The sequence below is a fragment of the Pelophylax lessonae genome (genome assembly GCF_965119305.1).
Source record: "Pelophylax lessonae genome assembly, chromosome: 1".
NCBI classification, from domain to species: domain Eukaryota; kingdom Metazoa; phylum Chordata; class Amphibia; order Anura; family Ranidae; genus Pelophylax; species Pelophylax lessonae.
In genome coordinates this window covers 408,062,564-408,134,652 of record NC_138768.1, presented here as the reverse complement: position 1 = coordinate 408,134,652, position 72,089 = coordinate 408,062,564, and the positions used below count along the sequence as shown (strand labels likewise).

Genomic DNA, 72,089 nt, shown 5'->3' with positions numbered 1-72,089 from the left:
AATCAAAGGGTTAAATGTGTCCCTAGGGAGTGCTTGCTAGCTGTGTGGGGGTGCTTGTACTGTGGGAAGGCAGAGATCTTGTGTTCCTGCTTTATAGAAACACAAGATCACTGCATTCCCTTGTCACAGAACAGCGATCTGCCTTGTTTACATCGCCGTTCTGCCTGCGCCGTGAACGATTGGTGGATCCCGACTCCCCTGGACTTGCTGATTGGCTCCCATCCAATTACAGTGGGAGCGGGTCACCGGGTGCGTGCCCCAGACCCGGAAGTGCAGAATTACGTACCTGTATGTGATTCTGCAAAGAGAAGTCACCTCCCCGCAGTAAATGTACGTGGGCCGGTCAGCAAGTGGTTAAACTCAAAAGCAAACATTTATTATGTTGCAACTTACCAATTCTTAGAAGATGTGGCTGCATTCGTTTTCTTTTCTTTTTTTTCTTTTTTTTTTTAAGGATTTCTTTTTTTATTTTAACCTGCTAATCCTGCCAGCAAGTCTCTTGTTTTTCAACAGAACAAGCTGTCCGGCAGATGTAGCAGTTAGAGGGCTGAGACAAACAATTTAACACTGAGAGGGGTGTTTACAATGATCAGCTTTTGTTTATTTATGTAACATCTTTTTTACCCCTAAGGCCCCTTTCACACTTGTGTGATTTGTCCTGCAACTTGGAACTACAAAGTCGCATGACAAGTCGTACCCCATAATTTCCAATGAGTACCGCTCATATCTGTGTGACTTCAAAGTAGTCGCTCCACTACTTTGGTCTGACTTTGATCAGTGGCGGCTGGTCCATAGGGGGCGCCAGGGCGCCGCCCCCCCTAAAAAAAGAAAAAAAAATTACAAAATAAGCAATAAAGTTAAAAAAAAAAAAAAATTGCGTTCGCCGCCGCCGGCCTATGTGGAGGCTGGGGGGGAGGGGGTGGGGTTACGACCCAGAAGAGGCTCTGATTGGCTGCCTTCTGGGGGCGTAACCTGGGCGCAAGGCACAGCGCATGGACACCCCCACTTCGTGGGTTCCTGGCTGTGATTGGTCCAGCCTCTAGCCTGGACCAATCATCATCCAGGACATCCGACGCTGACTCCGCTGACGTCGTGTGCATCATTCTCACTGCCTGGAGTAAACCGGACGGACGGGAGTGACGGCGGCACCGGAGAGGAGACCACCAGAGCCGGAAATCGGGCGTCCGGGAGGTACGTGTGTTGTCTGGGGGTACCGGGGATGGGTGATGGGGTATATGAAGGGTATATGGGTTGTATGATGCGCCCGGCCAGCCAGGGATGGATGGGCATTGCTGTCACTGGGATTGGACTGATGTAATGTGTGTATACGGAGCTCGTACTGTACGGACTGCAGCTGTGTGTATTAATAAAGTTTATTGTGAGGAAACAATTAGAGGAGCGCTCCTATAATATGCGGAGTTAGAGACTTTGCATGTAAAGTAAGCGTCATTGTTGTTGAGGCTCACTGCGCTGGCAAGTGGCAATGGATGGAGCCATGGAGGATGGTGCTGGATGGTAGAGTGCTGCGGGAGGTGCATGCATGGCTGCATTATAGGCATTATACTGGTCGCTACATCGAGAGGCATTATACTGGTCGCTACATTGAGGGGCATGTACACTGGTCGCTACATTGAGGGGCATGTACACTGGTCGCTACATTGAGGGGCATGTACGCTGGTCACTACATTGAAAGGGGGCATGTACGCTGGTCACTGCATTGAGAGGTGGCATGTACGCTGGTCACTACATTGAAAGGGGGCCTGTACGCTGGTCACTTCATTGAAAGGGGGCATGTACGCTGGTCACTACATTGAAAGGGGAATGTACGCTGGTCACTACATTGAAAGGGGGCATGTACGCTGTTCACTACATTGAAAGGGGAATGTACGCTGGTCACTGCATTGAAAGGGGGCATGTACGCTGGTCACTACATTGAAAGGGGAATGTACGCTGGTCACTGCATTGAGAGGGGGCATGTACGCTGGTCACTGCATTGAAAGGGGGCCTGTACGCTTGTCACTACATTGAAAGGGGGCATGTACGCTGGTCACTACATTGAAAGGGGGCATGTACGCTGGTCACTACATTGAAAGGGGAATGTACGCTGGTCACTGCATTGAGAGGGGGCATGTACGCTGGTCACTGCATTGAAAGGGGGCCTGTACGCTGGTCATTACATTGAAAGGGGGCATGTACGCTGGTCACTACATTGAAAGGGGGCATGTACGCTTGTCACTACATTGAAAGGGGGCATGTACGCTTGTCAATACATTGAAAGGGGGCCTGTACGCTGGTCACTACATTGAAAGGGGGCCTGTACGCTGGTCACTCCATTGAAAGGGGGCCTGTACGCTGGTCACTGCATTGAAAGGGGGCATGTACGCTGGTCACTACATTGAAAAGGTACATGTATACTGGTCACTACATTGAAAGGGTACATGTATACTGGTCACTACATTAAAAGGGGGCCTGTACGCTTGTCACTACATTGAAAGGGGGCCTGTACGCTTGTCACTGCATTGAAAGGGGGCCTGTACTGTGGGATTAGTGCTAGGGGGTCTGTACTGTGGGGTTTGTGCTAGGGGGTCTGTACTGTGGGGTTTGTGCTAGGGGGTCTGTACTGTGGGGTTTGTGCTAGGGGGTCTGTACTGTGGGGTTTGTGCTAGGGGGCCTGTACTGTGGGATTAGTGCTAGGGGGTCTGTACTGTGGGGTTTGTGCTAGGGGGTCTGTACTGTGGGGTTTGTGCTAGGGGGCCTGTACTGTGGGATTAGTGCTAGGGGGTCTGTACTGTGAGGTTTGTGCTAGGGGGTCTGTACTGTGAGGTTTGTGCCACTCTCAGTCAGTGTATCCCATAATAGGGTGTCTCTCACAGTATATCCCATAATAGGGCCCCTGCTCCCTATTACGGGATATACTAGTACCAAGAGACCCCTTAATATGTGATATATTGAGAGAATTTGTTCATGCAAGCAAAATACAGGGGACAAAATGGGTGGAGTCTATAAGGGGTGTGGCTTCTGAGAAATGGGAGGGGTCAAAATAAAAGGGCGGGGTCTTGCGCCCCCCCATCTTAAAACTTCACCAGCCGCCACTGACTTTGATGCGACTTGTGGTATATACACAAGATAGATTACACAGGCATTGCTTCAAGTCGCGTTGAAGTTGCATCAAAGTGGCGCGACTTTCAGAGAGCACAAATGTGAAAGGGACCTATAGGAAAAATAAAAAAAGCTGTTATTGTAACTGCTTCTAGAGTATTAGCTGGAGTTTGGTTTCAATTTGTTAGTGTATTTAAATCTGCTAGTGCACCCAACACTCCAGTTCCCCCAGACTGATAATGCTGCTATTCAAATGTGCTTCTTCATCCAGTATGGCAGTGATGGTGAAGCCCAGATGTTTTGGAACTATATTTCCCATAATGCTCCTGTACTCTGCACTGTAGGTGAGCATCATGGGAAATGTAGTTCCAAAACATTTGGGGTGCCAAGGTTTGCCATCACTGTGGTATGGAGACAGCCTGAGACAAGAAGTGTGTTAGGATCACCAGCTGAAAACGGGGGGGAAAAGCCTAAGAAAAGAAAACGGATTCAGCCACCACATCTTATGATTGGAAGCTGCAATTTATTACGTTTTTGCTTTTGGGTTTAATACCACTTTAATGCCAAGTCAAATACAGCTCCAAAGTTCAGGTTAGAAAAAACAGGATAAGTATTTAGAAAGTTAATCCAGATGTCATCCAAATAGTAAAGTCAAAGTCCAATACACATATCAATGATTCACTGGTCAGTGGAAGACTGCATGAAGAACAAAGGAATTACAACGCAGTGAAATCCACCCTTGATTATAAAAATGCAATGGGCAAACTGACAGCAGATCAGGAATTGTGTGTGGCTCTCTTCCAGGTGCATATTAAATTGAAGTCTTTGGCTCTCTAACCTGACTGGACCATCCAATAATCACTAATCTGCAGTGCTATGCTATCAGATTGGTAGACAAATCAAATTAAAATAATTATTTTAAATTTTCATAACAATAGCTCCTGGATGTATCTCCATTGGTAACAGGAATTAACTTTTTTAGTGTTTGTAGCACCCTCCTAGGTAGTTGCTAGAGAGAAAGTATAGTTTTGAGGACTGACTGCTTACCAGAGGGGCTGCAGGTAAATCTATATTGTTCTCTGCCTACCAGAGAGCAGGATCTGTTAGTGAGGTCTGCTCATTGTGCTCAGTATGCTATTCATTCAGTCTAGAGAGTGTTTCATGCTGGTCCAATAGGGAGGCATGTTGGACAGTGGGAGAAAACCTGATGAATGGGTGCATATGCTTTTTATACAGTCCTGATGATTGGCAGAGTTCAGGTCTCCTTGGTGCATTCTGGGATACTGTATAAAAGCCAGGAGCATATGTGCTGCAGGGTCTTTCGTTGGAGAGCGGAGTCCCGAAGGGAGGGGGAGGCTGCCTCCTCCTCTGTAGAGGTGCCATGCGGTCGCAGGAGGTCGTCCTGAGGGCCAGAGGAGCGGTTAAGAGGAGCTGGAACTAGAGGTCCAGGGAAGCTGACTGAGAGGGGAGACCCTGGGACTGCAGTATCATGAGTACAGGGACTCCTGTCAAGGGGCCTGACCTGAGGGGGGCCACCCCTGATCGTAGGATAGGCAGTGGGCAGGTGTCAGCAGAGGAAGAGAGAGGATATTAGAGAGAGTGTCCTGAAGATAACTAATTGTTTGCCAACTCGTCTTAAAGATAAGAGACTTAATCCATATTCATCCAAAGTGGCAGGATAAATCAACAGCTTGATTGTTCCATACCTATTTCAAAGTAGAGAAGATAGGAGTCCTCAAACACTGTAAATAGTTAAAATTGTAGTATCCCATGATTTCCTTCTCCTATCCCCATTCTACAATAAACAACAAAAACAACCAAATACCCCTGGGCTGATTATTGGAGTGTTAGCCAAGGAGAATGAAGGAATTGTCTTTGCTTATGGCCGTGTGCGGGTAACTAGGGGGAACCCACAGAGAGAATATCAAGCGGTCCTTACGGGGGGCAGTGCTACATGTTTTTTAAATATATAATTTTTCAGATTCGTTTTATCCTCGCTGGGACCTCCTATACATTGTTATAATGTAAAGCTATGTAAACTATTCAGCTTCATAGGGAGTGGTGTGGTTAGCATCAATAATATCAGCATCCTACACGTGCAGAGCTTTTACAGGGAGGTCGGCTTATGGGAACAACGTGCTTGGCCTATTTCTTATGACTCAACTAGATTAAGTATCATTAGAGAGCATGTGGCAATTATTAGTGGAATCACACATCTGAATGCCAATCATATTTCTAACAAGAACAGTATCTATTGAGAGTTTTAGGCTGGCCATACACTATACAATTTTCTTATTCAATTTCCTTTAGATTTACCTTAAACTATGTAGTGCAAGGGCCTGCCTGATTGCATACAAATTGAAAGTGTTTAGGTTTGACCCTACATTACATGGTTTTGGTAAATCTAAAGGAAAGTTGAACACGAAAATTGTATAGTGTATGGCCAGCCTTACTCTAATTCCATGGAGGTTTTGGGGACTTTTTGTCTTTTAAAAGTGAAATAAAAATATCTAAACATGCTAGTAATTAACCAGTAATCAAAACAGAAGATACTAGCACATTAAAATACCGAGATACCAGCACATTACTGCTCATGTTTATCCTTTGGATGGTTCACTGCTTAGTATTATTGTGTTTCAGCACAGGGTTACTGGGTTTAACTTCCACCACATTACTGCCTGCATACAGTCTGTACAGTATATGTTTTAATGGGCTCTGTTTTGCAGAATCATTACCTCCAGTATGTTTTTGAACCCTTTTTCACAACACTCATGTCAATGTTTCATATGTTTAACAGTATATAGGGATTTATTTTATTACATTTATAGCCCCATCATCCCAGCGTACAGAGGACCAGCAAATGAACAAAATAAGGGGATTTTAAAGGTTGCATGTATCCAGTGGCGGCTGGTGCTCAAAATATTTTGGGGGGGGGGGGGGGCGCAAACAGAAAAATGCAATAGACATTGCTTTGCAGCAAAAAACGCGGTAACAATTAGCAATATTTTGACATAGACATAGAGCATGCATTGAGATCAGATTATATTCTGTACTGATTATATACAGATCCATAGAGTCTCCAACTATATTCTGCACTGTTCAGTAAACTTCCACTGACTCTACAGCTGCTGCAGGTGCCGTCTGTCACATGACTTTCTAGAATTCATTGCAGGCAGTGGCGTACCTAGAGTATTTGGCACCCGGGGTGGATCCTATATCTGGCACCCCCACCCCCAACTTTAAAATGTAAAAACACCCACAAAAATTTGTAATGTTTTCAAGAGTATTTATTGCACATATTTCACAGCCCCCCCATCACAGTGCCCCTTGCAGTCTGTCCCCCCCCCCCCCCCTCCCTGCAGACATGATACAAGAGATGGTCAGACTGCAGACATGATACCAGAGATGGTCCGATACGGCAGACATGATACAAGAGATGGTCAGAGACTGCAGACATGATACAAGAGATGGTCCGTGACTGCAGACATGATACAAGAGATGGTCAGAGACTGCAGACATGATACAAGAGATGGTCAGAGACTGCGGACATGATACAAGAGATGGTCAGAGACTGTGGACATGATACAAGAGATGGTCAGAGACTGCAGACATGATACAAGAGATTGTCAGAGACTGCGGACATGATACAAGAGATGGTCAGAGACTGCTGACATGATACAGAGATGGTCAGAGACTGCAGACCTGATACAAGAGATGGTCAGAGACTGCAGACATGATACAGGAGGTGGGCAGAGACTGCAGACATGATACAGGAGGTGGGCAGAGACTGCAGACATGATACAGGAGGTGGGCAGAGACTGCAGACATAATAGAAGATAGAAGAGCACTAGGGGGGCCGGAGAGCACAGAGGAAGCAGAGCACTGGAGAGAATTAAAGGGGGGGGGGGTTGGAAAGCATTGCAGGGGATTGGAAAGTGTGAGGGGTGGAGAGCACTGGGAGGTGGAGGTGGGGGGTGCTGAAGAGCACTGGGGGGGGACTGGAGATCACTGAGGGGGGAGCCAGGGTGCACAGGGGGGTGGAGAGCACTGGGAGGGGGGGACTAAAGATCACTGAGAGGGGGAGGATGCACAGGGGGGTGGAGAGCACTGGGGGGGACTGGAGATCACTGAGGGGGGAGCCATGGTGCACAAGGGGTGGAGAGCACTGGGAGGGGGGGACTGGAGAGCACTGGGGGGAACTGGCGATCACTGAGGGGGGGAGCCAGGGTGCACAGGGGGGTGGAGAGAGAGCACTGGGAGGGGGGGACTGGAGATCACTGAGGGGGGGGCAGGGTGCACAGGGGGTGGAAAGCACTGGGGGGGGGTGCTGGAGATCACTGAGGGGGGAGCCATGGTGCACAAGGGGGTGAAGAGCACTGGGGGGACTGTAGATCACTGACGGGGGGAGCCAGGGTGCACAGGGGGGTGGAGAGCACTGGGGGGAACTGGAGATCACTGAGGGGGGGAGCCATGATGCACAGGGGGGGTGGAGAGCACTGGGGGGAACTGGAGATCAGTGAGGCGGGGAAGCCAGGGTGCACAGGGGGGTGGCGAGAACGGGGGGAAACTGGAGATCACTGAGGGGGGGAGCCAGGGTGCACAGGGGGGTGGAGAGCACGGCGGGGGGACTGGAGATCACTGAGGGGGGAGCCAGGATGCACAGGGGGGTGGAGAGCACTGGGGGGGAACTGGAGATCACTGATGGGGGGAGCCAGGGTGCACAGGAGGGTGGAGAGCACTGGGGGGAAGTGGAGATCTCTGAGGGGGGGAGCCAGGGTGCACAGGGGGGTGGAGAGCACTGGGGGGGAACTGGAGATCACTGAGGGGGGGCAGGGTGCACAGGGGGGTAGAGAGCACTGGGGGAACTGGAGATCACTGAGGGGGGGGCAGGGTGCACAGGGGGGTAGAGAGCACTCGGGGAACTGGATATCACTGAGGGGGCAGGATGCACAGGGGGGTAGAGAGCACTGGAGGAACTGGAGATCACTGAGGGGGGGGCAGGGTGCACAGGGGGGTGGAGAGCGCTGGGGGGGAACTTGAGATCACTCAGGGGGGGCAGGGTGCACAGGAGGGGAGAGAGCACTGGGGGAACTGGAGATCACTGAGGGGGGAGCCATGGTGCACAAGGGGTGGAGAGCACTGGGAGGGGGGGACTGGAGAGCACTGGGGGGAACTGGCGATCACTGAGGGGGGGAGCCAGGGTGCACAGGGGGGTGGAGAGAGAGCACTGGGAGGGGGGGACTGGAGATCACTGAGGGGGGGCAGGGTGCACAGGGGGTGGAAAGCACTGGGGGGGGTGCTGGAGATCACTGAGGGGGGAGCCATGGTGCACAAGGGGGTGAAGAGCACTGGGGGGACTGTAGATCACTGACGGGGGGAGCCAGGGTGCACAGGGGGGTGGAGAGCACTGGGGGGAACTGGAGATCACTGAGGGGGGGAGCCATGATGCACAGGGGGGGTGGAGAGCACTGGGGGGAACTGGAGATCAGTGAGGCGGGGAAGCCAGGGTGCACAGGGGGGTGGCGAGAACGGGGGGAAACTGGAGATCACTGAGGGGGGGAGCCAGGGTGCACAGGGGGGTGGAGAGCACGGCGGGGGGACTGGAGATCACTGAGGGGGGAGCCAGCATGCACAGGGGGGTGGAGAGCACTGGGGGGGGAACTGGAGATCACTGATGGGGGGAGCCAGGGTGCACAGGAGGGTGGAGAGCACTGGGGGGAAGTGGAGATCTCTGAGGGGGGGGAGCCAGGGTGCACAGGGGGGTGGAGAGCACTGGGGGGAACTGGAGATCACTGAGGGGGGGCAGGGTGCACAGGGGGGTAGAGAGCACTGGGGGAACTGGAGATCACTGAGGGGGGGCAGGGTGCACAGGGGGGTAGAGAGCACTCGGGGAACTGGATATCACTGAGGGGGCAGGATGCACAGGGGGGTAGAGAGCACTGGAGGAACTGGAGATCACTGAGGGGGGGGCAGGGTGCACAGGGGGGTCGAGAGCACTGGGGGGGAACTTGAGATCACTCAGGGGGGGCAGGGTGCACAGGAGGGGAGAGAGCACTGGGGGAACTGGAGATCACTGAGGGGGGCAGGGTACACAGGGGGGTAGAGAGCACTGGGGGAACTGGAGATCACTGAGGGGGGGTAGAGAGCACTGGGGGAACTGGAGATCACTGAGGGGGGGGCAGGGTGCACAGGGGGTGGAGAGCACTGGGGGAACCAGGGAGCATTGGGGGGAGCTGCAAAGCACTGTGGGGAGCTGAAGAGAACTGGGAGGAGGGGGGCTAAATAGCATTGGGGGGGCTGGAGAGGGGGGTTGAAGAGCACTGGGGTGGGGGGGTGCTGGATAGCACTGGGGGGCAGCAAAGGAAGTTGTATATTAGGGGCGGTGGGACAGCTGCATAAAGAGGAATTGATCTTTCCATATATCTCCTGCATCTGTTGAATGCCTGCAGGAGGGAGAGGAGCAGAATCAGTCATTCAGCGGGCGCAGGAGATATATGGAAAAATCAATTCCTCTTTATGCAGCTGTCCCGGCCGCTTCTCCTATCGAGCACACAGCATGACAGTACTTACCTTCTTCCCGCCCCCTGTGAGCAGCACAGACTTAAGGAGCTGCTATTGCAGCTGCCCTCACAGGGAGATGCATGCCAGCCCGATGGCGCCTGCGGGCACCCCTAAGCGGCCTGACACCCCCCCCGTGCGTGGCCCCCCCCCCCCCACTTGGTATGCCACTTATTGCAGGAGCTGCTCTTCAGCCTTTTCTGTGACATGCCATGCGATGAGCCCTATGTCCTGCTCTACCCTCTAATATAGTGTGGATTCAATCTAAAGAGTTGATCAGAGCCCCCCTCCCAACCCCCAGTGACAAGGGACAGAGCACACACATGGGCGCCGAGGGGCTCCTTACCTGCTTTGCTGGCTGTAGAGGGGCCTGGGGGGATGGTGGGTGCCGCTTGCTGCAGGGAGCGCTGAGATCTGCAATCACAGAGTGACGCCCAGCCCAAGCACCGCCCCTACAACGTCGGACGTCCAATCATAGGATGGTAATTGCAAGTGGGAGTGTTCGGGCGCATCGCTCTGCGCCCCAAGGACACTCTAAAAGGCAGCCAATCAAATTACAAGAAAAGAGGCACGTGATGCCAAAACCCCCACCCCTCCCATAGCCAGCAATGTGTCCGGTGCCCCGCTGCAACAATAAAGGTACACTTTTTTTTTTATGCTGACTTTACGAAGACTAGCCTTGGGGGGGGGCGGCGCCCCTGCGCCCCCTATTGACCAGCCGCCACTGCATGTATCTACAACAGTGTTTCTCAACTCAGCTCAATCATTGAGCAGCAAATGATATCACCTGTGATGTATTTCAGTTTTCTTGCAAACCTGGCCTGTTAGTGTGCCCTGAGGACCAGAATTGAGAAACACTGATCTACAATCACCAGTGGAATATCCAAATCATTTTTCTAAAATTAATATTTATTAATATGACACCACAAAACAATAGCTATTTAAAAGTATTGTATAGCATATTAACAATATATTCAATGCATAACCTTCTAAAAAAAATTCCACTATTTAAATAAAGTGGTTATTAAGCCATTATGGGTCCTTAGTAGAATCCCCTCTATTATAACCTGTTATTTTGCTCAGTGCCTTTGTTTTAAAAAAAATGATGCGGATGCGAATACCTTATTTTAAAGCGCCGCTGTGCAGTCAGCTGATGTCCCGGCGCTCTCCTGCCGCGCTCCTAGGACTGCAGAGAGAGGGACTGAGGTCAGGGGCTGACTGGCAATTTTTAGCCCAGGGGGCAAGTACAAACCAGAGGCCCATGGTGCAGCAACTCGGCCCCCCTCCCACTCTCCCTCTTCCTGGCCTCCTCCTGACCCCCATTCCAGGCTGAATCTCTGCTCCGGGTACTCTCAACTCACTGGCCGAATCCAGGTTCCCGACCTGCCCATCGGGGGTTGGGGGGAGTTAGGACAGCTTGGTCAGGGCTGGCCGGGGGAGGAGAGTCTCCAGTGGGGAATGGAACCAGCCTCTGCTCAGACACAGTTTACACCATCCATACTGGGTGGGAGGCCTTCACTCTCTCCCTTTCTTCATCCCGCACTCAGTAGGTCAGCGGTGGGGACTTTTTACTTCTCTGCGAGCTCTTGGAATGACTGTCTTTTTCCCTTTACCACTCTGGATTAGTGGGTATTGAAGTCCCAGCACCTCTTGGATGAATTCCTTCATGCAAAATAATCTTGATAGTGGTTTTAACCCTTAACCATTCCATTAAAAAAATTCCCCTCACATCCTAACTGATGTTATTATCTGTGCATATCAATGCATAATATTCTCATGGCAATTATTTTAGTAAGAATACAGGAAGAGGAACTTTGAACTGAAAGCAGGTCATTGGTGTGATATGTGGATGAATCTGCAGACACAGGTGACACTTCATAATGTACAGTCATAAATAACTGCAATAAATATTTGAAATGACATACAAGTTTTGGGCTTGTGTTGATGCCCCAGTTTGACATCAGTTTGAGATGCTTCTGAGAGTATTCAGCATTCATGTGTTGGTGCATTTGACCTCATTCTGACCTGAATTTGGTCTGCTTTAAGTGGGTTTTCCATTTCTATAGACTTGTATGGAAATGAAAAACCCGTCTAACACAAGAAAAAGTCTGTCTACACAGGCTTTAATCAGGTTGAACACATCAGTTTTACAGTCAATCCTTTATGTGTAGCTTTAGATTTTTCTTGCTCCATATTCAGAAAAAATAATTTTTTTGTATTTTTATGGTTCTGTGCTAACTTTCTGCGTAATTCAGAGACCTTTTGTTTCCTACTGATTGTTAACTTGACTCAACCAGAGGGGATTTAAATAAATAATATTTCCCTCATACACTGAACTAGCAATTTTATACTATTTAATTGTACAAAAGTGTATTAAAGTGGTTGTAAAGTCAGAAGGTTTTTATCCTAATGCATTCTAGTGTTAGTGTGCAGCAGCCTCCCTCAGCCCCCCTAATACTTACCTGAGCCCCATTTTGATCTAGCGATGTTGCACGACATCGGCTGTCCAGTACTCCCCTCCTCATTGGCTGAGGCAGCAGCACAGCGCCACTAGCTCCTGCTGCTGTCAAAGTCAGTAAACCAATGAGAAGAGAAAGGGGGCTAGGTCATGTCTGAATGGGGCTTGGCTGGGGTGCCCCCATAGCAAGCTGCTTGCTGTGGGGGCACTCAACAGGAGGGAGGGGCCAGGAGCACCAAAAGGGGACATGAAAAGAGGAGGACATGCGTTGCTCTGTGTAAAACCAACTTCACAGAGCAGGTAAGTATAACATGTTTGTTATTTTTAACGAAAAAATATGAGACTTTAGTATCACTTTAAGTCTTTGATACCAAGATTGGCTAAAATAATTGTTAAAATTGTCTTAGAATAGAACTCAAAAAAAAAATGCATATTACATAATAAGTTAATGATTGCGGTGTTTTCCAGTTTAATATGGCTCTGTGTGAACCAAAAAACAATTATACCTTATCCATCAAATTTCAGACCCAGACATCTTGTCAGAGTTGAAGGAGAAGCAGGCTGAGCAGGTCGGTAAAAAGTTCTGTTTTTCTAGCCACACAATCTAGTTTTTTTCTGTGGGAATCCAATGTTCTTGTTTAAAGAAAAGAAAATCGACTGTACAAAGAGATAAGTTTGATTAAACTTTTAATCCAATACAACAACAACACTTGACAAAGCATGTATTAAAGGCTCGTGGTTTTTAGGAACTGTCAACTGTAATTATTTATGAAAGTACTGAATGCTGGATAATCTCACTAAAGGAAGATGCGGCTCACTACTCAAGAGGACTGTAAACAGATATCTAGGTTTAGCTTTCAAATAAAATCTATCTGAGTGGTATTGCATGTATTCCTCTTATGTATGCAGTGGTGTGTAACTGATGCCTTTAGTCTGGTTAATGGACTGAAAAAAACTACTTCATTGATGACCATATGTTACATTTATACTGTGCGTGCACATTGGTGGAAAAGAAAACTATAAATAAAGAAATACTACTAAAGTCTTGATGGTTAAGTGCCGGTTCACACTAGGTCGCTCCGACTTAGGGGGCGACCTGTGAAGTCGCGCGCAGCGTGACTTCGGCGCGACTTGCACGGAGTTCATAAAATGAATGAATGAATGCAAGTCGCCTCCAGGTTGCCCTGAAGTAGTACAGGACCCTTTTTCTAAGTCGGAGCGACTTGTGTCGCTCCTATTAGAACGGCTCCTGTACCGCACAATGGGAGCGTGACGGACCGCGACTTGTCAGGCTGACAAGTCGCGGTCCAAGTCGGACTAGTGTGAATGCGGTCTAAATGTATTCTCCATCTTTTACAAAATGCCATCCAAAATGGAAAAGCAATCCTTTCCTTAGGCAGTCTCTACAGAAACTACTGCCAAACGTGAACAACTCAATTTATAAACAATTAATTGGTGCAAATTCAATGAATAAATACCCAGTTATGTCTCCACTGGGTTCTGCCATCTTGTCTCTTATACAGTATAGAGAAGGCGAAGCCAGGCTGTCAACCACAGCTCTCATGTAAGACACCTCTTCCCTATACATGTTTCACTGATATCTTTATATGTGGACTTGTGGTTTGAGTTGAAAAGAAGATGAGGACTTAGCTACTGGCATTTGACAAAATGAGGTGTCAGTAACATTGTTGTAACAATATCTCAATATCACCCCCTCTCCCATCCCCCAATTCATCCCCCCTCTAACTCAGCCCCTCTACACATCTCCTCCCCCTAACTCACTTTTTGTCTAACCCCAAAACCTTTCCGGCCTGGCATTTAGATGGCTTTACCTGGTGAAGACAATTATACTACCAACATTTACCTCCGATAATGCTAAATGCCTTGCTTGTACTTTGAGCCACTGACCTGGAGAAAGTGCATGGGTTAGGGTTCTTAACTTTGCCACCACTTTACGTGTTCCATCTTTGTTCTGGATTCCTGATTTTAAAAAGTTCTGAAACCAAAAACAGATCGCTTTCAGTTTATTCAGTTGAGTTCCTAGGGCAAAGTGTTACTTCCAGGTCCTTCACCCCTAGCATGGCTATCTGTCATTTGGCAGCTGGTTTCTGATCTATATCTCAGAAACAGCTACAGTATATATGTTGTATTACTGATCCATTGTGTTTAAACTTGTTCTTTCATGTGACAATCAGCAGGATGTCCTTTGACTGGCATTTAATGTCAGTTAAAACTATCTTAGTAAGATGCAAAAAAACAAAACTTTAAAAAAAAAATTATTTCTAAATAAAATTTGTTAATAAACCTGTTACCAGTCATACCATTCATATGTAAACCATTTTTTTTATAGATTATTGGATTTTGTTCCTTTGTTTTGTGGCATTAAAAAAAAAAAAAAAATCTACAACATTTAAAAAAAAAACATTTTTTTAATTTCATTTGCAAATAAATGCTCTGTATCAGAGATAAACAGGACAGATGATAGAAAAACTGTACTTTTTAATGCAATAATAATAAAAAGTCTTGTTTGTGCTGAAAAAACAAAACAAAAAAAACATAGAATGCGTATAAAAACTGTCCACCCCGATGAAAGTATTTAGTCTTATTGCCGTAGCATCCCAAGAGCATGATACCCCCCCCCCCCCCCCACTAACATTCTTCATTAACCACTTTAGGACCGGTGGATTTTCCTGCTTTACGTCCAGGCCACTTTTTGGGATTCGACACTGTGCGAGTTTAACTGACAATTGCGTGGTCATGCAACGCTGTACCCAAACGAAATTTACGTCCTTTTTTTTCCCACAAACAGAGATTTCTTTTGGTGGTATTTGGTCACCTCTGCGCTTTTCATTTTTTGCAATATTAATAAAAAAAATGCAACGATTTTGAAAAAATAACAATATTTTTCTACTTTGACAGTTAAAAAATATCCAATATATTCAATTTTTGTCATATATTTAGGCCAAAATGGATTTAGCTACATGTCTTTGACAAAAAAATTCTCAATGAGCGTATTTTTAACCGCTTTAAGACCGGAAGATTTTACCCCATTCCTGACCAGGCCATATTTTGCCATTCGGCACTGCGTTACTTTAATGGACAATTGCGCGGTCGTGCGATGCTGTACCTAAATTAAAATTATGTCTTTTTTCCCCCCACAAATAGAGCTTTCTTTTGGTGGTATTTGATCACCTGTGCGATTTTTACTTTTTGCGCTATAAACAAAAAAATAACGACAATTTTGAAAAAATAACAATATTTTTCACATTTTTTATATGAAATTCCCCAAAAGAAAAATGTAAAAATCAAAATTTTTTAACATTTTGGACCAATTTGTTTTTTGCTACATATTTTTGGTAAAAAAAATTGCAATAAGCGTATTTTGATTGGGTTGCGCACAAGTTATCGCAGCTACTAACTACGGGAAATTTATATAATTTTTATTGTTTTTTTTTTAACTAGTAATGGTGGCAATCTGGCGGCGATCTGCATTTTTTTTGCGGGACTGCGACATTGCGGCGGACAGATCTGACCCCTAACTGACATTTTTGACACTTTTGGGGGTACCAGTGACATTACTACAGTAATCAGTGCTATAAATATGCACTGTTACTGTAAAAATGACACTGGCAGGGAAGGGGTTAACTTTAATTGGTGATCAAGGGGTTAATGTATGCCTGGTGCTTACTGACGTGTGTGGGGGGAGGGGACTGTGTGACACAGGCACAGATCGCAGGTTCAGCTATGCTGAATCCTGTAATCTGTGACTGCCTGTCACTTAGGACAGTGGTTCTCAACTCCGGTCCTCGGGACCCACCAACAGGCCAGGTTTGCAAGATAACTAAATTACATCACAGGTGATCTCATTTGCTGCTCAGTGATTGCAGTATTCTAGTCTGCATCCTCCAAGGTAATACTTAAAATCTGGCCTGTTAGTGGGTCCCGAGGACCGGAATTGAGAACCACTGACTTAGGAGATCCGCCCGCTTTGTTTACACAAGTGGGCGGATCTCCTCACTCGATCCCCGACGATCGGGGAAGAGCGGCGGTGATCACCGCCGCTCCTCCCCTGGCCTGACTTCCGCTGTGTCTGAATACAGCGGGAGCGAGCCTCCGGCAGCGCACGCGCCCCGCACACAAGGGGAGGAGTCCAGCAATGTAGACCTATGTCGCTGGACGATAACGAGCCACTTTGCTGCAGTACGCTCCATGTGAGCGGTCGGCAAGTGGTTAATTGGGGATGATTTACTAAAACTAGAGAGCGCAAAACCTGGTGCAGCTGTGTATGATAGCCATTCAGCTTCTAACTTCAGCTTGTTCAAATAAGTTTTGACAAAAAAAATGGAAGCTGACTGGTTTCTATGCAGACCTGCACCACATTTTGCACTCTAAAGTTTTAGTCAATTAACCCCGGTGTCTGTTAATAATATGTGCAAAGTTTGGTTTACACCAAATCTAGTTGTTTGGTCTGATGGCCAAAAGGACAAATTTCAGTCCCATCAAACTTTGAACCTTTTTTCCAGCATCACTCAGAATAATGAAATGCCTTCTGTAAAATTGTACACAAAATGTCATGTAGGTTTCTGTTAACATTCTTTCGCCACTCTCCTCTAAAGCTGCCAATGGGAAAGTGCTGGGACAACTGTATACACAGACTCTCCAGCAAAGTAGTCATAGGTCTTTTGGTGGGCTTTCCTTCTAGACTCCAATGTCCTATTGAAAAATGTAACTGTAGGAAAATAAATATTTAGTGATTTGGAAATGTTCTTGAAGTTGTCCCCTGACTTGTGCTTTCCAGTTACTTTTTCAGAAAGTTACTTGGGGTGTCTTTTGATTTCATGGTATAGGTTATGTCATGATATGGCCTCACCAAAACATGGACCTTCCAGATGCACATGCATTTATGTTACGATCACCTGAAACCACTTGACTTAGAGAATGGACTGTCATTAGAAATCTTGGGGCCCCTACCCACCCCCCTAAGACATACAGCAATACAAAAAAGAAAAAAATAATGATAAAAATGCTGGATGGCCAGCCAGGTGGCATACCCAGAGTGCACATGCCCCCCCCCCCCCCCCGCCCCAACTATACCAGTGTCCAGGCCCCATCAGTTCCGCAGTAGGATAGAGATAGAGCTATGAATAGAGAGAGAACTATTTACAAATTTTTAGGTTAAGGCAAAGAAATTGTCTGTTCTGCAACAAATTAAGGTTCCATGAGAGACTGATATAGAAGAAGAGGGCAGAACTTAAATTTAATTGTCAGGAGCCATGGCATGGATGGTTAGTTTGCCTGTTCCTAAAAGTGAATAAATAGTCCCTTGCTGCTGAATTTATAGGGCCTGCTGAACATTTATTTAATCTCTGGAAGCCACGGCCATTGGAACTATTATGCATGCACCCATAGGTATTGGGCTCATTCTAAATTTGGAGGGATAATAATATTATTAGTATTATTAGCATTGTATTTTTATATTTATGGCTGTTAAAACACGATTTTCTAAAAAACTGTAACTGGTAGCACCCAATATTGCACTTTACACATTACTCTTTGCATTGATTAATACGACAGTAGGGCTGCCAGATTAGTAATGTACTGTCTCTTTTGTTTCAAAAACTTGTAGGGGGCCCAGGCATTGCAAGGGGCCCAGGCCCCTACCAATGGGGCCGAGTTGTTTCTGCTGTAGTAACTAGCAGTTGCTAAAGCAGGGCAGCTGCAGAGTAAGCTGATGCTGCTGAAGGGATGTCTCTTTCCTGGATTGCGCTGTCTTTGCTGAAAAATATGAGGCCATCTCTTTACTGGATTAGGATGTCTCTTTGCTGAATATATGAGGCTGTCTCTTTACTGGATTGGGATGTGTTTTGCTGAATATATGAGTCTGTCTCTTTACTGGATTGGGATGGCTCTTTGCTGAATATATGAGACTGTCTCTTTACTGGATTGAGGTGTCTCTTTGCTGAATATATGAGGCTGTCTCTTTACTGGATTGAGATGTCTCTTTGCTGAATATATGGGGATGTCTCTTTACTGAATTGAGATATCTCTTTGCTGAATATATGGGGATGTCTCTTTGCTGGCTTGGATTTATTTTCATTTATTAAGTTGTAAGAGTGTTAAAATAGAAGTGGGTGCTCTGAAGGACTCGGTTGGATGGCCAGTGGGTGGATTCTGTGGGACGGCCAGAGGGTGGGCCCTGCGAAATGTTGGTGGTCAGGCCCTGAGGGGCCCAGGCCTAAAGCTGTGTAAGGGGCCCCAAAATTTCTGATGGCGGCCCTGGCTATGTATAAATGACCACCCCTCCAATGCACATCTTGTATAAAATTAAAGCAGAAAAATAATATTTTTATGATGTCTCAGTTGTGTGACATATAAGGAGGGGAATATTCACCCAAACAAAAACTAAAATGTTTATGCCTTTATCTGACATTAGGCCATTAATGGTTCCTTTTTTTTTCATAACTGTTATGGCTTTTTTAAAACCACTGATAACTAGAAGTTGACCTATGACATTCTGGTTGCTCACTGATTTCTTGTCCCTTACCCCCTATTCCCTAACCTACATCCCCCTTTTCCCTTTTTGTTTTCTTTATTTACACATTTTAGAAATGAATATGAAGGAAGTAAATGTGTTTTTTTCTTTGATTCCTGTAACTTATTACTGATTTTATACTTTATTTTTATTTGTTTATTTATTATTTGTGACATTTGAACTATATTGTTAATTAGGCCCCGTTCACATTGCCGCGATCCGACTTCCCGGGGCGACCTCCGAGGTCGCGGTGCGAGCAGCGCGCCGCGACCTCGGAGCGGCCGGCACGGACTTCATAACATCACAGGTCACGCCTCACAGGTCGCCCCAGTGTGAACGGGGAATCATTTACATATGTATTCCATTTACTGATACTGTTTACATTGCAGTCATATATGTTTTTTATTGTCAAACCTGAATTCTTTACTTAAATAATATACAAAAAAAAAAATTGTAAAGTGCAGAAACCCATATTAACTAATCCAGTGAAGATGGATTCTGACTTGTTAGTGTGTATACCTTCCTTTATACTTGTTTTTCTTCTACTTTTTTTTTTTATTGAAGAAGCATGTTTAATATATGTGTTAAATGTTTTCTTTGTACATATTAATAGCACAACCCCTGACAGATGGTATCTATGGCAGATCGATTCCCAGAATTGTCCTGTTGTGTGCGTGACATGCATGATGTAGACTGTTTACCTATGTGATGGATGGTGTGACAGTTTCATTTCAAAGCTGCAGTACAGTCTGAGGACCTATTAGTAGCGTGCTTCTCAGGAGGAAATCATCATGTAATAAACTAGTAGGCAATGATTAAACCATAGTAAACTTTCATCTCAGCCTACGGTAACAAGCCGCCACCCACCTGGCTGCGGTTTACTGGTTTGGTTTTATTTTTTTAGAAATTAAAACCTAGAATGAGCAGCATTTATTACACTGTTGACTTTAATGCCTGTAAATACAACAATGTGGGTTACCAGGGAGGCAATTCTAGATTAAATACCATATAGCCTGTGTTGTACTGTCAGTGAGAACAGCAGTATGAAATATATATCTAAGCTAAGTAAACTGGATATCCTGAGCTGTATAAGCACGCAGCTGAGAAGTTCTCCTAGGAATTGCTCCATGGTAACTGGACCGAGATAACATTTACTTAGGGGTGGATACATGAGCACTGTTACATTGGGCACCTACTCATTCCTTTGCTGCGGAAGAGATGCTAGCAGCAGAATAGGTAAGCTGGCCAAATGATTATAGTTCTTACATCAAACTATTACACCATGTGCCAATTCTTTTTATATTATAGAATTCCATTTACTAACTAGGCAGACATGCAATACACTCATTTAATTTAGATTGCTACATGCTGTCAAAATAAAAATGTTGATTAATATTCTTAATACTAAAGGATTCTATTGCTAACTAATACAATGCAGCATGTGATAATCCTATTGTTACATGCTAATAAAATAAAAAATTTGTGACTACTGCATGCTACTAAAGTCATGTTTGAATAAAAGAATAGCATATGCTATCAAAGCAAAAGTAGATTTAACATGTTTTCTGGTAATAAATGCTACTCCTTACTGATAGTATTCATAAATGCGCTTATTTATCCAAAATAACGGTCTAATCTAAAAATTTGAATTTACTTAATGAGTAATTTAGCATATGTTAATGTACTGCTGTATTGACTGTATGTATAAAACAATCATAACTGTATTATGGTACAGTTGTGCACAATATGTGAGTACTGCTTGGACAACCAGAAGGCAGTGGTTCTTCCAAAAACTGGTCCTGAAAAAAAAAAAAAAACGAAGCGCAAATAAAAAAAAAAAAACAAATTGCATACTAAACTGAGTGACTGTAAAGAATGCAGCATGGAAGTGCACCTCCATCCTTATTCTTGGAGTCTTCCTGTAATCTAGCTCTGCAAATGAGATACTCCCACATAAGATACATTTATTGATTGGAAACCTAGGAGGATGCAAAAAAAGATTCTTGGACTTCACTAAAGGCACCACTCCACTGTATACTAGAAATATTTGTAGAACTATGGCAGTCTAATATCTGTTATTTCAAATGCATCATGTTGCAAGTGTCATGCCAGTAACATGACTAGTTTGCTTTAAGCTACATGAGATAAAGTGCCATGTGCATTGTACAATCAAGTACAGTATTACCATATAAAATCAGTAGATGCTTTGCACAGTGTTTCTGATTTTACAAGTCTTTATAGTTTTTAATTTCACATCCAGATCTGATACAATGTGTGTTTATTTACTATATGTGTCTTTAATATCATTTGCAAGTCATTTGCATGTCGTTTCCTTTTCAAGTGAAGTTCCAATTGTGTTTTGTCTCTTTACAACCATCAAGATCTTTGCACACCTCTAATATCATATTTTGACAAAGATAACTTTGTGTAGTTGAAGTTTATGTGAGAATGATATGTGCTCCATGCAAGAAAAAAAAAAAAATGTGATAACCCCACTTCTGTATATTTTGTATATACTGTGTGTGTGTGTGTGTATACAGTATATATATATATATATATATATATATATATATATATATATATATATATATATATATATATATATATATATATTTATACATATACAGTATCTCACAAAAGTGAGTACACCCCTCTCATTTTTGTAAAAATTTTATTATATATTTTCATGTGACAACACTGAAGAAATGACACTTTGCTACAATGTAAAGTAGTGAGTGTACAGCTTGTATAATGGGGTCAATTTTCTGTCCCCTCAAAATAACTCAACACACAGCCATTAATATCTAAACTTCTGGCAACAAAAGTGAGTACACCCCTAAGTGAAAATGTCCAAATTGGGCCCAATTAGCCATTTTCCCTCCCCTGTGTCATATGACTCGTTAGTGTTACAAGGTCTCAGGTGTGAATGGGGAGTAGGTGTGTTAAATTTGGTGTTATCGGTCTCATTCTCTCACACTGGTCACTGGAAGTTCCTCATTGCAAAGAACTCTCCGAGGATCTGAAAAAAGAATTGTTGCTCTACATAAAGATGATCTGGGCTATACGAAGATTGCCAAGACCCTGAAACTGAGCTGAAGCACGGTGGCCAAGACCATACAGGACAGGTCCCACTCAGAACAGGCCTCGTCGACCAAAGAAGTTGATTGCACGTGCTCAGCGTCATATCCAGAGGTTGTTTTTAGGAAATATACATATTAGTGCTGCCAGCATTGCTGCAGAGGTTGAAGGGGTGGGAGGGTCAGCCTGTCAGCGCAGCATCTCATACACCACACACTGCATCAGATTGGTCTGCATGTCGTCCTAGAAGGAAGTCTCTTCTAAAGATGATGCACAAAAAAAATTAAAACAGTTTGCTGAAGACAAGCAGACTAAGGACAGCCATGTCCTGTGGTCTGATGAGACCAAGAGAAACTTATTTGGTTCAGATGGCATCAAGCATGTGTGGTGGCAACCAGGTGAGTAATACAAGGACAAGTGTGTCTTGTCTACAGTCAAGCATGGTGGTGGGAGTGTCATGGTCTGGGGCTGCATGAGTGCTGCCGGTACTGGGGAGCTACAGTTCATTGAGGGAACCATGAATGCCAACATGTACTGTGACATACTGAAGCAGAGCATGATCCCCTCCCTTCAGAAATTGGGCCGCAGGGCAGTATTCCAACATGATAATGACTCCAAACACACCTCCAAGACGACCACTGCCTTGCTACAGAAGCTGAGGGTAAAGGTGATGGACTGGCCAAGCATGTCTCCAGATCTAAACTCTCTTGAGCATCTGTGGGGCATCCTCAAATGGAAGGTGGAGGAGTGCAAAGTCTCTAACATCTACCAGCTCCGTGATGTCGTCATGGAGGAGTGGAAGAGGACACCAATGGAAACCTGTGAACCTCTGGTGAACTCCATTCCCAAGAGGATTAAGGCAGTGCTGAAAAAAATGGTGGCCACACAAAATATTGACACTTTGGGCCCAATTTGGACATTTCCACTTAGGGGGTGTACTCACTTTTGTTGCCAGCGGTTTGGACATTAATGGCTGTGTGTTGAGTTATTTTGAGGGGACAGCAAATTTACATTGTTATACAAGCTTACAAACATGTGAGGGGTGTACTCACTTCTGTGAGATACTGTGTATGTATGTATACATATATATATATATATATATATATATATATACACAGTGGGTACGGAAAGTATTCAGACCCCCTTAAATTTTTCACTCTTTGTTATATTGCAGCCATTTGCTAAAATCATTCAAGTTCATTCTTCTTCCTCATGAATGTACACATAGCACCCCATACTGAAAGAAAAACACAGAATTGTTGACATTGTTGCAGATTTATTAAAAAAGAAAAACTGAAATATCACATGGTCCTAAGTATTCAGACCCTTTGCTGTGTGTAACGCTCCTGCGTTTTACGTATGATGTGGATTTTCAGCTGCAGAAATATTCCACTTCAGTAGTCATGTAGAGAAACGCTAAGACACCAATCCCAACTCTCAATGACTCATCATGTGTGGATGATCTCAATTCAGCAAGTAAATACACACACTCAATAAGATGTTTCCTAGAGTGACTTATGTGTATAGTAACACAGTGATGATAGGCTGAAGAGACAGGTTGTGTAGAGATGGTAGATGACAGACACTTGAAAGGAAATGTTCTTGAAAGTAAGATAGTAGCAGATGGGATGCAGATAGGTTTAGCAATCATGTATGGTAGCAGATGACAGAGTAGCAGGTGGACATACAAGAGAGATCAACCCAGTGCAAGAACAGGTGGTAGTAGGCTCAAGAGCTAGCAATCTTAGATAATGCAGATGTAGTAATAGTCCTTAGTATGCAGAGCTAGATAGTGTAAGCTTTAGTATAAAGGTTATAGAGGTTTCCCCTGTGGGGTACTTATCACTAATAGCAATGTAGCAGAGGAGAGGTTCGGCAAGAGCGGATGATCCGGTAGCGGGATACAGGGATCAGCGCAGCGTGGTTCCGACAGCGAGGTATGATTGCAAGCATGAGAGCTTCAAGACAGGTTAGCATCAAGGCACAAAGCAGTTTGAACGAACACATGTGAGTGAGAGCCGGCGATCTAAATAGCCATCCAGTCCGGCGCTCAGTGATGACAGCATCAGTCTTAAAGGTGTATGCGCACCTTACCAAAAGAGAATGGTGGGGCGCATACACTTATGAAAGAGTAATTAGGGTACCCAAAGGTACCAGAACATTACAGTACCCCCCCCTTAAGGCCGGCTCCTGAAGGCCTCTGGAGCTGGTTTGTCTGGGTACTTCGCATGAAAATTGCGGATTAATCTAGAGGCATGTATGTCAGAGGTGTTTAGCCAGGTGTCGTCTTGGGGCCCATAGTTCTTCCATCGAACCAAGTACTGAAGTCTTCCTCTGTGGATACGAGAATCCAGAATCTCTTTTATCTCATATTCTTCTCCACCTTCAACTTGTACAGGAGGAGGAGGTGGGATAGTAGGCCTTATTCCTTGGTCAGGAACATGGGGCTTCAGTAGTGACACATGGAAAATGGGATGTATTTTGAGGTCTATTGGCAATGTAAGCTGTACTGCAGCTTTTCCAATAAGTTTCTTGATTGGGAAAGGTCCCAAGAACAGAGGTCCAAGCTTTTTGCTAGGGATTTTCAGTCTTAAATTTTTTGTTGAGAGCCAAACAAGGTCCCCGATAGCGTACTGAGGAGAAGGTCTTCTGCGAAGATCATAGTACTTCTTTTGTTGACTATGAGCGTGTGCAATGGTAGTATTAAGCAAACCCAGAGAGTCCTTTATTTGGGTAAGATAGTCTGAGGCTACTGGGTTATTTGAAGGAAGGATGCGGGGTGGAAGAATAGAGGGATGAAACCCATAGTTCAAGTAGAACGGACTCTGCTTGGTCGTACTGTGGGTTGCGTTGTTGTAGGAAAATTCTGCCAGAGGGAGAAGATCCACCCAATCATCCTGTTGGTAAGAAGTGTAACAACGTAAATATTGCTCGATGCATTGGTTGACTCTTTCAGTCTGTCCGTTGGTCTGCGGATGGTAAGGAGAAGTGAGCTTCCGCTCGATCCGTAGTATGTGACATAGTTCTTGCCAGAACTTGGAAATAAATTGTGATCCACGGTCAGACAGAAGAGTTTTTGGGATACCATGTAACTTAAAGACATGTTTCATCAGGAGTTCTGCCGTTTGTTTGGACGAAGGTAGTCTGCGAATAGCAATGAAATGTGCCATTTTTGTCAGATGGTCCACTGACACTAAGATGGTATTAAATCCTTTGGAAGGAGGCAATTCCACTATAAAGTCCAAGGACACAACTTCCCATGGAGTTTGGGGTATTGGTAGACTGCATAGTAGACCGGATGGTCTCGTAGTGTCAATTTTGGACCTGGCACAGACATTGCATGAAGAGACGAATTTTTGTATAGATGTTTTCATGTCAGGCCACCAGAATTGCCTGGTAATCAGATTAAGAGTCTTTGTCATACCCATATGTCCTGCCATAGGCACATCATGCGATAATTCCAAGATCTTGGTGCGTATGGTAGGTGGTATGTAAAGTTTGTCGTTGTAGTAGAGGAAGCCTTCTGCATCAGTATTTAGTTGTGGTGGGGGTGAATCCAAACTTATACCATGCAAAACCTCTTCCTTCAAGGAACGGACAACTCCAATAATGCGTTTGTGAGGTATTATAGGAACGGAAGGGATTTCGAAGTAGTTTTCTTCAGTTAGTCGTGATAGTGCATCCGCCTTTTTGTTCTTATCTGCAGGTGTGTAGGTCACTAGGAAGTTAAACCTTAGAAAGAATAGTGACCATCGTACCTGTCGGTGAGAGAGAGTTTTGTTAGTCTGAAGATATTGGAGATTTTTATGGTCCGTGTATATAAGTATTGGTAATTGGGTGCCTTCGAGTAGATGTCGCCAATTCTCCAGAGCCAATTTTATAGCAAGCAGTTCCTTTTCACCCACGGGGTAATTTATCTCTGGACTGCTTAGGGATTTAGAAAAAAAGGCGACTGGATGAAGTGGTGAAGTGTGAGTTGGTCGTTGGGAGAGTATTGCTCCTACTGCCATGTTTGACGCATCTACTTCCAGAAAGTATTGGAGGGATGGGTCTGGATGGCGTAATATGGGAGCAGAAGTAAACCTTGTCTTTAACAGGTGAAAAGCTTTATTTGCTTAATCTGACCATTTGAATGGTTTTTTAATGCTAGTGAGCTGTGTGAGGGGTCTCACAATGGCAGAGAAGTTTCTGATGAACTTCCTGTAGAAATTCAAAAATCCAAGGAATCGCTGTAGCGCCTTGCGTGTGGTTGGTGTAGGCCAATCCTGAATGCAGGATATCTTACTCATGTCCATCTCGATTCCTGTTTTGGATATGATGTAGCCTAGAAACAGTACCTCTTCTTTATGAAACAAGCATTTTTTCAGTTTCACATAAAGGTTGTGTGCAAGCAATCTCGATAATACTAGTCTTACATGTCTTATGTGTTCAGACAGGGATCGTGAATATATAAGTATATCGTCCAGATATACCACAACACAGACATCTAGTAAGTCTCTGAAAATATCGTTTATAAATCGTTGAAAAACTGCAGGGGCGTTGCATAACCTGAATGGCATTACAAGATATTCGAACAATCCGTATCTGGTTCTGAATGCAGTCTTCCACTCGTGTCCAGCACGGATTCGAATGAGATTGTATGCTCCTTTCAGATCCAATTTTGAAAAATAGGTAGCTCCACGCACCTGCTCAATGAGCTCAGGGATAAGCGGTAGAGGATAGCGATCTTTTATTGTAATAGCATTCAATTGCCTATAGTCGATGATAAGCCTGAGACTTGAGTCCTTATTGCGGACAAAAAAGAGTCCTGCTGCTGTGGAAGAAGTGGAAGGTCTAATAAAACCTTTCTTCAAATTCTCATCCAAATAGTCTTTGAGATGGGAAAGTTCATCCTGTGAAAGAAGATAAACATGACCGAACGGCAATTTGCTATTTGGGAGTAGATCAATGCTACAATCATAGTCTCGATGGGGAGGTAGTGCTTGAGCATTTTTCTCAAGAAAAACCTCAGAGAGATCCTGATAACATAGTGGTGCAATCTCATCTGTCACCACAGACAGGATCTTCCCGAAAGACGGGAGGTTACACGTACCCTCGCAATAGCAAGAGAGGAAGGCCAGGGTCCGTTCCTTCCAATCTATGGTTGGTTGATGTGTGTGCAACCAGGGAAGTCCCAACACAATGGGAAAGTGGGGTGAAGGTATTAGATCGAAGGTAGTGGTCTCCATATGAGACCCGTTAGTAGTGACTAGGAGTGCCTGTGTCTGATCAGTGATCGGACCAGAGGATAAAGGAACACCGTTAATAAGACTTACTGAGACAGGTTTAAGTTTAGAAATAATAGGAACTTTATTTAAAGCAGCAAAACGTATGTCAATATAATTTCCACAAGATCCTGTGTCAATCATGGCCTTAGTAGTAATCCTGTTCTGGTCCCACTGTAATGTTAAGCAAACAGAAAGGTAAGGGTTAGTGATTGAAGTTGTCAATCCCCCTAGGAGGACATGTGAACACTCACCCTTCTTTTTGTAGACTAGGGGACAGACGTTTATCTTGTGATCCGGGGATGCACAGTACAAGCAGAGATTACCAGATCGTCTTTTGGCTCTTTCCATAGTTGATAGAGGTGGGCGTATGGTTCCTACCTCCATAGGAACTGGGTCAACGGCCGAAATACGAGAAGAACTGGATAATGGCATTCCCATTTTCTCAGCCTTTCTTTCTCGTAGTCTTCTATCTATGGTGATACTGAGTTGTGTCAATGCATCCAGGGTTTTTGGCAGATCCGCTCGGGCGAGCTCGTCTTTAACGGGGTTTTAGCAAGAAAAGTAACTCACATGCGTTTTTAAATTCGCAAAATTTTTTGCAATCGCCTGTAAATACCAAAGGAGGATTTATTTTGGGTTCAGGGGACTGAGCAGTGGTAAGTTGTGTCAGTCTAATTACCTGCTGCGACAGAGCCTGATTGTCTTCTTTTAATTCAGCAAGTGCGTGTATTAACGCAGTTACTTGCTGTTTTAATTGTGTCATCTGAGTGGTTATTTCTGCTGAATCCATTTGTGGTTCGTTCAATCTGTAAAGCTCCTGCGTTTTACGTATGATGTGGATTTTCAGCTGCAGAAATATTCCACTTCAATAGTCATATAGAGAAACGCTGAGACACCAATCCCAACTCTCAATGACTCATCATGTGTGGATGATCTCAATTCAGCAAGTAAATACACACACTCAATAAAATGTTTCCTAGAGTGACTTATGTATATAGTAACACAGTGATGATAGGCTGAAGAGACAGGTTGGGTAGAGATGGTAGATGACAGACACTTGAAAGGAAATGTTCTTGAAAGTAAGATAGTAGCAGATGGGATGCAGATAGGTTTAGCAATCATGTATGGTAGCAGATGACAGAGTAGCAGGTGGACATACAAGAGAGATCAACCCAGTGCAAGAACAGGTGGTAGTAGGCTCAAGAGCTAGCAATCTTAGATAATGCAGATGTAGTAATAGTCCTTAGTATGCAGAGCTAGATAGTGTAAGCTTTAGTATAAAGGTTATAGAGGTTTCCCCTGTGGGGTACTTATCACTAATAGCAATGTAGCAGAGGAGAGGTTCGGCAAGAGCGGATGATCCGGTAGCGGGATACAGGGATCAGCGCAGCGTGGTTCCGACAGCGAGGTATGCTTGCAAGCATGAGAGCTTCAAGACAGGTTAGCATCAAGGCACAAAGCAGTTTGAACGAACACATGTGAGTGAGAGCCGGCGATCTAAATAGCCATCCAGTCCGGCGCTCAGTGATGACAGCATCAGTCTTAAAGGTGTATGCGCACCTTACCAAAAGAGAATGGTGGGGCGCATACACTTATGAAAGAGTAATTAGGGTACCCAAAGGTACCAGAACATTACACTGTGACACTCATATATTTAACTCAGGTGCTTTCCATTTCTTCTGATCATCCTTGAGATGGTTCTACACCTTCATTTGAGTCCAGCTGTGTTTGATTATACTGATTGGACTTGATTAGGAAAGCCACACACCTGTCTATATAAGACCTTCCAGATCACAATGCATGTCAGAGCAAATGAGAATCATGAGGTCAAAGGAACTGCCTGAAGAGCTCAGATACAGAATTGTGGCAAGGCACAGATCTGGCCAAGGTTACAAAAAGATTTCTGCTGCACTTAAGGTTCCTAAGAGCACAGTGGCCTCCATAATCCTCAAATGGAAGACGTTTGGGACGACCAGAACTCTTCCTAGAGCTGGCCGTCCGGCCATACTGAGCTATCGGGGGAGAAGAGCCTTGGTGAGAGAGGTAAAGAAGAACCCAAAGATCACTGTGGCTGAGCTCCAGAGATGCAGTCAAGAGATGGGAGAAGGTTGTAGAAAGTCAACCATCACTGCAGCCCTCCACCAATCGGGGCTTTATGGCAGAGTGGCCCGACGGAAGCCTCTCCTCAGTGTAAGACACATGAAAGCCCGCATGGAGTTTGCTAAAAAAAACACCTGAAGGACTCCAAGATGGTGAGAAATAAGATTCTCTGGTCTGATGAGACCAAAATAGAACTTTTTGGCCTTAATTCTAAGCGGTATGTGTGGAGAAAACCAGGCACTGCTCATCACCTGTCCAATACAGTCCCAACAGTGAAGCATGGTGGTGGCAGCATCATGCTGTGGGGGTGTTTTTCAGCTGCAGGGACAGGACGACTTTGCAATCGAGGGAAAGATGAATGCGGCCAAGTACAGGGACATCCTGGACAAAAACCTTCTCCAGAGTGCTCTGGACCTCAGCCTGGGCCGAAGGTTTACCTTCCAACAAGACAATGACCCTAAGCACACAGCTAAAATAACGAAGGAGTGTCTTCAGAACAACTCCGTGACTGTTCTTGAATGGCCCAGCCAGAGCCCTGACTTAAACCCAATTGAGCATCTCTGGAGAGACCTAAAAATGGCTGTCCACCAACGTTTACCATCCAACCTGACAGAACTGGAGAGGATCTGCAAGGAGGAATGGCAGAGGATCCCCAAATCCAGGTGTGAAAGACTTGTTGCATCTTTCCCAAAAAGACTCCTGGCTGTATTAGATCAAAAGGGGGCTTCTACTAAATACTGAGCAAAGGGTCTGAATACTTAGGACCATGTGATATTTCAGTTTTTCTTTTTTAATAAATGCAACAATGTCAACAATTCTGTGTTTTTCTGTCAGTATGGGGTGCTATGTGTACATTCATGAGGAAGAAGAATGAACTTAAATGATTTTAGCAAATGGCTGCAATATAACAAAGAGTGAAAAATTTAAGGGGGTCTGAATACTTTCCATACCCACTATATATATATATATATATATATATATATATATATATATATATATATATATATATATATATATATATATATACTGTATATACACATACACACAGTATCTCACAAAAGTGTGTACACCCCTCACATTTTTGTAAATATTTAATTATATCTTGTGACATACCTGGTTCTAAAGACAGCACCCATCAGCTACTGAATATGAGGTTTTGTTGGACCAACTCTTTTAACTTCCGCTTTGTGATGTGTTCAATGCATTTTTTTTTCCTCTGCTAACAATACACTTGGTTTCTTTTACATTCATGCATTCCAAAGGAAACAGAAATTTAAAAGAATGTTAGATTCCTATTATTTACAGGAGCTGGATGAAGAAGAGGTATTATGTGTGCTCTATTTGTGTATTTTTAGCTTGTCCTTAGCCTTTCTAGTAAATGCCTGGGTCATTATTTGTGCAATTCCATAAAACAATGCATTTCTTTATTAAAATATTTTTTTATTTAATAAAAAATGATTGGATGTATTATGACATAACTAGGAAGGTTTAGAGAAGCAAATGATCTCACATTTCAGGGCATACAGCTTACAGCAGACCTTTACTCTCGCAATCAGCATTAATCATTTTTAATACTTATGGTACTATCCTTAATAAATATTAGACAAAAAAGTCATGCTAATCTAAATATAAACCATCAAATTGTGAAATACCACAAAATAAAACAAATTATAATAAAGACAATAAAAGTCAATGTGGTGATCTTTATGGAGTGATGAACTATATAAGAGTAATGATGTCTTTATGACATCCCATATAATGGTGATCAGTTCTGGAAAACTGTGGTAAAAGTAAATCCGGGTGAATTCTATGTATATACAGTAGATCCAGAAAGGAGATGCTTTAAAAAAGTTCAGTCACCAAAGACAAAAGAATCCTGCTGTTACACCCACCACCTAGTAATGGGGATGCTTACCAGATATAGTGGGCCATCTATTTCTAGAATGGTCAAACACGCTTGCAAACAGACCTCTGCAGGTCTTCAATCAAACATTAAACCACGATGGAAATTCATATGTCAATAGTGTGTCAATATGTCAATAGTGGGCATGCCCAGAAGCTGTGGAGGAATGCGGCGCCGCGCCGGAAGTGACGAGAGGGGCCGGTGCAGGCGCATTCTGGGACAAGAAGACGCGGAAGAAGACACAGAAGAGGAACGCGCCGGCTTCAGCTGCCCACAAGAGAGATGGAAACGCTGTGGAAGAAATGTTATAAGTAAGTATTTCTTCTAAAAGGTAAGTGCGAACCGGGACAGATCAGAGGCTAGCCATTGTGGAATGTGCTAGCCCTGACTGTCCCGGGGGTATGTTTATTAAAAAATTACATTTGTGCCCGGAACTCCGCTTTAAGCAGACAAAAAATGATAGGATCAACATCAAAGATGGCTCTGACAGAACACATCAGGTGAATGAGTAAAGTACAACTTTACCAACAATTAGGTCACAATAATTGTAAAAGACGTGAACAAGAAGGTGGCCTAAATATGATGCTTAGGTCCTATCTAGACACTGACCATTGGAATAAATAAATGCAAAGTCTGCCAACAGGGGGCCATTAACCTAGCATTTGGGGGCTTGACTATCAAATGAAGGTATTTGTAATCCAAGGAAGGAGAAGCTTCACAATGTATTCTAGGGGGACTTAAAGCGGAGTTCCACCCTAAAATTGAAGTTCCGTCCATCTTCTTACTCCGGGTCACCTGAAAAACAAATGGATAATCGCAATTTTTTTATTTTTTTTTACTTACCTTGTTTTAGAAGATAAAATACTTACATTACTTCCTCTTCCTCCCCTTGACGGCCACGGCGGGTCGTCACTTCCTTACTTGCAATGATTCCTGGGAGCTGAACGTCATCGCTCCCAGGAATCAATGCGTCTGCACCGGCCCCGACGTCAGTTCCGGTACAGGCGCCATCATACCTTGCTATAAACAGCTTCTGGGCATGCCCAGAAGCTGTGCAGAGATGACGCTGCAGCCCCGGAAGTGACGGCGGGGCCGGAGCAGTGCATCGTGGGACGAAGAGGACGCAGAAGAGGATCGCGCTGGCTTCAAGCTGCCCACACCTGAGATGGCAGCACTGGACAATACATTTTCAAGGTATTTCTTCTTGCAGGTAAGTGCAACCTGGGACAGTTCAGAGGCTATCCATTGTGGAATGCACTAGCCCTGACTGTCCCAGGGGTATTTTTATGTATTTTTTTTGGTTTTAGGTGGAACTCCGCTTTAGAGATGAATGGAGTAGGAGGACCCATGTTAAACAGAAATCCAGTTGCAGCAGCAAGGTACTGCCAGAAATCAGCTGGTTTAGTATACAAAAAGGTGGCCAAAGGTCTCTCAATACTCAGGTGCCCATTGAATGTCTTACTGACAGCAGTCCATAGTCCAATTGCTTCAGCAGAGTGGATGATGGATGCAACACAGGCTGAAAGATCCCTTAAACTGGCTGGCTGCAGAAAAGGTGCCTCAGCACATTGAGCTTTCCCCTTTCCAGCCTACACTTTCCTTTAAGGTCACCCTATGGGTCTAAGTCTCTACACCACACCCTATGCTTCTTTCTTGGGCTCACTTTGCTTTCCCTCCTTTTGTTTTGTGGGTGGGACTAAGTCTTTAAATCTCACTGCCCTCTCCAGCAGGTCTGTTCATTATCACCAGATATCTGCAATTTGGCTGCAATACCTGGCCGGCGCAGCTCCCATTGTCAAAAAGGACCGTTGGCACATATTCCTGTAGCTCATTTACAGTGAGATCTTTTTCTTTCTTTAGAAATATAAAGTGAACATAAGCACATGAGTCAGCATTGGTAAAGTAGCATTTAAACATGATTTGAGGCCTTGCACTCTGTGATTTTTCTTTGCTTGCTATATTTAAAAATGATAATAGTTTTACAATAGTACTAGAATATTAGTATAACTCTTTCAAAATATATCTTAATCCCATTTTCAATCTAGAAAGCCATGCATGAATTCAATAAGGAATGGAAGCTTTCAGGTATACAGCGGATCTTCTACAATAATCTTGTTGGAGAATGGGGAGGATTTGGCTCAGAAGAAGGGAAATTCATTTGGCCTACAAGTTTAACAAATACTTTAGATGGTGATCTGGCCATTAAAGATACAGGCAACCACCAAATACAGATCTTCTCTCTAGAAGGACACCACAAGCAAACCTTTTCATATGGGTCTGAAAATACCAAATGTCTTGGAAATGTGGCATGCACAAACGAAGGTCTTCTTCTTGTATCAAATGGATCTAAGGGTATTAAAGTATTTACTAAGGAAGGGGAAATGATACATCTTTTGAAGTCATCTAAAGCAGATTGGAAACATTCTTATGGGCTGGCTGTAATGAGTTCCAACAGTATTGCAGTGACTGACTGGACAGATGGGGGCAAAGTACACATTGTTAATGTGGACTGGAGAATGAACGCTGTCTTGAAGACAAATGTTGTTGATGGACTTCAAAGACCAGAATATATTGCGGTTACTAAGGTATGTAAAATAAGACCGGTTTTAGTGAAAATCAAAATTAGCAGAATACAAAGTTACAAATAACTAATAGTAAATATAATATTGTTGCCGGCTCAACAAATTTATGTGCAAGCGCTATAAACCAAAGCATAGTTCAAGGACCTGTCCAAGCCTTCACCTGGAATAGACCTTCAGTTTTAAAGTTACATTGATAAGTTCAGCTTGGTGGCAACTTACTCTCCAGGTCCAAATATATCTTTAGTTCCTGAATTCATTATTTGCATGAATGTCAGGCATAAACATGAATGGCTTTTAAGAAGTAACAGGTTGTTGGCTTCAAGGAGTCTCCAAGGGCTAGCCAAGTGTGGGCTAGGCCAGTCAGGACATAGGTAAATTCACAGCTGAGGTCTAATAAATGTTAAGGGGAGCAATACTTGTAACAAAAATGTGGATTGATTTGGTTCTGAAACTTCATGACCTGCTGCTATTTGCACATCACACTAACACCATTTAAAAAGAATTTAATTGAATTTATTGTAATAAAGATTTTAAAAAATGCCAGTTTCAGAAAGTAAAGGAATACTAAAGGCTATGTTTTTTTTCCTGAAATAAAAATAGGTTTATACCTACCTGCTCTGTGAAAGGATATTGCACAGAGTGGCCCCTTACTTCCTCTTCTGGAGTCACCCGACCGTGCTGTCCACTCCTAGTCTCCTGCGTGTGCCTCCATAGCAGGCCGTGTGTTATGGGGGAACATGTGCAAGTGCGCTCCCAAGCCGGGCTGTGTGCACCCATAGACACACACACACACACACACACAGGTTCCGCAACAACCACTGCTCCCTGCTCATAAGATTTGACTGACAGTAGCGGTAGCTGGATTTGTGTCCTGTGAGATTAGGAAGAGAGGAGAGCGGGGCTGCAGATGAGCACAGCACTGGATCAAGAGAGGACTTAAAGTATATCTAAAGGCAAAACGTTTTTTCTTTTAGTTTTGGATAGAGTAGAGATGAATTAGAACACCTGCCAGTTTTTATCGCTGTCTGTGCCCCACGTTAGGTAGATTCACCCTCTCTATTTGTCCTTTTTACCATTATCATTAAAAGTGAAAGTAAAAGAAAATCACACATTTTGGGTTGTGCCCAGAAAAATAATAGCAGGGGAAATCTTCCAATGGGGACACTGGTTCTGATGAACTGGGGGTCCCCAACAGCATCCCTTAATTTGCAGGAATTTCTTCTAACTTCCTGTTTTGGCTATGGAACAGGAAGTGAAGAGAAATCTCCCTAATGAGACAAAGATGGCAAAAATAAACCTTACAGGGGTTATAACCCTCCATTACTCTATCCAAAATGAAAAAAAAAAGTTTTGCCTATAGTTCTACATTTAAGAAGAGAGGACAGGCGCCACTCAGGGAGACAATCAAGGTTTATTGCACAATAGTTATTACACACTTACATTGAGGCAAGGTGAAGGCTTCTCCTACTAGCTCCTATACCCTTTCTTTGGCATGGCGCTTCCTCCTTTCAGCTGAACCAGCAGCCGGGAGATGACGCAACCTCAGGGGAGTCCAATGGGGGAGCAGGATCAAGCCAGGGACAGCGATGATCTGAGGAAGGAGCGTTGTACGCATGCTCTGAAACGCGTTACATCATCATTAGTCGACAAGCGGCTCATCGCCATCCCTGGCTTGATCCTGCTCCCCCATTGGACTCCCCTGAGGTTGTGTCATCTCCCAGCTGCTGGTTCAGCCAAAAGGAGGAAGCGCCATGCCAAAGAAAGGGTATAGGAGCTAGTAGGAGAAGCCTTCACCTTGCCTCAATGTAAGTGTGTAATAACTATTGTGCAATAAACCTTGATTGTCTTACTGAGTGGCGCCTGTCCTCTCTTCTTTTATGTGTCAGCGGGATTTTTGGCTTCTGCCCGCCTACAGCGCTGCCCTCGGAGTCTACATTGGAACTTTGCACCATCTGGATTGTTTTCTCCCCATCCCATCTCTTCCTCACCTATACCCCAGTGCGGGTCCCACTTGTCAGCACAAGCTCCCAACACAACCCCCTTTTTTTGTTCCTATAGTTCTACATTTAGTAAGCGTTTAGTAAGGGAGGTGGGGGGGGGGTGAGGAACAGGTAGTGGAAGGTTTTTACATCAATGCAGAGAATGTATTAAAGGTAAAAAAAAAACGTTTGACTTTGGAACCACTTTAAAAAGGGTAATTAAACTGTGCAGAGAAAATAGGGGATCTAACGCACTCACATACATGCACAGTCAAACCAGAACTATCTAAAAAAAAAAAATAAAGTAGTAGTAAGACTTAACATTTTTTAACCTTAATGCATTCACAGCAATAAGGTAAAAAAACACAGCGGTACATGTGTTACCCCCCTATCCTCCAAAAACACCCACCTGCTATGTTGTCACCGCTGCTGGCTCTGAGATTGATCTGCACTGTTTCCCGAACTTCCTTCCTATATAGGATACACTGAGGGCAGCGGAAAAATAAATTCCATCGACTGTCAGTAATATTTCTGGAAGGAGGGAGCCAGGATGTTTTATGCCAGGCACTAAAGGCCTAATTCACTAAGAATAAGGAGAAGAAATAGTTCTTTTACATTTAATCATTCCCAATTAAAACAACTGAGACCTCAACCAGGTGAACATGTGAACGGAAAAGTAGGAGTACAAATAGGCGAATATATTTTAATGAATTCCAAATCGGCATAGTCACGGTTCTTTAACTGGCAATTGTCAAGAATTTCCTATATGAAACTGTATTTAGCTATGATCATGTGCGCACATGTATGCCAATAAATATGGGGTGTGCTCTACCTCATGTGTGGCTATTTATTTATATTACAATTATTGTGCATAGTTTGTTTTCTTTTGCTAACGAATACTGTTCTGAAGGATTATTACAGAGTAATTCTGCTATTCCATGAGGTTACACGTATTTATCATTTATAGTTTCATATCTGTTATGTTTTTTTTTTTTTTCATGTTACATTTATTTTTTAGGAGACTAAAAAAGTTCTAATTATTTATGTTCATTCTTTATTTATAGTAAACTATTATGTATAGCTAATTTTTACTTGGTACATTGGCTTAGTGGTCTGCGCTCATGAGCAAAAAGCTCTTAGGTCATGAGTTCAAATCCCAACCATGCTAACACCTTGTGTGTTCATGAGTGTTTTATTTCCACACAATAATGTTTTTGCTAAATAACAAACAATTGCATGCAATTGAACATGCAAATTATGGAAACAACCATTCTGATATGGCAGTGGCAGTGGCAATTAGGTGTTCGCCTATTTTCAGCATACTCTGCTGTTTAGAATTTAAGCAGGTGATACCATACTTGGGATTTGAACCCATGGTCTGGATTTTTCTAGGTAGGAGTGCTACCCACTAAGCCATTAAAATGAGCACAATTAAGTTTATAATATACAGTAGTACTATGAATAACGAATGAACATAGATCAAGAGAATCTATATTCCCCAATACAAATGCAAGATCATTGCTAAATCGTCAAACATTAGTAGATGTGATTGTTTTGCTACTTTTGCTGATATTTATATTGTTATCATTGATGTAAGAGTTATATATCTACTCTGTATATGTCAATTTTTTTTTTTATGTCTAATTCGTATTTTATAAAAATCTTGAGTACTATTTATATAGGTTCATTCTGTAATCATGGTACTTCTTTATATTCTTAGCATATTAGTACTCAGCACAGTAGCCTAATCGTTAGTACTCTTAGCTAGCAGCAGTTAGGTCACGAGTTTAAATCCCACCATGCTATCACCTCCCTAGAATTGCTATGACAAATTCATATGTGCTTTGAAGAACGCATAAGTGCCATCAGCAAGAGATAAATTGTATCACGCTGATAGCAAATATGATCTTGCCTACTCACATACCCATTCGCCATTGAAACCGAAGGGAAGTGATAGGTAGCATAGGTGAGATTTGAACCCACGACCTGACTGTTGCTAGATCAGCGCACTAACCATTAAGCCTATTTATTGATCAGATTTAAACCCAGAATATATCATAGTACCATGATAAAAGCATAAACATGTATAACTAGAAGTCAACATTCGAATAAAATTCTATTTAGACATTAACAATTATTTATCATAGAATAGAGACCTAAGAGCCTGGTTTGAATTGGAGGGACCCCCCACGCTGATTTTTTTCCAGATTAAATTTGTGTTGTTACACCCACTTGTCACAGGCAGCACAACTCCACTCCACTCCACAAAAATACATAGAGTTGCCTGGACACAATTAAGAGCTACCCCTAACTTTCTAAAAGTTACTGAAGTGGATTTGTATTTTTAAAGTGTTGTTGCAAAGCAAGCAAGGATTAGAAGTAGTTAGAAACTAGTTACGTTTAGGAGGCTAAAGGTGGCCATACACTATACCCAGGGTCCTCAATAGGCGGCCTCCGGACCCAGATGCGCTTCAATCTCGACCGCAGCGCTACCACCGGATTATTTTCAAATTCGTACGCCAGCCGCTGTGAGCGGCATGATGTCATATCTGGCGGGCGGCGGCTGCGTGGAGGCGGATCTCCTCTTCTGAGCCCACTCCTAACTGCATGACGGGCCACGGCATCGATCTCTCCCTTCCCTCCCACACAGACTGAGATGCCAGCAGGTCAGTCGGGTGTCAGTGACACACAAGTGAGCGGAGCCTGCCCTGAGCTTCCCTGTTCAGCCAGGTAAGAGTAAATTGGCTTGAGGGGGGGGGGGGAACCTCGCACTCCTGTATTGCCTTTGGGGGGGAGTCAGCATTGTATTATGGCCCCTAATACAATGCTGATCCGCCCCCCTCCCCCTAATACAATGCTGTGCCCCCTGGCCCCCTCCCCCTAATACAATGCTGATCCCCCCTAAATTTAGGGGGACGAGGGCAAACAGCATTGTATTAGGGGGAGGGGGGGCGGATCAGCATTGTATTAGGTGGAGGGGGCCGGGGAGGTCAACATTTTATTAGGGGTAGGGAACAACATTGTATTAGTGGGAGGGGGGGATCAGCACTGTATTAGAGGGAGGGGGCCAGGGGGAACAGCATTGTATTAGGGGGAGGGGGTCGGGGGGGAACAGCATTGTATTAATGGGAGGTGGGAGGGGGCTGGGGGGAACAGCATTGTATTAGAGGGAGGGGGTCAGCATTGTATTAGGGGGAGGGATCAGCATTGTATTGGGGCCCCACTAAGGTCTACCTCCATATCCTTTTTTTGTGTATAGTAGTTCAAATGTTTTGGGGAATGCCTTTTTTTGTTGTTGGCGTTCTATATTTGGAATTTGACGGTCACTTTTCCGGACCTCGGACTGAATGGAAAATTGGTAAGTGGACCTTTCAAGCTTATATTTGAGTACCCCTGCACTATACAATCTCTGTAGAATCTCCTTTAGATTTACCCAAACTATATAATGGGAGGACACACCAGCTCTCCAATCAGTCTGTATCCAATCAAACAGGCTCTAAAGCCCCGTACACACGTACCGAATGTCGGCCGAATGATCGGCCGTCTTTTGTCCGGTGCTGTCCTGTCGGTTGAAAAGTGCTAAAGACTGCACACGAATTTTGTCGGCCAACAACAGCCGACTGCAGAAGTGATGCCATGTGATGGTTAACTTTCCGTGTATTTTTTCTTCTCTGAGCATGCCCAGTCTTGCTCATCTGCTGTTAGTTGGCCGAATTCTGTACGGACTGGCGAACAATCGGCCGTTCTGGTGACGGCCAACAAAAATTTCATAGCCTGCACACCCGATTCTGTTTGGCCGAAAAGTCGCAGTCGGTTGTCGGAAGCATCATACTAACAAGCCGACAATCGGCCGATCGTTCGGCGGCCGAATATTTGCGGCCGAATATTTACGGCCAACAATCGCTACGTGTGTACGGGCCTTTAAACTACATAATTGATGGCAGATCTAAAGGAGGTTGTACAATCAAATTGTATAGTGTATGATGAGCTTAACAGAACCCAGGACACGCTTCTCCTGTTTTCAATACTACAGCCCTATCCATATAGGCAGTTATCTGATCTCTCCAAATGAGCAGATCTATGCAAGATGAATTTAAGACAAAACAAAAATGTCTGTATTTAATGAGACCAGTGATCACTGATTAATTGTATTAGAAAAGCATGCACCTAGTTGGGATCTGCTGGAAGGAGGAAACACAGCCACAGGTGTGTGCTAATGAGGTCCGCTGCTGAATTATTTCCTGTGTCTTATGGTGGCCATACACTATACAAAAAATCTGCGGAAATTCGGTCATTTGGACAGTTCGTTTGCTTTTTTGGCCAGGTAATTGGCACAAATCGGTAATCAGTTGTGACATTTTTGAGCCAAAGAAACGAAGGACAAGTTTGGAAATTTTCTGCCGAATGAACGATAAATTGAAAGGTTAATGTGTTTCTCATCCAAACTGCACTAGGTATATGTGAAAAAAATAACAAAAAAAGGATTCATTTATGTCCTTTGAACGATTTATCAGTCATTACATCATGGCACGATCGTCTGCTCTCACGATCAATTAGCTACTGTGCTGCCACATGCATGGAGCCTCTATCTCTGTGGTGTAAAAAAAAAAAAACATAAGTCCCTGGGGTGCAAAAAGATAATCAATGCAGATGTACCCTGGAAGTCCTGAGTGCCATTGACCAACCTGTTTCTGTGATATGCAATCATGGTTCAAGGCTGTTATGGCTGATTACTAATTTTGGGGCTTTTTGCTTGGTAGGAGGCTGTAATTGGTGCTGTTGTGCAATTCTCAAGGCTGCTATTTGTCCTTCCCTGTGGAACACATATGGTAAGATGATTTGCAATGGTAGTGGAACTCTCCTACACCTTGGGCTCCTTTCACACTATCCGTCCCTCGGACGGATTCTGTTTTTCCCAGCGGGGGATCGAGCCGCCGATCCCCCGCTGAGCAGGAGGATGACAGCTGTGTCTCCGCGCTGTGTGCAGAGACACAGCTGTCAGTTCTCCATGCATCTCTATGGGGGAAATCGGATGGGAACGGACCGTCGATCTGTTCTCATCCGATCCAATCTGCTGGACGGATGTAAAATAGGGTTTCCATCCGTCCAGATTTGACGGATCGGATCTGGTGTCAGCGGACATGTCTCCGCTGACATCCGATGCCCCATAGGAATGCATGGGGGGACCGTTCAGATCCGCCAAAAAAACGGACAGGCGGATCTGAACGGTCTGCCTGTGTGAAAGGGGCCTTAAGTCCGTTTTTCATCCATCCATTGACAGATGAAAAACGGACATCAATGTATCTCTATGTAAAAACAGATGACAACAGATGATCAGATGTTTTTTTGAACGGATGAATGCCCTATTTTTCATCCGTCAAAAAAACAGATTGGACGAAAAACGGATGACAACGGATGACAACGGATGAAAAACGGATGACAACGAATGAAAAACAGATAAAAACTGATGAAAAACGGATGAAAAATGGATGAAAGATGGATGAAAAATGGATGGAAAACTGATACATTTGACGTAACTGAACTGATGAACTGAACGGACTGTATGTGTGAAAGGGGCCAAATACTGCAATTCTTTAGGCATTTACCTATAGGTGGTGGAATTACATAAGGCAGGAGTTCTGTTTCATGATTTAATCGGTGATATTTGGTGTTTATTGGTGTGTAAGTGTAGAATAGTTGTGTTACCCTCTGAATTTTGGTAATGACATTTTGATTTGGATTAATGATGTTGGCACACATATTACATTTTTGTGGTGAAAATGATGATCATTTAGAAATACTAAACAACACACAAAATTTTTTTGTGTGTAGCTACAGATGACGCACAAGGGGAGGGCGAAACGTGTCTAGAGGCAGAGCGTACAATGTCACATTCGGCCGGTGCAACGCACGCTGCAGGAACAGTAGCCACCGGGTCGCATAACGCTGTTTACTAGATTCTTAATTGTAAGTGGATTTTGTATATTTCAATAAAGATTATATACTTCACCATGGCAAGCTCTATTTTCACGTGTCACTGAGGAGGATTACCGCCAGCATTACCCATTAGCAGCCTTCCGCACACCTACACAGAAACAGCGTTTTGGGACACAGACTCTGGATCAAAGGATATCCCAAAGAGGGCACAGCAGCCCTGCACAGTCTTGTAGTGTCCCACAGGCTTGGATTTCACACGGTTCCGTTGAGTATGGAAGCAGAGGGGAAGCACGAGCACTTTCTGATTGAAGCACAGAAGCACTTTTTGGCATAGTTTGCACTTATGAGCAGCACATATTGAACTTTTTTGAGGACATTAATTCATTCTTTGGAGGACTTGTATGCACTATATTGGGCACGGATTGCAGTGAGCACTTTATAGCTATTCATTTGATGATTTATAATTGATTTATTGTAAAAGGGGTTTTATTTAGCAGCGCTGACGTTCAAACACCCTCAATGTTACAGGCAGCATAACGTTCTCCATGGCTTCTCCAGACCCTTTCACGTCTGTCACATGTGCTAAGGGCGAACCTGCTCTAATCTGTGAAAAGCACAGGATGCCAGTGGTCTACCTGCCAATTCTGGTGTTTAATGGCAAATGCCAATCGAGCTCCACAGTGCCAGGCAGTGAGCACAGGGCCCACTAGAGGATGTCGGGCCCTCAGGCCACCCTCATGAAGTCTGTTTCTGATTGTTTGGTCAGAGACATTCACACCTGCGGCCTGCTGGAGGTCATTTTGTAGGGCTCTGGCAGTGCTCATCCTGTTTCTCCTTGCACAAAGGAGTAGACACTGGTCCTGCTGATGGGTTAAGGACCTTCTACAGCTCTGTCCAGCTCTCCTAGAGTAACTGCCTGTCTCCTGAAATCTCCTCCATACTCTTGAGACTGTGCTGGGAGACACAGCAAACCTACTGGCCATGGCATTTATCGATGTGCCATCCTGGAGGAGTTGGACTGCTTGTGCAACCTCTATAGGGTCCAGGTTTCGCCTCATGCTATCAGTAGTGACACTGACCCTAGCCAAATGCAAAACAAATGAAAAACAGTCAGAAAAGATAAGTAGGGAAAAAATGTCAGTGGCCTTCACCTGTAGAACCACTCCCTTCTTTGGAGGTTGTCTCATTGTTGTCCATCTAGTGCACCAGTTAATTTCATTAACATCAAAGCAGTTGAAACTGATTAACAACCCCCTCTGCTACTTAACTGACCAGATCAATATCCCAGAAGTTTAATTGATTCTGCACTCTGATTAAAAAGTGTTCTTTTAATTTTTTTGAGCAGTGTAAATCTATCTATCTATCTATCTATCTATCTATCTATCTATCTATCTATCTATCTATCTATCTATCTATCTATCTATCTCCAAATTAACCACTTTAATACCGGAAGATTTTGCTGCTTAATGACCAGGCCATGTTTTGCAATTCTGCACTGCGTGATTTCAATGGACAATTGCGCGGTTGTGCGACTCTGTACCCAAACAAAATTAACGTCCTTTTTTTCCCCACAAATAGAGCTTTCTTTTGGTGGTATTTGATCACCTCTGCGATTTTTATTTTTTGTGCTATAAACAAAAAAAGAGCGACAATTTTGAAAAAAAAAAAACAATATTTTTCACATTCTGCTATATAACATTCCCAAAAACAAAAAATGTAAAAATCAATATACTTAACATTTTAGGCCAATTTGTTTTCTGCTACATAATTTTGGTAAAAAAAAAAAATCGCAATAAGCGTATTTTGATCGGTTTGCACAAATGTTATTGCGTTTACTAACTACAGGAAAGATTTATGTCATTTTTTATTGTTTTTTTTTTTTTACTAGTAATGGTGGCGATCTGCGATTTTTTGCGGGACTGCGACATTGCGGTGGACAGATCGGACCCTTGACTGACATTTTTTTTGTGGCAGTAACAGTTATACAATGAGAATCAATGGTTGACACTTGCATTTATGTATAAATAGTAGATAGTTTGCTAGCTCTCACAAATTCACGCTTAGGCATTCACACATTTCGGAATTCACTATAGCAGGGGGCTAAAATGAAATGAGAGTAGGTTTGTGACTAGTTTTCTAGTCTGGGCATGCTCAGTTGTGTCAGTACAGAGTTCTAAAAACAGAGTGAATTTATCACTTCTCAGACTTTCAAGCATATTTCTGCTTTCACAACAATATTTCAATAAATTTAAAAGCAGATCATCTCCAAACAATATACCACATGTTTAGGAACCATTTAACCACTTGCCGACTGCCGTCAGTAGATTTACTGCGGCAGTCAGCCCCTCACAGGCAAAGTGACGTAAATTAACGTCACTAGCCTGTGAGGCTCTTGGGAGCGAGCGCGTGCCACCGCCGGCGCGCTCCCGCGCGGTCACGGACCCCCCGCGCGTGTGACCGGCGGACCCGATGTCCGCCGGTCACTCGGCGATCGGCGGGGGAGAGGGAGAAAGGCAGGCAGCTTGTGTAAACAAGCTGCCTGTCAGTTCTCCCTGTGTAGAAACACTGATCATACGGTTCTATGTAGAACCGTTGATCAGTGTAACTACAGCTCAATAGACAGCCAATCACAGTTAGAATCACGCCCCTAGGGACACACACCACCCCTCCCTCTCAAATAAAGGTAACCCCTTCACTGCCAGTGTATTTTTACAGTAACAGTGCATATATATAGCACTGATTACTGTAGAAATGTCACTGGTAACCCCAAAAGTGTCAAAAATGTCAGTCAAGGGTCCGATCTGTCCGCCCCAATGTCGTAGTACTGCAAAAAAAAATTGCAGATCGCCGCCATTACGCGTTAAAAAAAAAACAACAAAAATGACAAAAATCTTTTCCTTTGTTAGTAAACTTTTGCGCAAACCAATCAAAATACGCTTTTTGCGATTTTTTTTTTACCAAACATATGTAGCAGAAAACAAATTGGCCGAAAATGTTAAAAAATTTTGATTTTTACTTTTTTTTTTTGGGGAATTTCATATAAAAAAATGTGAAAAATATTGTTATTTTTGCAAAATTGTCGCTCTTTTTTTGTTTATAGCGCGTGATCAAAAAATCGCACAGGTGATCAAATACCACTAAAAGAAAGCTCTGTTTGTGGGAAAAAAAGGACGTCAAATTCGTTTAGATACAGTGTCGCACGACCGCGCAATTGTCCGTTAAAGTCACGCAGTGCCGAATCGCAAAATACCCCCTGGTCTTTTAGCAGCCAAATCCTCCGGGGCTTAAGTGGTTAATCTGAGATTAAGCTCTAAACATTATTTCCATGTGCAATTCACCTGCTTCTAGCAGGACTACTGATTTAGATGATCACTGATTTATGTGACCTATAGTGAATTTGATTTGGTGAGTAAATATTCACTGCGTGCTATAGTGAATACCGTTTCTGACTATTTTTAGTCGTTTGTGACCATTTGTTCACCGATTTGCTAACTAGGTGCTATAGTGAATTAGGCCCTATGTGTCAATGGATGCACACAGCCCTATCCAGTAAAGCACACCCACAGGTGTCTCTTTATTATGCCCTGTACACACTATCAGATTATCTGAAGACTTTTGTCTTTAGATTTACCTTTTCTATGTAGTGCAAGGGCCTGCCGGATTGCATACAAATTGAAAGTGTTTAGGTTTGACCTCATATTATATGGTTTTGGTAAGTCTGCAGACAAAAGTCTTCAGATAATCTGATAGTGTGTACAGGGCATTACCTGACAAGGTAAAAGAGACACCCACAAACAAGAAAGGGGGCAAACAGCTTTGGGACCCTTTGGACAGTTTCAAAGGAAGCAATTTCAACATCAAAGATAGGTGATAACAGGCATATCTGGACCTCCACTCACTCTCTTTTACAGTTGCTCAGCACAGGACTATACTGAACTAATGTAACTACAAGTAAATAAATGCCATACCTAGAATTCTTCTTTTAAAGAAGGGTTTAATTTAATTTAACATTTAAATCTTCGACTTTGATTAGTGAAACTTTCTAATGGTTGCTGTATGCAATGGTACATGCAGTCCTTTCTTGGACAGACCAAACCACATGGCTGCTCATTCCTCCTTGTCCGGCTATATTTTCTTTTGCTGTATGTGGATTCTCAACTCTGGGTCCTTTCCCTGTTCTTGTTGTTTTGTGGAGTGCAGCTGAACTGGGACCAAGGTACCCAGTGACAATTTCAGTGACCCTTCGAAAATTTGAATCCAGCATCCCCATTTGTTCTTGTGTTCAAATTTTAGATGGAGGTCAGACTGGCTTTTTTTCATTATATTTTTACATTTATTTATTATGTAAGGTTTCAGAGAAAAAGATTGGACAGATAAGATTGCTTTGCATTTAGAATGCAATTATTTCAAATGCGCAGACTGTATAGAACTACACTGCAGCTAAGATCCTTGATCACACGGGCAACCCTAACAGAAGTCTTGGGGAAATCCAAGCCATTGTGGACCAGACAAGCCTTACAGCAGTTGGGTAACATAATCTCATATGAGCTTTACTGGGTGCTTTCATACTAATATGTGGTTACCACTTGGAATTTTCTGTTGTTATTGACATTGCCAGCTTTGAGTTGCTAGACAGAACGCTTGTCAAAACATGTTTTGATAACTTGTTAGTCTATGCAGCATTTTTGTGTAACTGATAAATGTTCTTATTTTATACAATGAGTAGTTGGGATGGGCTGCACAAGTTTTTCCTGGCAAGGTGTTTTAATGCCTTATGTGGATATGTTTTCTGATTACCACCAACTGTCAAAAGTACTGCACAGTCATTTGAAAAAGTGTTTTGGATTTCAAGAAATTCTGAAACTGATGTTTGTGATTAACCACTTAAGCCCCGGAAGATTTTACCCCCTTCCTGACCAGGGGTTTTTTTGCGATTTTTTACTGCGTGACTTTAACAGACAATTGCGCAGTCGTGCGACGCTGTACCTAAACAAATTTGACGTCCTTTTTTTCCCACAAACAGAGCTTTCTTTTGGTGGTATTTGATCACCTGTGCGATTTTTTGTGATCATGCGCTATAAACAAAAAAAGAGCGCCAATTTAGCAAAAATAACAATATTTTTCCCCTTTTTCTTATATGAAATTCCCCCCCCCCCAAAAAAAATGTAAAAATCAAAATTATTTAACATTTTCGGCCAATTTGTTTTATGCTACATATGTTTGGTAAAAAAAATCGCAAAAAGCGTATTTTGATTGGTTTGCGCAAAAGTTATCGCGTTTACTAACAAAGGGAAAGATTTTTGTCATTTTTGTTGTTTTTTATTTTTTAACGAGTAATGGCGGCGATCTGCGATTTTTTTTGCGGTACTGCGACATTGCGGCAGACAGATCGGACCCTTGACTGACATTTTTGACACTTTTGGGGTTACCAGTGACATTACTGCAGTAATCAGTGCTATACATATGCACTGTTACTGTAAAAATGACACTGGCAGGGAAGGGGTTAACTGTATTGGAGAGGGAGGGGTTAAGTGTGTCCTAGGGGTGTGTTTCTAACTGTGATGGGACATGGCTACTAGCGTAAAAACAGAGATCAACGGTCCTACATAGTAGAACCGTCTGATCTCCATTTTTACACAAGGGGAGAATGACAGGCGGCTTGTTTACATTAGCCGCCTGCCTTTCTCCCTTCCCGGCGAACGATGGCGAGTGACCGGTGGACATCGGGTCCGCCGGTCACATGCACTGACTTGTTAGGGAACGAGCCGGGGCGGGCGCGCGCCTCAGCGGGCACGCGCTCGCCCGCTATTGGCTCACAAGCCAGTGTCAGGCTAGTGACGTACCGTTACGTCACTTTGCCTGGCCAGGGCTGACCGCCGCAGTATATGTACTTGCGGCGGTCGGCAACCGGTTAAAGCCCAATTTCAACTTCAGTAACAAATACACATTTAATTGCCCAACTGTTTTTAGGATAAAAAAGTAGTAGCTGGAATATTCCCCTTTTCTGTGGTGCTGTTCGCTACAGACTTTCCGCTTTGTCATCCCTTATTAGTCCTCCTCTGGGTTGAATGAGCGCCATTCAACACACTTCTTGTGACCCAAGGGTCTCAATGACCCAGCCCTTGAGGGTGTGTCATTAATTGGCCCTCAATGCGAAGAAATGTCACCAGCACACCAAGGATTCCTCAAAGGTGTCCAAATCTTTATTACCTGTTCACATGGTCATGGTTACCTGGTCATACATACAATGGCAATGTTTCGGAGCCACGCTGGGCCCTCTCATCAGGCAAGTGATGAAGCTGCCCTGGACTCACAGGAGAGAGCTTCAGATAATGGTGTCATATCATTCTGTGCCATTCTCTGCCGTATTAGGAACTAGCCTTCTGGCAGAGGAAGAAGAGCTGTGATGTCACTTGACACATGTCACAAGAGCGAAGATCCTTGAAAAATAGGTATGTATTTGGGGGGGTCTAAAGGGTCAGGGAATTATAAAAGATGGAATTGAACTTTAAAACCTATGTCTCCTGGGTAATCCCAACAATTCACTGGTGACAAGATCACTAACAGACCATGGATCTCTTGTTTAGTAGGTACTCCCTGGCTAGCTGGACCAGGTAGATATCAGTCCCTAAGCAGTGTTATGAGCAAGCAAGGCATGGATTATATTAGGGTAATTGTAAGACTCTTCTCTGTGATTCTACTGCTGACAATGTGCCATTAGCTGCAGAATTGCCATGTGACATTGGCCTAACGCCTAAGGCAGTGGTCAGCAACCTGTAGATCAAGGGCAGGTGACTGGTAGATCAGGGATTGGGCTTCCCATTCCAGAGCATCAAACAGAGTGCAATGCAGACTGACTACTTGTAAAGTTGGAGTTGTAGTAGGGAGCAAGGACCGAATATGCCAATACCTCCTCTGTAGTGCAGGCTCCTGTCCCACCTGGAGTGATACCAACTGCACTCTACCTCTTATCCCAGCTAGCGGTCTCCAGACTGGTACCAGCAACAGGAAAGAAGAGTTCTTCAGGTCAGTGTGAAGCAATACACCGGGCATAATAGTATAGGACTGCTTTCACACTGATGTGCTGTGGCTTACCCACACCGCAGGTGCAGTGCAGTGTATCTGCAGCTTTTCTGCACTTAGCCATAGACTTCTATTATATCCTGTGGATTAAGTGCACTTTCTGAATGCAGAAGTTTTGTTGTGCTTTAAGAAAGTGCACTACATCTGCAGGATATAACAGAAGTCTATGGCAAAGCGCAGCTAGTCCAGATAGGTTACAGATGCTCTGCACTGCACCCTTGATGCAGGAAAACGACAGCACATCAGTGTGAAAGCAGCCTTTTGGGGGGCTTAAAACAGTAAGGATTAATTTATATTTGCAGTTTGGGGGGTGGTAAAACCTCATAGTTATGACATGTTTCTATCACCCACGCCCCACCCGCCACCCCTTTAGCTGCAGTGACCAGGGGTGTACACATGCCGGATGTCCCCAGTGCTCCCCCAGGCAAGTGATAAACTCAGCTGCCTCTCTGGCTCTGATAGACAGTGGCGGCAGATGGAGTTCAGGCACAGCAGCAGCTTGGACTCGGAGTCCCGGTTCTGCAGGCTCCGCTCAGCACCGAGGTTAAGGCGGAGGAAGAGAAGGCTGCTGATGACGAGGGGGCCGGGCTCTCTTTAGCAGGCGCTACACAGAAATGGCTGGAGCGACTGCCTTCTCCCTGCTCTCTACCTCCTCCACGGTCTGGGCCTCAGTTCCTGCACCACTACTCCCGTCCTGTCCACTGCCATTGATGCCATTGTGGTTACTGCTCGCGTGACCTTCCATCTCTCCTCCACCGCCTCCTTTGCTGTTTCATTCTGGGACACTTCATTGTCCCAAAATGAAGGTGCCCAGGACCCTGGACAGACCTGCAAAATAGGGGACTGTCCCGGGCAATCCAGGACACAAGGCCACCCTACATACACCTGTGGGATACCTCTGGAAGCTGAAAATTACTGTAGTAGACACCGCAATTTTCAGTGATCTCCACTAGCTTCCGTTCCCATGCTAAGTGACTGCCCTGCTGCAATTGTGAACATTTAAAAATATTCATACCTGGAATTCAGATAATGTAGGTGTATATTCACAAAAAAACAAAAAACATTTATTTTAAAATAAGTGTGGTGTAATTACTTGAATTTGACCCATCAGTCCCTTGCAATCCTATGTACAGTAGCAATTAGACTGGGAGATAGATGGCAGAACTAGAAGTCAATCAGATATGCTTCATGCACATGTGCTGACGACAAGAAAAATGCTGGCAGAAGGAGAGATCATGTGAAAGGTGAACTGCTGATGCTCCCTCACTGTCTGGGGACAGACTGGAGGCAGGAAGGTGACCCAACTGTATTGTAGTGGAGAAAAGTTTGATCAGGTAAAACCGCTCTCATATATACATTTCAGCATTTTGCCTGGAGTTTAGGTTTAAGGTAAACACCTAAAAATTTAAATAGAAATTCTTTTGACTTATTGGTAAGTAACCTCACTATGCTTTTTACAAGATAAATAATTGAAGCATCATGAAAAATAGGAGACATCACAGAATAAAATATGAAACTTTGTATGCGCATTAACACGAACGGTAAAAAATTTAGATCAGTTTGCATCATTTTTTTTTAATTTGTTTCTTTCTTTTGAGTGTAGCTTCCATCCTTCCTCCCAGCTTTTTCTGAGTGAATTCTTACAAGGAGTCAGATGAAAAGAAGGAGTATTAAACATGATAAACCATACACAAAATCTTATATATTCCCATTAAAACTCTTATTGGTAAAACTAGAAAAAAGCACAATTTCTTTAATAATAAAATAAATACTCGTGTTATAGTGAATTTAAAGTGTTAATCACTTGTAAACATGATATGCAAAATATATAAAAAATGCGCTAGCATCAAATAAACATATGAAATATACAAAAAAAGTCCAAATAAACTGATGTAATCAATATAAAGTGCTCTGGTGCTCAAATCTTCTTAAAAGTGCTGAAGAGCTCCACATACATTCATTCCGTGATTTTTCACACTTCATTGGAGCACAAGAGCACTTTATATTGGTGAGATCAGTTTATTTGGACTTTTATTGTATATTTCATATGTTTATTTGACGCTAGCGCTGTTTTTTATATTTTCACAATTTTCTTTTTTTACTTTTTTGCCTTCAAAATAAATAAAGAAATAAACAACTCTCAGAAGACAATACTACCAAAAGACAGACTTGTTTGTACCTCTAGACTGTTTTATGTATTGTTATTTATTATCATTATTTATATACGCCTTTTTTCCTTTTTGCTATAGCAAATTTCTATTTGTAAAACCTATTAAAAAAATAAGTCAAAGGGGGTGATTTACTAAAATTGGAGAGTGCAAAATCTGGTGCGAAACCAATCAGCTTCCAGGTTTTGTAGCAAAGCTTATGTAGCACCCTACAAGGTAGGTGCTAGGTAAAGTATAGGGAGCCTTGGCTGCCTAACAGCAGGGCCATGATTTTCAGCTGGGCTGTCATGTTTCCCAGGTGTGGCTGTTGAGGGGAGTCTCCCCACTGTGCTCTATGAGAGGGTTCTCATTGGGCAGTGGAGGAAACCCAGCCAATGGCACACCCAGGTCTGTATCTACCCCAGAAAGGTAGATTCTGCCACACAGCATACTGGGAGTGGGTATAAGTTTGAGGGTAGCACATGACGTAGCTTCTTTGGCGGGAAGCAGAGTCCCAGGTGGGAGAGTACGGCTGTCTCTCCTCCTGTCAGAGGAATCAGGTGTCCCAGGCGGCTTGCCTGAGGGGACAGAAGGCTGAGCTGAGCTGCAGAGAGGATCCGGTGCAGAGGACCAGCGGAGCTGAGAGGGGTCCAGTTTCAGGAAAGCATTCCCAGTTCGTGAGTACTGCAAACTGCCCCCGGGGGGTCTGCCTAGAGAAAAAGGGGACCACTCCGGTGAAGGTCGTGGGGATCCAGAAGGTAGCTAGCCAGTGCAGGAGCAAAAGAAAATGGGGTGCCAGTGTTGACCCTGAAGAGAAGCAGAGAGGGTGTCTAGTGAGAGGACCCTGAAGTGTAGAGGGGGGTGCCTAGTGAGAGGACCCTGAAGTGTAGAGGGGGGTGCCTAGTGAGAGGACCCTGAAGTACAGAGGGGGCGCAAGCGGTTGGGCCCTGAAGTGTTAAAGTGTACAGCATGCAGTGTGCAGTGTACAGTGTTGAGAGTTGCAGAAGCAGTATAGAGAGGCTACCTCAGTCAGCAAGGACTGGAGGGAGCAGTGTTCGGGACTTTTGAGCTAACCAGAGTGTCAGAAGTCAAGTTCAGGTACAGTTCAGCAAGTCAGCGTTTTTCAAGTGCCAGCAAGTGTTGGTCGGCATCCAGCCGGCGTCAAGACAGTGCTGAAAGGCATTTTTCTTTAAAGTGTCCCATTTGTACCTAGTTGAGCCAGAGGAGTATCCCACTCATTCCCTTCTCCCATCCCCTATATCAAATAAACAAAATAAACCAAAGATGCAGGACTGGTCTTTGACCCCAATCTCACACTTGGGTATTCAGCTTAAAGGGGATGCTGGCATTTCCGGTAACAATGGCAGACCCTCATCAGGCCCAATGCCTGGAAATCCTGCTACATCTAATTGAACAAGCTAAAGTTAGAAGCTGATTGGCTACCATGCACAGCTGCACCAAATTTTGCACTCTCTAGTTTTAGTAAATTTTCCATATTCTGACAGCATATATTACTATTTCTGATACATGCCTATTTTAGTAGTCTAAACTTATGGATGTTTACTGCTGCAAGTATACAGTGACAATACATTAAAATTATTTATTGTTGTATCTTGCAGGATGATGACCTACTAGTAACCGAAGGACAACTCTTTGGACAACACTCAGGTGGTTGCCTTAAAGTTATAGATAATGATCGATCTATTAAAAAAACAATAGGACCGAAATATGGACACAATTTCAGTTTTGTAAACCCATCTGGAGTCTGCGTGGATGGAAATGGCAACTTCTTTATAGCAGATAGATGGAAGAACAACATCACCATGTTCAATCCAAACTCAACTCTGATGGCTACAGTTGTGACACATGACCTAGAAGGTCCTAGTGGCATTACTATTGCAAACAAAGACCTTCTAGTTGTGACAGACTGTTACCATCATACTGTAAAACTATACAAATATAAACAGGGTATACTGTTTTAAAAGGAAAAGGAACTATAACAAAATGTGTGTTGCAAGTAGCATTATTCAAGATTATTGTGTAAAACACAACATACAATAAAACCAAAAAAGTCACTGCAAAGTAAACATGAACATTATACTAAAACCAAATGTGCAATATGCAAATGTGCAAAAAAATGTCTGTACTTACCTCTGATATGTTTAAAATTGACCCCAGCAAACTTATCTCCAAGTCTGTTTTTGTTTTTTTTAGCATAGCTTGTCAGTCAATGCTTCTAACCTGTGACCTTTAAAAAGAAACTGACCTGGCAAAAATCATCTAACAGTTCATCTTTGAACAAAACCCAGGCCTATCTCTGGGCATAAAACATCCATTTAGTGTTTTTTTTTTATACCTTGTCTAGCAGTTAGTAATATTACTCACCTATATTCACCATCTGGACAGCCAATAGAATGCATGCATGCCAAGTAAGCATTAACATCCTTTTTTTTTTTGTTTTAAGAAAGTATCCTAGCAATAAAGAATGTCAAACAGATAAGCAATACATTTCACTATACAAAGGGTATTAAAAGGAGCAATACAATGCAGAGAAACAGCTTGAAAAAAGAGGTATGAGACAATGGAAAGAAACTACAGACAATGTAGTATCCAAGTAGCACATTCTAGAATCCATGTAATATATTAAGATGTACAGATGGCAGTGAGAAATATCGTCATTGCTAGAATATTATGAGTACAGTGATATGGAAAAAAGGGATATTCAGCAGCAGCTACGGTGTGTTGTCAGCTAGCTTGTTCATATTCAGTCTTGAACACCAATCTATCCACAGTGTTCAAAAGAGCCATGGAAAACAAAACTAGGGATAGCTTAAATCAGCAGAATGAAGAAAATAGGAACCCAGAAGAAAAGAGTAAAACTATAAAGGACTGTGTTTCCTAATTCTAACATCTACCAGGTGTTCAAAATTATTTAATACCTCCGACATAGTTTGTAATAAATAAGATGTTTCAGGAGTCACGTTGCTGCTTCATAGCATAAAAGTAGGATGAACAGTGGTTATCCACAGCTTTTCCACCTCTGTCCAGCAATTTGTGTAAATTGGACCAGGAGACCAATGCTTTCAAGTCCACTGCCAAGTAATATTTAGTATATGCAATGTAGTTCCAGTAATACAGTGCAACACCCAGAGTGCACCACAAATCCCAGCGGGTATAAGATGTCCCAGATAGCTCTTTCCGATGTGAGATAGGAGGAGGTGACACCCGTGAGAAAAGGCTAAATGGGCTGCTTACCAGAGAACGGTGGCCATTCAAATCAATGAACTGGCCCCAAGCGCAATATAGCATAGCAAATATACAGGATACCAGGCAAACATTCCTCACATCCGCAGACACCATGAGAGATAAACCATGGATTAAGAAATGGTACTTGCCTGGCTTTCCTCCACCTCAATACTGTCTCGGTCACTGACCCTAGAACTGCATGCAGCTAGTGAAGCCAGAGGGACATCAGAACTCCTCTATGGATGTTTCTTTCAGATCAAAGTATTGAGGTTTTCAGATTCAACACCCAAGTAAAGATCGGATCACATCACCATTCAGCTTCGGTTCCAACTCCAACAACCGTGTCACCTCCTCCTATCTCCCATCGGTAAGAGCTATCTGGGACATCTTATACCCGCTGGGACTTGTGGTGCACTCTGGGTGTTGCACCGTATTACTGGAACTACATTGTTTTTCTCACTACTTGGTTCACATTTTTTTCACTGACTTTATTTCCTTTATTGAGGACTTTGTCCTTATTATATGGTCAGAGACTGTTTTGCACATATTTCATATTTATTATTGTATGTTACATAGTTACATAGTTAGTGAGGTTGAAAAAAGACATCAGTCCATCCAGTTCAACCTATGATGTGTGTGTGTTTGCTTTTAACCGTACATTGTGTACCCCTGTATGTTGTGGTCTCCAAGGTGCCCATCTAATAGTTTTTTGAAACTATCAATGCTCCCAGCTGATACGACTGCTTGTGGAAGAGAATTCCACATCCTTACCGCTCTTACAGTGAAGAACCCCTTACGCATTTTAAGGTTAAACCGCCTTTCCTCTAGTTTTAGTGAATCGCCACGTGTCTTATTGTATCTCCTCTCTCTGAATAGTTTGTTCCTTATGCTAGGGTCGCCAGTACAGTATTTGTACATTGATATCATATCCCCCCTCAATCGTCTCTTCTCCAGAGAGAATAAGTTCAGTGCTTGTAGTCTTTCCTCATAGCTGATGTCCTCCATTCCCCTAATTATTTTTGTTGCCCTTCTCTGGACTCTTTCCAATTCCAGCACATCCTTCCTGAGGACCGGTGCCCAGAACTGGACAGCATACTCCAGATGTGGCCGGACCAGAGTCTTGTAGAGAGGGAGAATAATCTCTTTATTTCTGGAATGAATCCCCTTTTTTATACATCCCAGTATTCTGTTGGCTTTGCTTGCAGCGGCTTGGCATTGCATGCCACTGCCAAGCCTGTTGTCTACCAGTACCCCCAGGTCCCTTTCCATCCTAGACTCACCCAGAGGTTCCCCCCCTAGTGAGTAGCTTGCTTTCTGGTTTCTGGCCCCCAAGTGCATTACTTTACATTTTTCAACATTAAACCTCATCTGCCATGTAGTTGCCCACCCCGTTATTTTGTTCAGGTCTGCTTGTAAGGTTTCCACATGGTATTGATTTATATGACTGTTTGATAGCGCTGCACATTATACCTACTGATTTACTTGATCCTGTCTATAGATCAGTGCTAGCAGCTTCTTTGTTTCACTCATTTTATTTTTCACTATTTTATTTTAGCGCAGAAAAATTCCCTTTGTATTTTAATATTTAGTATATGTTTAGTATAGAGTTTGGAATTTCTAAACCACTCTGGTTATGAGAGGTGTATAAGACTTACCTGGAGATGCATTTTTTTAAGTGTTGTTGGTAAAGTCTTTAAAAGATATATAGTAGTTTCTGCAAAATAGAAATTTGCTATGTGACCGAAAGCAGATGTGAGATTTCCAAAGGGAAAGTTTCTAATGTCCAGATATAATGGCAAAACATTCCCTTTATAGACTATATACTAGGTAGGAGCTATTTTCACTCATAAAATTCAAGTGCAGTAGGTTTCCAAATATACATAGATGTTGATGTAGGAGCTGAAAGTTTCTGAGAGGCATGTTGAGATGGATGGCCTCTGTTTTGGAGCCCAATAATTTTATATCCCAAAACAGAGCTATATACGTTCAGTGCTTTGTAGAGTCTATGAAGGGTGGTATGCAACTGGGCTAAAGTGAAAAGCATATAATCAGCAGAAGCCCTAAATAACCTGTCCTGAATGTTAGGATCATGCCTAATTGGGGCCATTAGGGGTTCAATACACATGGAAATGAAGAGGGGCAAAAGAAGTCTTTTGCGAAAGGCCTAGAGCAGGAGTCCTCAAACTGCAGCCATTGGGCCAGATGTGGCCCTTTGCTTGCCTTTATCTGGCTCTTAGTGAATATAGAGACATGACTCAGATTTGTGTGGCACAAAATCCAAAAATTATAAAAAAAAAAAAAAAGAGAGGATATGTAGGAATTTAAAGGTAGCCACCAATTATACCATGAAGGAAACAAGACTACTCAATGTAATAAAAAGTAGAAAATTTATTATAACCTGATAAAAAATGTTCAAACCATTTCATAAGAAATTGTGTAATGATAAATTTGTGCCATCTTCCCATAAAAGGGGTAAGTGTGGTTGTGCAAAAGAACCGGTTACATGCCCAATATATGCAGAGAACTAGTTCACGAAGACACAGAATCTGCAATGATCTCAATTTTCCTGGCCAACCAGGAATCTCATGTACCATGTGCCAATGGATCACTACACGTTTCGCTTAAAGCTTCTTCAAGGGATCCTATTGGTACTGGAAGATACAGCATAATTACTATATGGTTCAAGTACATCATATTACATTTTTCAATGAACGTGTCATGAATTCTAAAACATAAGACATAAATGTGCTAGCATAAATATTTGAGTACTCATAGGTACCAACCCAAACCCCATAGGGGACCATTAGGCACCCAAGCCAGCAACGTGGCACAGGGAAGGGTCACACGCAAAGCAGCTCCAAGAAGAGCGTACACCGGACACTGTGCAGCCAGAACAGAAAAGTCTTGCCCTGGGACCAAAAAAAACTAACATATATTATATAATGTAGGTATGGGTCAGTATACTGTATATTACCGCATTATTCCAGATGGAGGCATTTCCCCTTATATTACAGAGAGATACAGCCACTCACGTTGTACAAAGTGATGACTATATAGTAACAGGTCAGTCTCTATGGATCATATAAATATATATTAATTAAGGACTCACTTGAAAACGTAGCCACAATTGGATAGGCTCAAACATTCAATGCCAAAGTGGCATCAGGACTGTCCCTCCATTCCTGAGGGTCCCTTGTGTGCCAACTTCCCTCTAGATATAATAAGTAAAAAATTAGGTATTTAAGTTAAGTGGCTTGGTCAGAGTTAGAGTAATCATAGTTGTCAGCAGCCTATTGCATTAGGGTATGCAAACACACATACGTGTATATATATATATATATATATATATATATATATATATATATATGCACACACACACACGCAATTGTAAATGAATGTAAACAAACATTTAAAATGTAATAAAACATAGACAAGGTCAGTAGAACAGTGGGTAGTGTTGGATGAGCAGTGGACATGTCAGTAGGGCAGAGGTTGGTGTCAGTAGGACAGTGGATGATGTCAGTCAGTAGAGCAGTGGATGGTGCCAGTAGGGCAGAGCACAGTGTCAGTAGAGCAGTGGATTGTGTCTGTAGTTTTGTTTATTTTTATTATTGCATTTATTATTTTTTACAATTTTTGCAGGAGCCCCTTGGGGGGCTTTGGTTAAATATATCAGGGGTTTAAACAGACCCCCAATGTCTCACCTTTTTGAGACAGAGAATTCCAGACAGAGATTCCCCAGTCTCTCTGCAGCCTCAGCTGCACTGGATAGTGAATAAATGGGAAGTGCTCTGTGCTAAGTGGCTTCCTATTAATTCACAAACTGGAGCAACACACTTTACTATGCTTCAGTTATGAATGAACACAATGAGTGTTCAATACAAATCACTCACTGTGTTCATTCAAAAAAGGAAGGGGTTGGTAAATTATATATTTATCGGCCCCTTCCCTGTTCTAATTCCTGAAACTTCCCTCTGTGTGCGTGCAGCAGCAGCAGCCAGCGGGAGAGGAGGAGAAGAAAGCTGGCAGTGCTGGGGGGGGGGGGGGTGATTGGTTGGGGAAAAATATCTAGAAATGTAGTTCCTGTCAACATGATTTCCCTGTACAAATGTTCCAGGGAATAACTAAGCTTCCTGTACCATAATTTTTGATTAAACTACACAAGCAGAGCCTTCTGGGCTATGCACCATCCTTATTCCTGCTGCTCTGAGCTGACCAAGCGAGGGGGACCGGCAGAGAGATTGGAGCATGCAGCTGTTTGTTATCCCCCCCTTTTCATGTTTAAGGACAATATCTTTACCCTGGTGGTGTCAGAGTCAGAATGTAGTACTTACCTTTGAGTGGTCACTTAAGGGCTTGATATGGTAGATGAAGTCCACAGGTGTAAATCCATGGCTCAAATGTCAGTGGAGGGGTAAAGAAAGACTAAGCAGCAACTCCAAGTTAAAAAAGATCAAGAGAATTAGAAAAAGAGAGAGATAAAAAAAAAAGCATTGACACAGAAACCAAACATGCGCTTAATGATGTATCCAACCATTACAGTCAGATGGAAATTCTCAAATGCATGCAACCCAAGCTAAGTCACCTGTCAAAGTTCAAAAAGTTAGTGGGTGGGAAGACCTGTGGGGTGGATTAAAGAAAATCCAAGGCAGTAAATATACAAATATAAATTTCTTAATAAAACAAGCAAAAATAAAAAAAGATAATCTACAACAATTAGGGCTTAAACCATGAGAGGTAAGAAGATGCATCCACCTCATACAGAAGGAGGAGGTATCCCAAGAGCAAGCATTCCTACCCCCCCCCCCCCCCCAGCACTCCAGGAATCACTAAAGTTGCAAAATAGACTGGAACTCCCCTTTAAGTACCTCTGAGCCAAAGTACTCCATGATCAGCAGAGATGAAACAGGCACTTAACAAAGGGGCCTGAGAGAGAGTCTTGGGGTTCCAGTGCCTCTTTTGTTCATACATTGTGGGTGATTAATAGGCAGATATGGTTGTTAAAAAGGAGGGCCTTGAGTAGAGCATTAGCCCAGCATATCTGTCCTTGAGGCCATCCAAGCCATGCTCAATCCCTCCTGCATTATTTTATTCAAACTATCACACAAAAACACTGTACGTGAAAATAATGAAAAGGCTAGGACTCCATATCCCTCGAATATTTTATCTGGAAACCTTTTTAATAAAAAAAAAAAAAAATTTAAGGTGTCCCTTACCAAATAAAACCACAAAACATTTATTCAGACATATTCCTCATCTCCTTAAAATATGGATATATATATATATATATATATAGATATAGATATATATCTATATATCTATATATATATATATATATATATATATATATATCTACATATAAAGTGCATATAAAACAAGACTTTTGATTGAAGGATTTGTGGACCCAGTAGGCCAGATCATCTTTTTTTCATTCAAAAAGTGGACTAAATGAAAAAAAAAAAAAAGATCGGATTCCCGCATCCACACATTTAAAGGAGTAGTAAAGTCAGAATGTTTTTTTTATCTTAATGCATTCTATGTAATAATATAAAAAGCCTTCTGTGTGTAGCAGCTTCCCCAGCACCCCATAATACTTACCTGTGCCCCATCTCTGGCCAGCAATGTCCACGAGTCCCTCAGCCGTCCTGGGACTCTCCCTCCTGATTGACTGAGATACATCATTGGCTCCTGTGGCTGTCAATCAAAGTCATTGAGCCAATTAGGGGAGAGAGGGGGTGGGGCCAAACAGCAGCTTTGTGTCTGAATGGACACACAGAGCTGCAGCTCGGCTCAGGTGCCCCCATAACAAGCTACTTGCTGTGGGGGCACCTCGATAGGAGGGAGGGGCCAGGAGTAGCAACAAGGGATACGAGAAGAGGAGGATTCAGGCTGCTCTATGCAAACTAACTATACAGAGGAGGTAAGTATAACATGTTTTTTATTAAAAAAAAATAAGACTTTACAATCACTTTAAGGTGGATGGGGGAAAAACTCCCTCTGTACTCATGTGTTCGGATGGTGGGGAGCTATAGCAGTCGGCACTGATTGATCAGGAAAAAAGGACAGGCTGGTTGTAATTGGTAGATCGACTTCTGTACAACCAGGGTCCCTGCTGAACTGGCCAAGTTTTGATGCCGGCTTAAAGTAAAATATAGATGTTCTATTTTTGTGGGGTAAATATTAAAAAAAAATATATATATATATATATATATATATATATATATATATATATATATATATATATAAAAATTAGTCTAAATACATCATTTCACTCTCAGCTACGCACTGCACAAATAGTCCTGTATGATCATTTGTATTAAATTACCCAAAAAAGCTGCATGATTGCTGATCATAAGCATATCTGTCAGACCTGTATCAGTATAGATCAGGGTTCAATTTGTTGTAAAAGAGCATTCTTTCAGAATCATAGTAGATAAATATCAATAGAAATCACAGGGGAAAGTGTATAAAACCATATAGTGTCAATATTGGTCCAGCAGTGTTCTCATATGTAATGTTGATTTCCAGAGTGGACATGGTGAGTTGCAAAGGAAAAGGATGCCAGAATTTTACAACAGCTAGGGCATCCTCCAGATGGGTTTCGTCTGGAAGTTTAATTGGTCCACTTTCTTTTTCCTGGGATGTTAGAATGCATATCACAAGATCCTATGCATAATGCACAATTTATATAGCAAACAAACCGGGGTAAGGGTATAGTTATTTTTAACTGAGTCTAATGAGAATTAAAAATTGCAGTCATTTGGCTAAAATAGAAACAAAGTTGGGTGGGGAAACTATTAGTCTAATCAGGTATCCTCACCAAAAGGTTAGGAACCTCTGTGTACCTTCCCACTCACTTATTGAATCAAGTGGGGCTCAATGGCCAATGTACCATATAACAAAAGCAAAAGATAGGCAGGGATATATATATGAACCACCGGGGATTTGGTAACATAAATGGCTCAAAAATATAAAAATGTGGCTAAAATAAGCTCTGAGAATTGAGCCTATAGTCTAATATTATGCATCAAGCTAATACCTAGTACACATGGGCCGAATGTTGGACGGCATCTGCCGGTTCCATAGAAACCGATCAACATTTGGCCTTTATCTACTGGAGTCAGTCCAACAGAAGATGGCCATTTGGCTGGCTTCTGTCAAAGGGGCATGACTGAAAAAGGTCTGCCAATCAACCCCCATTGACTGGAGTGTTCTGGCGGGGAGTGATCAGTCCACCCTGTCAGAATTCAATACAACAGCAGGGAGATCACTTTACTAAAGTCAGTACAGCGGCTCTTCCTGAGCCCTGAGCTGTACGTTTTTTTTTTCAGCCCCGCTGGGTTGAACCAAGAAAAAACTACTGGTGTGTACTAGGCTTAAGCAACAATCAAGGATCTTGAATATAGAATTTGTCCCTATTTAACCGCTTCTTGTCCACAAACTACTATTCCTCTGGACATTGCCCGATGCCAAATTAAGAACCGTTCATGCCCTTTGAGATCTAGCAGCCAACAGTTCGCTTGGCTGTTCACTCTTAAAGCTGGCTGCCAGTAACAGATGGGATCCCCACTGACAATTGGGAAAGAATTAAGCCCCGTACACATGATCAGATTATCGAACGATCTGTCGTCCGTTTTTTGTGGCATGCTAGTCTGATGTGGAAAGTGAAGAGGTTTTTTTCATATGAATTTTCCCGTACGACAGAATTCTACTTCAGAAGTGATGTCATGTGTTGGATTGCTTTGTATGTGTTCTTTCATCTCTGAGCATGCCTAGTCTTGCTCTTAAGATTTTTTTCCGTTGAAATCTGTACTAATGAGACGAAAATCAGACGTTGTATTACGGACGACAAAAATTTTATAGCCTGCACATCAGGATTTTGTCAGCCGAAAAGTCGGAGTTGGCTGTCGAAAGTACCATACTAACAATCCGAAAATAAGCAGATCGGTTGTCGGACGAATTTTCCCTACAGATTTTCTTATCATGTGTACGGGCCTTTAGAGTGGTTGCTGATCAAGTGATCACTGTCAGCTCTGATAAAATGCAGGCTGGAATCTCCAATGACAAAAGGAAAACCTTTATCATGTAGACCAGGTCTTCCAAAACTGTGGGTCGCGACCCACTGGTGGGTCGCGAGCCGCATCTGAGTGGGTCGCCGACAGTCGCCGGTGTTAGAGGAGTCAGATCAGTGAGCAGGCATCAACCGCAGCCCGCACACACTGTATTACGAGCTTCACTGACGCTCCGACTCCGCCCCGCCATCTGCACCCATCCATCATCAACTGAGTGCATACTCGCCGCCCGCCGCAGACAGTCCCGCCTCCCGATGGCCAGCGGCGCCCAGAAGTTACAAAGAAGGCACGCCTGCCTGGGCTGCCAGTAGATTATTGCGCTGCTGGCTGGGGAGTGGGGAATTGGCGCGGCGGCGGGACTAGTCCAGAGAAGCAGCGATCTGCAAGGTGTCCGTACACGGACACTGGTGTCCATGAGCGGTCTATGCAGGGTCCGCCGCGGCAGCGCAGTTACAGGAAGCATCCACTGATTCACCTCCCCCGCCGCTGCCCGCTGGTTGGTAGGACCGCTGGCCGCGCGTCCTATCAACCAATCAAGTGCTCACTGCTTGTGTTGCCCCGCCCCCAGGCCCTGACCATCAGAGGAGGAGAACAGAGCTTCTTCCTGTAACCTGTCCATGGCTGCCAGTGTCAGTGTGCAGCGTGCCCCAGCTTTTTTTGTTGTTGTGAGTGGTGTCTGTCAGTCTATCTGTGTCCTATTTCTAAGCTCCACGCAAGTAAGAATCGGATCATAACGGATCTATGGGGACCCCTGCTGGCCTGCTCTAAAGGGGGATCCATGGGGACCCTGGCCTGTTCTAAAGAGGGAACTATGGGGACCCTGCTCTAAAGGGGGATGTTTGCCATAGATCCCCCTTTAGGGCAGGATCCCCATATATCCTCCTTTAGGGCAGGGGCCCAATATATTCCCCTTTAGAGCAGGCCAGGGTCCCCATAGATCTCCCTTTAGAGCAGGCCAGGGTCCCTCATAGATCCCCCTTTAGAGCAGGCCAGGGTCCCCATAGATCCCCCTTTAGAGCAGGGTCCCCATAGATCCCCATAGAATTTATGGGGACCCTCCTCTAAAGGCAGATCTATGGGGACCCTGGCCTGCTCTAAAGGGCGATCTATGGGGACCCTGCACTAAAGGGGTCTTTTTAGGGACCCTGCTCTACAGGGGATCTATGGGGGACTCTGCTCTAAAGGGGGATCTATGGGGACCCTGCTCTAAAGGGGGAATCTATGGGGGACCCTGCTCTAAAGGGGGTCTATAGGGGACCCTGCTCTAAAGGGGGATCTATGGGGACTTTAGAGTAGGGTCCCCATAGATCCCCCATTAGAGCAAGCCAGGGTCCCCATGGATCCCTCTTTAGGGCAGGGTCCCCATAGATCCCCCTTCAGAGAAGGGTCCCCATAGATCCCCCTTCAGAGAAGGGTCCCCATAGATCCCCCTTTAGAGAAGGGTCCCCATAGATCCCCCTTTAGAGAAGAGCCTTAACCCTAGTAGAGAGTAGTGTTTTTTGAGGTTTTTTATTTTGAAATGTACATAGGTGTTCTTCACTAAGGTCTGTACTGTGGAAAATGTCTGCAACAGCCTTGGTTCGTGCCTATCCCTGCAGAGAACTGTCTCTCTCACTCTGGAGGAGTGACTGGGGGGTGGCACTGTAGCTGGCCTGTGATGAGACCGCGCGCTCACAGCAGTCAAAAAGGAGCTGAGGAGAGTGCTGCACAGCAGGAAGTCTTGAAGTCAGTCAGAGATGGAGTCGGACTCAGGGACCACCAGAAAGACTGAGGGGAGATACAAGGACAAGGTACAAGTTTTTAACCACTTTACCACCGGAGGATTTTGCTGTCTTACGTCTAGGCCACTTTTTGCGATTCGGCACTGTGCGACTTTAACTGACAATTGCGCGGTCATGCAACGCCGTACCCAAACTAAATTTACGTCCTTTTTTTCCCACAAACAGAGCTTTCTTTTGGTGGTATTTGATCACCTGTGCGATTTTTACTTTTTGCGCTATAAACAAAAAAAGAGCGTAAATTTTGAAAAAAATAACAATATTTTTCACATTTTTTTATATGAAATTCCCCCCCAAAAAAATGTAAAAATCACATTTTTTTTAAATTTTTGGCCAATTTGTTTTCTGCTACCTATGTTTGGTAAAAAAAAAATCACAATAAGCGTATTTTTTTTGGTGTTTTTTTTTTAACGAGTAATGGCGGCGATCTGCGATTTTTTTTGCGGGACTGCAACATTGCGGCGGACAGATCGGACCCTTGACTGACATTTTTTACACTTTTGGGGGTACCAGTGACATTACTACAGTAATCAGTGCTATACATATGCACTGTTACTATAAAAATGACACTGGCAGGGAAGGGGTTAATTTTATTGGAGAGGGAGGGGTTAATGTATCCCTGGTGCTTACTGACATGTGTGGGGGGAGGTGACTGAGTGACACAGGGACAGATCGCAGGTTCAGCTATGCTGAACCCTGCAATCTGACCCTGCCTGTCACTTAGGAGATCCGCCCGCTTTGTTTACACAAGCGGGCGGATCTCCAGACTCGATTCCCCGACGATCGGGGAAGAGCAGCGGCGATCGCCGCTGCTCCTCCCCTGGCCCGACTCCCGCTGTGACTGAATACAGTGGGCGCGCGCCGCCGAGAAAGGGAAGTGTCTGGCGATATAGGTCTACGTCGCCAGACGATAACGAACCACTTTGCCGCAGTAGAGCTCTAGTGAGCAGACGGCAAGTGGTTAAAGTTTAAACTGAAGTTTATGGGGGGGGGGGGCAGTAGGCCACTTCAGGAAGGGATGGGACCTGCCCTGACCACCCTGGGGGGGACTGACTGTCACTGGGAGGGGGGATCCACCCTGGTCTCTGGCCCACCCTGGGGGGGACTGACTGTCACTGGGAGGGGGGATCCACCCTGGGGGAACTGACTGTCACTGGGAGGGGGATCCACCCTGGTCCCTGGCCCACCCTGGGGGGACTGACTGTCACTGGGAGGGGGGGATCCACCCTGGCCCACCCTGGAGGGACTGACTGTCATGGGGGGGGGGGATCAACCCTGGTCCCTGGCCCACCCTGGGGGGAGTGACTGTCACTGGGAGGGGGATCCACCCTGGGGGGACTGACTGTCACTGGGGGGGGGGGATCAACCCTGGTCCCTGGCCCACCCTGGGGGGACTGACTGTCACTGGGAGGGGGGATCCACCCTGGCCCACCCTGGGGGACTGACTGTCACTGGGGGGGAATCAACCCTGGTCCCTAGCCCACCCTGGGGGGACTGACTGTCACTGGGAGGGGGGATCCACCCTGGCCCACCCTGGGGGGGACTGACTGTCACTTGGAGGGGGGGATCCACCTTGGGGGGACTGACTGTCACTGGGGGGGATCCACCCTGGTCCCTGGCCCACCCTGGGGGGACTGACTGTCACTGGGAGGGGGGGGATCCACCCTGGCCCACCCTGGGGGGATTGACTGTACTGGGAGGGGGGATCCACCCTGGGGGGACTGACTGTCACTGGGGGGGATCCACCCTGGTCCCTGGCCCACATATTTAGTTATATATTAATTAAGTGAATTAAATTGAAAATATAAATTGAAAAGTAGTAAATTGATATTTTTAATTCAACATCCCCCTCCCTTTAAAATATGCAATATTATTATTATTATTTGCATTTATATAGCGCCAATAAAATCTGTAGCGCTTTACAATATTCAATTACAAGCCAGTGGGTCCCGAAAAAAAATCTGTATTCATAAGTGGGTCTCGGCCCAAAAAAGTTTGGGAAGCCCTGATGTAGACAAACACTGCCACCCTCAGGCTGTAATGTTCATCTCCAATACAATCTATTCCATCGTTCATTCCAGTGGAGATGTTCATCTCCAGTGCTGCAGCTGTTGTCATGTGCTCCCACACGAAGAAAATGCAATGAAAATAAAAAAATAAAAAAAACTCTGGGCTATCAAACAAAAATAAACAATATACACATAATAATAATCCCTTTCAAATACATGAATAATAAATCTGTGTGACTATGAAAATATTATCTGAATATTTTCCATCGCAAAATATAAAGTGGCAAGTCCAAAATGCAGAGTAACATTCATTTATATGCAAATGATTATAAAAAGTGAATATATATATATATATATATATATATATATATATATATATATATATACACACACATATATGTGTGTATATATATTTGTGTGTGTATGTATGCATGTATATGTGTGTGTGTGTGTGTATATATATATATTTGTGTTTATGTGTGTGTGTATATACAGTGGGTACGGAAAGTATTCAGACCCCCTTAAATTTTTCACTCTTTGTTATATTGCAGCCATTTGCTAAAATCATTTAAGTTCATTCTTCTTCCTCATGAATGTACACATAGCACCCCATACTGACAGAAAAACACAGAATTGTTGACATTTTTGCAGATTTATTCAAAAAGAAAAACTGAAATATCACATGGTCCTAAGTATTCAGACCCTTTGCTGTGACACTCATATATTTAACTCAGGTGCTTTCCATTTCTTCTGATCATCCTTGAGATGGTTCTACACCTTCATTTGAGTCCAGCTGTGTTTGATTATACTGATTGGACTTGATTAGGAAAGCCACACACCTGTCTATATAAGACCTTCCAGATCACAATGCATGTCAGAGCAAATGAGAATCATGAGGTCAAAGGAACTGCCTGAAGAGCTCAGAGACAGAATTGTGGCAAGGCACAGATCTGGCCAAGGTTACAAAAAGATTTCTGCTGCACTTAAGGTTCCTAAGAGCACAGTGGCCTCCATAATCCTCAAATGGAAGACGTTTGGGACGACCAGAACCCTTCCTAGAGCTGGCCGTCCGGCCAAACTGAGCTATCGGGGGAGAAGAGCCTTGGTGAGAGAGGTAAAGAAGAACCCAAAGATCACTGTGGCTGAGCTCCAGAGATGCAGTCAGGAGATGGGAGAAAGTTGTAGAAAGTCAACCATCACTGCAGCCCTCCACCAGTCGGGGCTTTATGGCAGAGTGGCCCGACGGAAGCCTCTCCTCAGTGTAAGACACATGAAAGCCTGCATGGAGTTAGCTAAAAAACACCTGAAGGAATCCAAGATGGTGAGAAATAAGATTCTCTGGTCTGATGAGACCAAAATAGAACTTTTTGGCCTTAATTCTAAGCGGTATGTGTGGAGAAAACCAGGCACTGCTCATCACCTGTCCAATACAGTCCAAACAGTGAAGCATGGTGGTGGCAGCATCATGCTGTGGGGGTGTTTTTCAGCTGCAGGGACAGGACGACTGGTTGCAATCGAGGGAAAGATGAATGCGGCCAAGTACAGGAATATCCTGGACAAAAACCTTCTCCAGAGTGCTCTGGACCTCAGACTGGGCCGAAGGTTTACCTTCCAACAAGACAATGACCCTAAGCACACAGCTAAAATAACGAAGGAGTGGCTTCACAACAACTCCGTGACTGTTCTTGAATGGCCCAGCCAGAGCCCTGACTTAAACCCAATTGAGCATCTCTGGAGAGACCTAAAAATGGCTGTCCACCTACGTTTACCATCCAACCTGACAAAACTGGAGAGGATCTGCAAGGAGGAATGGCAGAGGATCCCCAAATCCAGGTGTGAAAGACTTGTTGCATCTTTCCCAAAAAGACTCCTGGCTGTATTAGATCAAAAGGGGGCTTCTACTAAATACTGAGCAAAGGGTCTGAATACTTAGGACCATGTGATATTTCAGTTTTTCTTTTTTAATAAATCTGCAACAATGTCAACAATTCTGTGTTTTTCTGTCAGTATGGGGTGCTATGTGTACATTCATGAGGAAGAAGAATGAACTTAAATGATTTTAGCAAATGGCTGCAATATAACAAAGAGTGAAAAATTTAAGGGGGTCTGAATACTTTCCGTACCCACTGTATATATATATATATATATATATATATATATATATATATATATATATATATATATATCTATCAGTCCACCTTCTTTTTCTCACACCTTAATTTGAGTCCATGGAAAATAAAATGTGCACCAGTGAGTACTTCTTCCTTCTTCCACCTTCCAAACAGGCTGCTTACTTCAGATTTTGACCTATTGAAAATTAGGCCAGTATGCACCTTGCGCTTTAAAATAGTTTTGTCTCCATTCGAACGTTCATCTGTGTATTTCTCCACATATGACCCCCTTTCCTCCAAAAGTAGCTCAAAGGAACAAAAAGAACCTCATTGTGCAATTTATCAGCTTACCAGCTCAATTTATTAAAACAAAGGGTTAAAATCTCACTCACAAAATGAGCGCACTTCATCCAGTGCACATAGAAAGGATTGCCTCTTTACCCACCTCCCGCCCGCCCTATAGTAAAATGACAGAGGACGGGATCCCTTCTCGTTCTGGGACAACGTCACATGACACCGCCCGAGTCTCGCTGGCGTGCAGCGCATTGATCTCGCCGTGTCCCTGGGACACGGTTCGCCCCTGATCTCAGTAAAGAGCCGATGACGCCGCTCTTTACACACGTGATCAGCTGTGTCCAATCACAGCCAAACACATGTAAACACGGAAGTGCTGGTAATTGGCTCTCCTCCCCTCAAACTGACGGAGTGTGAGGAGAGGAGAGCAGATCAACAGCATCTCCTTGCAGGTGAGACCTGTACAGGTAATCATGGCACTGATCATAAATGCCCTAAATATCAGTGCAGCCCCAACAGTGCCCAGCAGTGATGCCAGTCAGTGACCATCTGTGATTAATATTATTATTTCAGGTACTTATATAGTGCTGTCAATTTACGCAGTGCTTTACATATATACAGTGCCTTGCGAAAGTATTCGGCCCTTTGCCACATTTCAGGCTTCAAACATAAAGATATAAAACTGTAATTTTTTGTGAAGAATCAACAACAAGTGGGACACAATCATGAAGTGGAATGAAATTTATTGGATATTTTAAACTTTTTTAACAAATAAAAAAACTGAAAAATTGGGCGTGCAAAATTATTCAGCCCCCTTAAGTTAATACTTTGTGGCGCCACCTTTTGCTGCGATTACAGCTGTAAGTCGCTTGGGGTATGTCTCTATCAGTTTTGCACATCGAGAGACTGACATTTTTGCCCATTCCTCCTTGCAAAACAGCTCGAGCTCAGTGAGGTTGGATGGAGAGCGTTTGTGAACAGCAGTTTTCAGTTCTTTCCACAGATTCTCGATTGGATTATGGTCTGGACTTTGACTTGCCCATTCTAACACCTGGATATGTTTATTTGTGAACCATTCCATTGTAGATTTTGCTTTATGTTTTGGATCATTGTCTTGTTGGAAGACAAATCTCTGTCCCAGTCTCGGGTCTTTTGCAGACTCCATCAGGTTTTCTTCCAGAATGGTCCTGTATTTGGCTCCATCCATCTTCCCATCAATTTTAACCATCTTCCCTGTCCCTGCTGAAGAAAAGCAGGCCCAAGATTCTCCCACCACCATGTTTGACAGTGGGGATGGTGTGTTCAGGGTGATGAGCTGTGTTGCTTTTATGCCAAACGTAACGTTTTGCATTGTTGCCAAAAAGTTTGATTTTGGTTTCATCTGACCAGAGCACCTTCTTCCACATGTTTGGTGTGTCTCCCAGGTGGCTTGTGGCAAACTTTAATACGACACTTTTTATGGATATCTTTAAGAAATGGCTTTCTTCTTGCCACTCTTCCATAAAGGCCAGATTTGTGCAGTATACAACTGATTGTTGTCCTATGGACAGAGTCTCCCACCGCAGCTGTAGATCTCTGCAGTTCATCCAGAGTGATCAAGGGCCTCTTGGCTGCATCTCTGATCAGTCTTCTCCTTGTATGAGCTGAAAGTTTAGAGGGATGGCCAGGTCTTCGTAGATTTGCAGTGGTCTGATACTGCTTCCATTTCAATATTATTGCTTGCACAGTGCTCCTTGGGATGTTTAAAGCCTTGGAAATCTTTTTGTATCCAAATCCGGCTTTAAACTTCTCCACAACAGTATCTCGGACCCAGAGGCGGCTCTAGACTTTTTGAGGCCTTAGGCAAAATTAAAATATGAGGCCCCCCTTGCGCGATAAAAAATTTCGACCATGTGTGTGCCCCTATTAATGCAGAGCATCCAGTGTGCGTGCCCCTATTAATGCAGAGCGACCATGTGCTATACAGAACGCCAATAACAAAAAAAGGCATTCCCCCAAAACTTGCCCTCATCCAATGCAGAGCGACCATTGTGCGTGCCCCCGTTAATGCAGTGACCATGTGTGTGCCCCTATTAATGCAGAGCGTGTCCCCATTAATGCAGAGCGACCATGTGCGTGCCCTCATTAATGCAGAGCGACCATGTGTGTGCCCCTATTAAAGCAGAGCAACCAGTGTGCGTGCCCCCATTAATGCAGAGCGACCATGTGTGTGCCCCTATTAATGCAGAGCAACCAGTGTGCGTGTCCCCATTAATGCAGAGCGACCATGTGCGTGCCCCCATTAATGCAGAGCGACCATGTGTGTGCCCCTATTAATGCAGAGCAACCAGTGTGCGTGCCCCTATTAATGCAGAGCAACCAGTGTGCGTGCCCCCATTAATGCAGAGCGACCATGTGTGTGCCCCTATTAATGCAGAGCAACCAGTGTGCGTGCCCCCATTAATGCAGAGCGACCATGTGTGTGCCCCTATTAATGCACAGCAACCAGTGTGCGTGCCCCTATTAATGCAGAGCAACCAGTGTGCGTGCCCCCATTAATGCAGAGCGACCGTGTGTGTGCCCCCAATAATGCAGTGACCAGTGTGTGTGCCCCCAATAATGCAGATTGACCAGTGTGTGCCCCCAATAATGCAGTGACCAGTGTGTGCCCCCAATAATGCAGATTGACCAGTGTGTGCCCCCAATAATGCAGTGACCAGTGTGTGTGCCCCCAATAATGCAGTGACCAGTGTGTGCCCCCCAATAATGCAGTGACCAGTGTGTGTGCCCCCAATAATGCAGTGACCAGTGTATGCCCCCAATAATGCAGTGACCAGTGTATGCCCCCAATAATGCAGTGACCAGTGTGTGCCCCCAATAATGCAGATTGACCAGTGTGTGCCCCCAATAATGCAGATTGACCAGTGTGTGCCCCCAATAATGCAGTGACCAGTGTGTGCCCCCAATAATGCAGTGACCAGTGTGTGCCCCTAATAATGCAGTGACCAGTGTATGCCCCCAATAATGCAGTGACCAGTGTATGCCCCCAATAATGCAGTGACCAGTGTGTGCCCCCAATAATGCAGTGACCAGTGTGTGTGCCCCCAATAATGCAGTGACCAGTGTATGCCCCCAATAATGCAGTGACCAGTGTATGCCCCCAATAATGCAGTGACCAGTGTGTGCCCCCAATAATGCAGATTGACCAGTGTGTGCCCCCCAGTGTTAATTTTGGCAGCAAATTTCAATTTAGTTTTAGTCTTAGTCTTTGGACTAAAATGGCATTTTAATTTTAGTCCCATTTTAGTCTTCTGCAAGTGTTTTAGTTTTAGTCGTATTTAGTCGACTAAAACTCCAGTATATTTTAGTCGACTAAAACGCCCTACATTTTAGTCGACTAAAACTCATTTTAGTCATCTATAATCAAATGGGTGTAGTTCAATTGTAATTTGTAATGCATTATTTAAGCATTTCTCTACAATTTCCAAACTCATTATATACTACTGCTGGTCCTGGAGTGAAAAATCGAATATGTTATTATTTATGCTTTGAGCATGCACCAGTGTTAATTTTTGGCAGCAAATTTCGATTTAGTTTTAGTTATAGTCTTTTGACTAAAATGCCATTTTAGTTTTAGTTATATTTTAGTCTTAAGACTAAAATGCCATTTTAGTTTTAGTCATATTTTAGTCATCTGAATTGTGTTAGTCGACGAAAACGTTTTAGTCGGTTTTAGTCGACGAAATTAACACTGGTGCCCCCAATAATGCAGATTGACCAGTGTGTGCCCCCAATAATGCAGTGACCAGTGTGTGCCCCTAATAATGCAGTGACCAGTGTGTGCCCCTAATAATGCAGTGACCAGTGTGTGTGCCCC

At 43.7% G+C, this 72,089-nt stretch overlaps 1 protein-coding gene across 1 annotated transcript; it reads left to right on the top strand.

The window, feature by feature from the left end:
* The first annotated feature begins 19,579 nt into the window (after positions 1-19,579).
* On the top strand, positions 19,580-52,961 carry LOC309544691 (E3 ubiquitin-protein ligase TRIM32-like). Its single transcript, XM_082243603.1, has 3 exons — positions 19,580-19,883; positions 33,041-33,580; positions 52,343-52,961. The coding sequence occupies exons 2-3, from the start codon at positions 33,047-33,049 to the stop codon at positions 52,703-52,705; spliced, it is 897 nt and encodes a 298-aa protein (XP_082099729.1). The 5' UTR covers positions 19,580-19,883; positions 33,041-33,046; the 3' UTR covers positions 52,706-52,961.
* Positions 52,962-72,089: the final 19,128 nt, after the last annotated feature.

Excerpts from the sequence above, each read along its gene's own strand:
- LOC309544691 (XM_082243603.1), top strand. The coding sequence starts at position 33,047 with ATGCATGAATTCAATAAGGAATGGAAGCTTTCAGGTATACAGCGGATC. Across the intron at positions 33,581-52,342 it reads AATATATTGCGGTTACTAAG|GATGATGACCTACTAGTAAC; the intron begins GTATGTAAAATA and ends TGTATCTTGCAG.